The 72,089-nt window shown below is 47.3% G+C and overlaps 3 protein-coding genes across 3 annotated transcripts; 2 read left to right on the top strand and 1 right to left on the bottom strand.

The window, feature by feature from the left end:
• The first annotated feature begins 31,491 nt into the window (after positions 1–31,491).
• LOC129846369 (oligodendrocyte transcription factor 2-like) lies at positions 31,492–33,735 on the top strand. Its single transcript, XM_055914299.1, has 2 exons — positions 31,492–31,601; positions 31,913–33,735. The coding sequence occupies exon 2, from the start codon at positions 31,948–31,950 to the stop codon at positions 32,743–32,745; it is 798 nt and encodes a 265-aa protein (XP_055770274.1). The 5' UTR covers positions 31,492–31,601; positions 31,913–31,947; the 3' UTR covers positions 32,746–33,735.
• A 16,232-nt stretch (positions 33,736–49,967) lies between these two features.
• LOC129846371 (uncharacterized) lies at positions 49,968–51,847 on the bottom strand. Its single transcript, XM_055914302.1, has 3 exons — positions 51,840–51,847; positions 50,987–51,716; positions 49,968–50,069 (listed from the first exon to the last, which is right to left on the bottom strand). Exons 1-3 carry the CDS (start codon positions 51,845–51,847, stop codon positions 49,968–49,970), a joined length of 840 nt encoding a protein of 279 aa, XP_055770277.1.
• A 7,707-nt stretch (positions 51,848–59,554) lies between these two features.
• On the top strand, positions 59,555–61,709 carry LOC129846370 (oligodendrocyte transcription factor 1-like). Its single transcript, XM_055914301.1, has one exon. The coding sequence runs from the start codon at positions 60,214–60,216 to the stop codon at positions 60,964–60,966; it is 753 nt and encodes a 250-aa protein (XP_055770276.1). The 5' UTR covers positions 59,555–60,213; the 3' UTR covers positions 60,967–61,709.
• Positions 61,710–72,089: the final 10,380 nt, after the last annotated feature.

Below are 72,089 nucleotides of genomic sequence, written 5' to 3'. Positions count from 1 at the left end.
CCCTCCCCCGCCGCCTCCCTGAGCCTGTCCCACGCTGCCTCTGTCGTCTCTTCTACCCCTACCTCCCTCCCTCCCTACCTCCCTCCCTACCTCCCTCCCTCCCTCCCTCCTTCCCTACCTCCCTCCAATCATTCCCTACCTCCCTACCTCCCTCCCTCCCTCCCTACCTCCCTACCTCCCTCCCTCCCTATCTCCCTCCCTCCCTCCAATCATTCCCTACCTCCCTCCCTCCCTACCTCCCTCCCTCCCTCCCTCCTTCCCTACCTACCTCCCTCCCTATCTCCCTCCCTCCCTTTCTCCCTCCCTCCCTCCCTCCTCCCCTACCTACCTCCCTCCCTCCTTCCCTACCTCCCTCCTTCCCTCCTTCTCTATTTCATTCCCTCCCTCCCTACCTGTTCTCTTTCATCAAATTCTTTCGTCAGTCTACCTGCCCACCATAACCCCCTCTCCTTCCCCCAGTTCCCTCACCTCTGCCTGGGTATAGTTCCTCCTTGTTTACCCCTCTCCTTCCCCCAGTTCCCTCACCTCTGCTTGGGTATAGTTTCTCCTTGTTGACCCCTCTCCTTCCCCCAGTTCCCTCAGCTCTGTCTGGGTATAGTTCCTCCTTGTTGACCCCTCTCCTTCCCCCAGTTCCCTCACCTCTGCCTGGGTATAGTTCCTCCCTGTTGACCCCTCTCCTTCCCCCAGTTCCCTCACCTCTGCCTGGGTATAGTTCCTCCATGTTGACCCCTCTCCTTCCCCCAGTTCCCTCACCTCTGCCTGGGTATAGTTCCTCCCTGCTGACCCCTCTCCTTCCCCCAGTTCTCTCACCTCTGCCTGGGTATAGTTCCTCCTTGTTTACCCCTCTCCTTCCCCCAGTTCCCTCACCTCTGCTTGGGTATAGTTTCTCCTTGTTGACCCCTCTCCTTCCCCCAGTTCCCTCAGCTCTGTCTGGGTATAGTTCCTCCTTGTTGACCCCTCTCCTTCCCCCAGTTCCCTCACCTCTGCCTGGGTATAGTTCCTCCCTGTTGACCCCTCTCCTTCCCCCAGTTCCCTCACCTCTGCCTGGGTATAGTTCCTCCATGTTGACCCCTCTCCTTCCCCCAGTTCCCTCACCTCTGCCTGGGTATAGTTCCTCCCTGCTGACCCCTCTCCTTCCCCCAGTTCTCTCACCTCTGCCTGGGTATAGTTCCTCCCTGTTAACCCCTCTCCTTCCCCCAGTTCCCTCACCTCTGCCTGGGTATAGTTCCTCCATGTTGACCCCTCTCCTTCCCCCAGTTCCCTCACCTCTGCCTGGGTATAGTTCCTCCCTGCTGACCCCTCTCCTTCCCCCAGTTCTCTCACCTCTGCCTGGGTATAGTTCCTCCCTGTTAACCCCTCTCCTTCCCCCAGTTCCCTCACCTCTGCCTGGGTATAGTTCCTCCCTGCTGACCCCTCTCCTTCCCCCAGTTCCCTCACCTCTGCCTGGGTATAGTTCCTCCCTGCTGACCCCTCTCCTTCCCCCAGTTCCCTCACCTCTGCCTGGGTATAGTTCCTCCCTGTTAACCCCTCTCCTTCCCCCAGGTCCCTCACCTCTGCCTGGGTATAGTTCCTCCCTGTTAACCCCTCTCCTTCCCCCAGGTCCCTCACCTCTGCCTGGGTATAGTTCCTCCCTGTTAACCCCTCTCCTTCCCCCAGTTCCCTCACCTCTGCCTGGGTATAGTTCCTCCCCGTTGATCCCTCTCCTTGCCCCAGGTCCCATGGGGGTCCTCATGAGAGCCAGTTTCATCATAACGCTTTGATGGTTTTTGCGACTCCACTTGAAGAATTTGAAGTTGTTGAAATGTTCCAGATTGACTGACCTTCATGTCTTAAAGTAATGATGGACTGTCATTTCTCTTTTCTTATTTGAGCTGTTATTTCCATAATATGGACTTGGTGTTTTACCAAATAGGGCTATCTTCTGTATTCAACCCCTACCTTTTTCACAACACAACTGATTGGCTCAAACTTATTAACAAGGAAAGAAATTCCACCAAATTAACTTTTAACAAGGCACACCTGTTAATTGAAATGCATTCCAGGTGACTACCTCATGAAGCTGGTTGAGAGAATGCCAAGAGTGTGCAAAACTGTCATCAAGGCAAAGGTTGGCTACTTTGAAGAATCTGAAATATAAAATATATTTTGATTTGTTTAACACTTTTTTGGTTACTATATGACTCCATATGTGTTATTTCATAGCGTTGATGTTTTCACTATTATTCTACAATGTAGAAAATAGTTAAAATATAGAAAAACTCTGGAATGAGTTAGGTTTGTCCAGACTTTTGGCTGGTACTATAATACAAAACATTATAAGTCAAGTACCGAAATACAGAAATGTAAAACGTCTCACATAGTCTACATATCAGTACATACACACACTATCTAGGTCTAATACATAGTACAGTGCACATTACAATACAAGATAGTGTCTCTTCAATGTGTAATAAGGTGTTTTTTAAAATCTTTTTTTAATTGCATGCTTGAATTACTTGGGGTGGCAGGGAGTTCTATGTAGCCATGACTCTATTTAATACTGTGTGTTTCCCAGCCTCTGTTCTGGACCTGGGGACTGTGAAGAGACCTCTGGTTGCATGTCTTGTGTTGTACCGATGAGTGTCTGTACCGTGTACCAACTGCTTGAGCAGCCAGTTCGGTACCTTCAACACATCAACACCTCACACCAAGAACGATAGTGATGCAGTCCATCTCTCCTCAACTATGAGCCAGGAGAGACGGACATGTCTGTTACTGACACTCTCCCCCAGTGTACATCTAAGTGTGGTATGGGCCGCTTTGTTCTGGACCAAATGCAATTGACCCATTTCCTTCTTTGCCGCACATGTTTTAATTTTTTTAATTTAACCTTTATTTTACCAGGTAGGCCAGATCACCTTTATTTAAACAGGTAGGCCAGTTGAGAACAAGTTCTCATTTACAACTGCGACCTGGCCAAGATAAAGCAAAGCAGTACGACACAAACAGCAACACAAACGTACAGTCAACAACACGACAGAAAAATCTATGTACAGTGTGTGCAAATGTAGAAGAGTAGAGAGGTAAAGGAGAGATGAATGGCATTGAAGCTCATTCGGAGGTTTGTTAACACAGGGCCCAAAGAAGGGCCAGATGTATACAGAATGGTGTCGTTTGCGTAGAGGTGGATCAGAGAATCACCGGCAGCAAGAATGACAGCATTGATGTATACTGAGAAAAGAGTCGGCCCGTGCATTGAACCCTGTGGCACACCCATAGAGACTGCCTGAGGTTCTGGACAACAGGCCCTACGATTTGACACACTGAACTCTGTCTGAGAAGTAGTTGGTGAACCAGGCGAGGCAGTCATTTGAGAAACCAAGGCTATTGAGTCTGCCGATAAGAATACGGTGATTGACAGAGTCGAAAGCCTTGGCCTGGTCGATGAATACGGCTGCACCGTAATGTCTTTTTATCGATGGCTGTTATGATATCGTTTAGGACCTTGAGTGTGGCTGAGGTGCACCCATGACCAGCTCTGAAACCAGATTGCATAGCGGAGAAGGTACGGTGCGATTCGAAATGGTCGGTGATCTGTTTGTTAACTTGGCTTTCGAAAACCTTAGAAAGGCAGAGCAGGATTGATGTAGGTTTATAACAGTTTGAGTCAATCACTCAATCAAGTTTATTTTATATAGCCCTTCGTACATCAGCTAATATCTCGAAGTGCTGTACAGAAACCCAGCCTAAAACCCCAAACAGCAAGCAATGCAGGTGTAGAAGCACGGTCTAGAGTGTCTCCCCCTTTGCACATGACCACACAGCTGGGCAGTAGACACAACTAGGGCCTGTAGGACCTTTATGGTCGACGGAGATGTCAAGAAGGCAGAGCAGCGCCCAATCATGGCTTCCAGTACCTGGTTGACTGGGAGGGTTACGGCCCAGAGGGGAGGTGCTGGGTTCCAGCTAGAGACATCCTGGGGCCAGCTCTCATCGCCGACTTCCACCGCCGACACCCCGGTCAACCAGGTATGCACCCAGGTAGGATGTCAGATGGCACCTCTAGAGGGGTCACACCCTCATCTGTTTCACCTGTCTTGTGATTGTCTCCACCCCCCTTCAGGTGTCACTTATTTTCCCTGGTGTATATACCCCTGTGTTTCCTGTCTCTCTGTGCCAGTTCGTCTTGTATGTTTTTCAAGTCAACCAGCGGTTTTCCCGTACCCCTGCTTCTATTCTCTTTTGCCAGTCCTTCCGTTTTTTTGACCCTTGCCTGTTTTATGGACTCCGTACCCGCCGGCCTGACCATTCTGCCTGCCACTCTGCATCTCCTGGACTCGGAACTGGTTTTGACCTTTTGAATGGTCCACGACCATTCTCTTGCATATCAAAGACTCAAACCATCTGCCTCCCGTGTCTGAATCTGGGTCTCACCTTGTGCCCTTATATATCATGGGACAGACCTCTTCCCATTTTACCAACCACTGAGCCTATATGTTTTGACCATGACAGCTTGCTATCTAGGGTTACACCCGGCAGTTTAGTTCCCCATGCTGACCCCTCCCTGGATCCCCATGCAGCTCCGGTCAGCCTGGTGGGTCACACTCTGCTGAGGGGGAGAGAGCGGGGGGGAGGGGGAGGCGAGGAAGAGAGAGAGAGGCGTGGAGGAGAGAGAGAGGGGAGGATGAGAGACAGAGGGGTGGAGGAGAGAGAGAGGAGGGATGAGGTGTGGAGGAGAGAGATAGAGGTGGAGGAGAGAGAGAGGGGAGGATGAGAGAGATAGAGGTGGAGGAGAGAGAGAGGGGTGGATGAGAGACAGAGGGGTGGAGGAGAGAGAGAGGAGGGATGAGGTGTGGAGGAGAGAGATAGAGGTGGAGGAGAGAGAGAGGGGAGGATGAGGCATGGAGGAGAGAGATAGAGGTGGAGGAGAGAGATAGAGGGGTGGATGAGAGAGAGAGGGGTGGATGAGAGATAGAGGGGTGGAGGAGAGAGAGGAGGGATGAGGCGTGGAAGAGAGAGATAGAGGTGGAGGAGAGAGATAGAGGGGTGGAGGAGAGAGAGAGGGGAGGATGAGAGAGAGAGGTAGAGGAGAGAGAGAGGGGGGGTGGGGCGTGGAGGAGAGAGATAGAGGTGGAGGAGAGAGAGAGCGAGAGAGAGAGGGGGGGATGGGAGAGGCGTGGAGGAGAGAGAGACGGAGAGAGAGAGAGAGGGGGAGGGATGGGGTAGTGTATGTGGACACTCTGGGTGGTATGGTGCATGTGAGGGGTGGACACAATGCCCCAGTGTTCAGGCAGGCACACAGGACCTTGTTTTACAACAGGGGAGGGGATGCCATCAATGCCCCGATGATGTGAACCACCCTGAGCCCATTCACAGTGACAAACAGCCCCTCTAACCAGCCTCCTCCTCCTCCTCATCCACCATCCCTCTCTCGCAACTCTCCCCCCTTCTTGACCCAACACTGTGGGGCAGAGCAGGAGAGGAACAAAAACAAAATCATAAAGGAATGGCTGGTGAGAAGACACATGCAGGAGATAAACTGTTGCACTTGTTCAACCCCCCTCAAATAACACACTTACACTCTCTACACACACACACGCGCACGCATGCACGCACGCACGCACGCACGCACACACACACACACACCCTCGTTGGCAGCCTTTCATTCTCCTCCTAATGAAGCCCCCCGTCTCCTCAACAGGAGCTCAATGTGTATGACTTTAATTACATCAGCCTGTCCCTTTCTTGTCTTCCTCTTCTGAGCCTTAAAACCCCAAATGGCTTGATGACAACGTAATTGACAAAGAATTGAATGAGGGCTTCCCCCGAGTTGCTAGGGGGGGGCAAAAATCCCCTCAGCACACCCAGCATGTCCCGTTAGAGATTCTGCTCTGTCTCTACTACCTCTTTTTCTACCTCTTCTACCTTACCTACCTCTTCTACCTCTCCTTCTACCTCTTCTACCTCTCCTCCAACCCTTCTACCCCTTCTTTCCCTCCTACCTCTCCTCCAACCCTTCTACCTCTCCTACCTCTTCTACCTTACCTACCTCTTCTACCGCTCCTCTCTCTTCTACCTCTTCTACCTCTCTGTCTACCTCTCCTCAACCCATCTACCTCTTCTACCTCTCCTTCTACCTCTCCTCCAACCCTTCTACCTCTCCTCTCTCTTCTATCTCTTCTACCTCCTCCAACCCTTCTACCTCTTCTCCCTCTTCTACCTCTCCTACCTCTTCTTCTTCCCCATCTAGATATTCTACCTCTTCTACCTCTCCTACCTCTTCTAACCCTTCCTCCTCTTCTACCTCTCCTACCTCTTCTAACCCTTCCTCCTCTTCTACCTCTCCTACCTCTTCTTCCACTTCTACCTCTCCTACCTCTTCTACCTCTTCTTCCTCTTCTACCTCTCCTACCTCTTCTACCTCTTCTTCCTCTTCTACCTCTTCTACCCCTTCTTCCTCTTCTACCTCTCCTACCTCTTCTACCTCTTCTTCCTCTTCTTCCTCTTCTACCTCTCCTACCTCTTCTACCTCTCCTACCTCTTCTTCTTCCCCTTCTAGATATTCTACCTCTTCTACCTCTCCTACCTCTTCTACCTCTCCTACCTCTTCTTCTTCCCCTTCTAGATATTCTACCTCTTCTTCCTCTTCTACCTCTTCTCCCGGTTCTACCTCCCTACCTCTCCTACCTCTTCTACTCTCAACATCAGTAATATGTCCCCAGGTGTCTGCTCACACCATGCCTAGCCACTTGTTGAGCAGTCCCTTTAGTGTCCTGTTCTTCCCTGCTGTTTCTCCTCTGTTAGTCAACTGGAGGGCTGCTATACCTTCCTCTGAGCTCAACCCGATGCCCAGCTGAACACCCTCCGCTATCCACAAGGCATGATGCAAATCTGATACAGCCAAAACCTCTGAAACATTACAGTACCCAGTGAAATCACTCTCTGCACGGGTTCTAGACAAAAAGACAATGGGACACATTTTAAATAGCACTTGGCACAACTCTTTTGTGCATTAGGAAATGGCACTAGGAAGATTAGCTGACGTTATGGCGTTAGTTATTAGGGATCCTAATAAAATATTCACAAATTCACTAGAATCCACAAACTATAGTGAAGTGAAATACACATTTTAATCTGCAAGTTACTGTTTTTTGAGTCATTAGAAAACAGGTGATTGAAGAGGTAAACAACACGAGGGAGAAATAGAGGTGACGAAAAGAGAGGCATGAGGGCTTAGAGTAGTTAGACACATTAAACCGCTGTGTATCTGTTGACCTTCAGTATTGGGTTAGACCTCTGAACTGTTTGACGATAACGAGGAATGTACTGCAACCCATCTGTCAGGTTAGGGAGGCTAAGAGGAGGAGTGTGTGTGTGTGTGTGTGTGTGTGTGTGTGTGTGTGTGTGTGTGTGTGTGTGTGTGTGTGTGTGTGTGTGTGTGTGTGTGCGTGCGTGTCTGTGTGTCTGTGTGTCTGTGTGCAAGTAGACAGAGGAAAAAACATTGAAAGCAGAGACAGAGAGGTGTCATTCTTTAAGAGCAGAGACAGAGAGGTGTTATTCTTTAAGAGCAGAGACAGAGATATGTTATTCTTTGAGAGCAGAGACAGAGAGGTGTTATTCTTTGAGAGCAGAGACAGAGAGGTGTCATTCTTTAAGAGCAGAGACAGAGATATGTTATTCTTTGAGAGCAGAGACAGAGAGGTGTTATTCTTTGAGAGCAGAGACAGAGAGGTGTTATTCTTTGAGAGCAGAGACAGAGAGGTGTTATTCTTTGAGAGCAGAGACAGAGATATGTCATTCTTTGAGAGCAGAGACAGAGAGGTGTCATTCTTTGAGAGCAGAGACAGAGAGGTGTCATTCTTTGAGAGCAGAGAGCTGGACAATAGCATGGTGCTCTATACCTACTGAAGGCCAAGAAGGTGACGGAGAGGGCACGCCAAGCTGACAATCAAACTCCAACCTGTCGCTGCGACTGGAGTGGGGCAGAGGGCTGTGTGTGTGTGTGTGTGTGTGTGTGGGAAGGGGAGCGGCGGGGGGAGGGGTGGAGGGGCCAGAGGGGAGTGGAGGAGGGGAATGAAAGTGAAGGAATTTCACACACCCTCGCTCCCCGTATGATGGTAGTAACCCCAGAACGGGGACAGGCTGGGCTCTCTCTCTCTCTCTCTCTCTCTCTCTCTCTCTCTCTCTCTCTCTCTCTCTCTCTCTCTCTCTCTCTCTCTCTCTCTCTCTCTCTCTCTCTCTCTCTCTCCATATGATGTTAATAACCCCAGAACGGGGACAGGCTGGGCTCTCTCTCTCTCTCTCTCTCTCTCTCTCTCTCTCTCTCTCTCTCTCTCTCTCCATATGATGTTAATAACCCCAGAACGGGGACAGGCTGGGTTCTCTCTCTCTCTCTCTCTCCATATGATGTTAATAACCCCAGAACGGGGACAGGCTGGGCTCTCTCTCTCTCCATATGATGGTAATAACCCCAGAACGGGGACAGGCTGGGCTCTCTCTCTCTCCATGTGATGTTAATAACCCCAGAACGGGGACTGGCTGGGCTCTCTCTCTCTCTCCATGTGATGTTAATAACCCCAGAACGGGGACAGGCTGGGCTCTCTCTCTCTCTCTCTCTCCATATGATGTTAATAACCCCAGAACGGGGACAGGCTGGGCTCTCTCTCTCTCTCTCTCTCCATGTGATGTTAATAACCCCAGAACGGGGACAGGCTGGGCTCCCTCTCTCTCTCCATGTGATGGTAATAACCCCAGAACGGGGACAGGCTGGGCTCTCTCTCTCTCTCTCCATATGATGTTAATAACCCCAGAACGGGGACAGGCTGGGCTCTCTCTCTCTCTCTCTCTCTCTCTCTCTCTCTCTCCATGTGATGTTAATAACCCCAGAACGGGGACAGGCTGGGCACTCTCTCTCTCTCTCTCCATATGATGTTAATAACCCCAGAACGGGGACAGGCTGGGCTCTCTCTCTCTCTCTCTCTCTCTCTCTCTCTCTCTCTCTCTCTCTCTCTCTCTCCATATGATGGTAATAACCCCAGAACGGGGACAGGCTGGGCTCTCTCTCTCTCTCTCTCCATGTGATGGTAATAACCCCAGAACGGGGACAGGCTGGGCTCTCTCTCTCTCTCTCTCCATGTGATGGTAATAACCCCAGAACGGGGACAGGCTGTGCTCTCTCTCTCTCTCTCTCCATGTGATGGTAATAACCCCAGAACGGGGACAGGCTGGGCTCTCTCTCTCTCTCTCCATGTGATGGTAATAACCCCAGAACGGGGACAGGCTGGGCTCTCTCTCTCTCTCTCTCTCTCTCCATGTGATGTTAATAACCCCAGAACGGGGACAGGCTGGGCTCTCTCTCTCTCTCTCTCTCTCCATGTGATGTTAATAACCCCAGAACGGGGACAGGCTGGGCTCTCTCTCTCTCTCCATATGATGGTAATAACCCCAGAACGGGGACAGGCTGGGCTCTCTCTCTCTCTCTCTCCATGTGATGTTAATAACCCCAGAACGGGGACAGGCTGGGCTCTCTCTCTCTCTCCATGTGATGTTAATAACCCCAGAACGGGGACAGGCAGGGCTCTCTCTCTCTCTCTCTCTCTCTCCATGTGATGGTAATAATCCCAGAACGGGGATAGGCTGGGCTCTCTCTCTCTCCATATGATGTTAATAACCCCAGAACGGGGACAGGCTGGGCTCTCTCTCGCTCCATATGATGTTAATAACCCCAGAACGGGGACAGGCTGGGCTCTCTCTCTCCCTCTCTCTCCATATGATGTTAATAACCGCAGAACGGGGACAGGCTGGGCTCTCTCTCTCTCTCTCTCTCCATGTGATGTTAATAACCCCAGAACGGGGACAGGCTGGGCTCTCTCTCTCTCTCATATGATGTTAATAACCCCAGAACGGGGACAGGCTGGGCTCTCTCTCTCTCTCCATATGATGTTAATAACCCCAGAACGGGGACAGGCTGGGCTCTCTCTCTCTCATATGATGTTAAAAACCTCAGAACGGGGACAGGCTGGGCTCTCTCTCTCTCATATGATGTTAATAACCCCAGAACGGGGACAGGCTGGGCTCTCTCTCTCTCTCTCTCTCTCTCTCTCTCTCCATATGATGTTAATAACCCCAGAACGGGGACAGGCTGGGCTCTCTCTCTCTCTCTCTCTCTCTCTCTCTCTCCATATGATGTTAATAACCCCAGAACGGGGACAGGCTGGGCTCTCTCTCTCTCTCCATGTGATGGTAATAACCCCAGAACGGGGACAGGCTGGGCTCTCTCTCTCTCCATATGATGTTAATAACCCCAGAACGGGGACAGGCTGGGCTCTCTCTCTCTCTCCATGTGATGTTAATAACCCCAGAACGGGGACAGGCTGGGCTCTCTCTCTCTCCATATGATGTTAATAACCCCAGAACGGGGACAGGCTGGGCTCTCTCTCTCTCTCCATATGATGTTAATAACCCCAGAACGGGGACAGGCTGGGCTCTCTCTCTCTCTCCATATGATGTTAATAACCCCAGAACGGGGACAGGCTGGGCTCTCTCTCTCTCCATATGATGTCAATAACCCCAGAACGGGGACAGGCTGGGCTCTCTCTCTCTCTCTCCATGTGATGTTAATAACCCCAGAACGGGGACAGGCTGGGCTCTCTCTCTCTCTCTCTCTCTCTCTCTCTCCCCATATGATGTTAATAACCCCAGAACGGGGAAAGGCTGGGCTCTCTCTCTCTCTCCATGTGATGTTAATAACCCCAGAACGGGGAAAGGCTGGGCTCTCTCTCTCTCTCTCCATATGATGTTAATAACCCCAGAACGGGGACAGGCAGGGCACTCTCTCTCTCTCCATATGATGTTAATAACCCCAGAACGGGGACAGGCAGGGCTCTCTCTCTCTCTCCATATGATGTTAATAACCCCAGAACGGGGACAGGCTGGGCTCTCTCTCTCTCCATATGATGTTAATAACCTCAGAACGGGGACAGGCTGGGCTCTCTCTCTCTCTCTCTCTCTCTCTCTCTCTCTCTCTCTCTCTCTCTCTCTCTCTCTCTCTCTCTCTCTCTCTCTCCATATGATGTTAATAACCTCAGAACGGGGACAGGCTGGGCTCTCTCTCTCTCTCCATATGATGTTAATAACCCCAGAACGGGGACAGGCAGGGCTCTCTCTCTCTCTCCATATGATGTTAATAACCCCAGAACGGGGACAGGCTGGGCTCTCTCTCTCTCCATATGATGTTAATAACCTCAGAACGGGGACAGGCTGGGCTCTCTCTCTCTCTCTCTCTCTCTCTCTCTCTCTCTCTCTCTCTCTCTCTCTCTCCATATGATGTTAATAACCTCAGAACGGGGACAGGCTGGGCTCTCTCTCTCTCTCTCCATGTGATGTTAATAACCCCAGAACGGGGACAGGCTGGGCTCTCTCTCTCTCTCTCTCTCTCTCTCTCTCTCTCTCTCTCTCTCTCTCTCTCTCTCTCTCTCTCTCCCCATATGATGTTAATAACCCCAGAACGGGGAAAGGCTGGGCTCTCTCTCTCTCTCTCTCCCCATATGATGTTAATAACCTCAGAACGGGGACAGGCTGGGCTCTCTCTCTCTCTCTCTCTCCATATGATGTTAATAACCCCAGAACGGGGACAGGCTGGGCTCTCTCTCTCTCTCTCTCTCTCTCTCCATGTGATGTTAATAACACCAGAACGAGGCTGGGCTCTTCCCATGGTGGAGCTGCTGTTCGTGAACTCCATTGTTGTTCTGCCTGCTATTGTTTCTCCTTGTTCTGCCTGTTGTTGAGTCAATGGCGCCCCATTAAGGATGGGAGATCCTTGGTCATTAGGCTCCTTTAACCTATTGTATCGCAGGACCACGAACAACAGTAAGGAGAGGGCTATATCCATAGAATTAGGAATGTGATAGGATCTCTATGGTTACATCGCTGTCATTCAACAGAGCCAGGGAGGATTTTCTTGTTACTCTCGGAATAGCAAGTGTTTTACTGTGATCGATCCACACGTTAGCAATAAAACTTTGAAAATAAGAACATTGGATATTAGTTCACGTTTTCTTTTACATTCAATCTGGAACTAAAACTTTAGTAACATTGTTGGCTATAGTGTACCTCTGTGGGTAAACACATTGTTACATACAGTAGTACATACAGTAATACTTTTTCGATTTCAAAGATTTTGAAAATTAACCCACGGTGGGTAAAGCTGTGCAATCTTCAGCCAGATGGGATGGTTTAACAATTCATTTATTTGTCCATTTAAAATGTGCATTTTTATGTAACAATGAATAGCTAGTCTGACATGACACTGAACCTTAAGGATAGATAGCAGCAGGTCTCAGAACAGTATGGATAGATAGCAGCAGGTCTCAGTACAGTATGGATAGGATAACAGCTGGTCTCAGAACAGTATGGATAGATAGCAGCAGGTCTCAGAACAGTGTGGATAGATAGTAGCAGGTCTTAGTACAGTATGGATAGATAGTAGCAGGTCTCAGAACAGTATGGATAGATAGTAGCAGGTCTCAGTACAGTATGGATAGATAGCAGCAGGTCTCAGAACAGTATGGATAGATAGTAGCAGGTCTCAGAACAGTATGGATAGGATACTTTCTTTCTTTAGCTAAGCATCTGGAGCTCCTATATGCGGCATAAATATATTCATCCCTGTGCTGTTGTTTAAATCTGTGGGTGTAATGCCCTTGTACCCCCCCCACGCCCCCCCTGCCTGACCCCTTCCCCCCCACACACGCCCCCCCTGCCTGACCCCCGAGTATCAGAGAACAGGTTGGCAAAAGCAAACCTCAAGCTGCCTGTTGAAGAGGAGCTCACACACACACACACACACACACACACACACACACACACACACACACACACACACACACACACACACACACCTCGCAGCGAACCAACCACAACCCCTCATAACCTCCAGCAATCCCCCTTTCTCTTTCCCCAGCCAGATGGGTCTGCTGGAATAATGGCTAAAGCCCAATGAGTTCCATTCAATTTGTCCTGCCGTCTAAAGGAGCTTGTAAGCTTTCCATTTGCAGTTGTGTTATAGTAGCCATGGGAGGCTCTGTGGTGTTAGGACTTAATTACCTCCTAATAGCTGTAGGGATAAAGCCCCCCCCCAGCCCAGTCCGTACACCCCAACAGCCCACTCTCAGTCCCCGGTCATTACACCCCAACACCCCACTCTCAGTCCCCAGTCCGTACACCCCCCTCTCAGTCCCCAGTCCGTACACCCCACTATCAGTCCCCAGTCATTACACCCCACTATCAGTCCCCAGTCATTACACCCCACTCTCAGTCCCCAGTCATTACACCCCAACACCCCCCTCTCAGTCCCCAGTCATTACACCCCAACACCCCCCTCTCAGTCCCCAGTCATTACACCCCAACACCCCCCTCTCAGTCCCCAGTCCGTACACCCCAACACCCCCCTCTCAGTCCCCAGTCATTACACCCCAACACCCCCCTCTCAGTCCCCAGTCATTACACCCCAACACCCCCCTCTCAGTCCCCAGTCATTACACCCCAACACCCCCCTCTCAGTCCCCAGTCCGTACACCCCACTATCAGTCCCCAGTCATTACACCCCACTCTCAGTCCCCAGTCATTACACCCCAACACCCCCCTCTCAGTCCCCAGTCTGTACACCCCACTCTCAGTCCCCAGTCATTACACCCCAACACCCCACTCTCAGTCCCCAGTCATTACACCCCAACACCCCACTCTCAGTCCCCAGTCAACCACCAAGCCCCTTCCTAGAGCTGGCCGCCCGGCCAAACTGACCAATCGGGGGAGAAGGGCCTCGGTCAGGGAGGTGACCAAGAACCCGAGGGTCACTCTGGCAGAGCTCCAGAGTTCCTCTGTGGAGATGGGAAAACCTTCCAGAAGGACAACCATCTCGGTAGCACTCCAACAATCAGCCCTTTATTGTAGAGTGGCCAGACGGAAGCTACTCCTCAGTAAAAGGCACATAACAGCCCGCTTGGAGTTTGCCAACAGGCACCTAAAGGACTCTCAGACCATGAGAAACAAGATTCTCTGGTCTGATGAAACCAAGATTGAACACTTCTGCCTAAATGCCAAGTGTCACGTCTGGAGGAAACCTGGCAACATCCCTACGGTGAAGCATGGTGGTGGCAGTGTCATGCTGTGTGGCTGTTTTTTAGAGGCAAGGACTGGGAGACTAGTCAGGATCGAGGGAAAGATGAACGTACAGAGAGATCCTTGATGAAAACCTGCTCCAGTTTTCAGGACCTCAGACTGGGGCGAAGGTTCACCTTCCAACAGGACAATGACCCTAAGCACACAGCCAAGACAATGCAGGAGTGGTTTCAGGACGTCTCTGAATATCTTTGAGTGGCCCAGCCAGACCCCAGACTTGAACCCGATCGAACACCTTTGGAGAGACCTGAAAATAGCTGTGCCGCATCGTTCCCCATCGAAGCTGACAGAGCTTGAGAGGATCCGCAGAGAAGAATGGGAGAAACTCCCCAAATACAGGTGTGCCAAGCTTGTAGCGTCATACCAAAGAAGACTTGAGGCTTTAATCGCTGCCAAAGGTGCTTCAACAAAGTACTGAGTAAAGGTTCTGAATACTGATGGATATGTATATTTCAGTTTTTTATTTTAAAACCACTATGGGATTGGTCCCACCAGGACTGTTGATGTAACGTGCGCTAATGTGATTAGCATGATGTTGTAAGTAACAAGTATTGGCCTTAATTCAACAATCAAGTGAAAAGGGTTGAGCGGAAAAACAGGGTATGGTAGTGGGTACCAGGCGCACCGGTTTGAGACTTTGAGTGTGTCAAGAACTGCTGGGTTATTCACGCTCAAAACAGTTTCTTGTTTTTTTTATCAAGAATGGTCAACCACCCAAAGGACATGTCAATGACATACAACAACTTCCTGATGTACACAAACAACGGCTCCAGACCCGGGTTCTCACACCACCATCCCTAGTGCCTGCATTATTCTTTTCCACATGGCCTTAAATTGTAGCAATATACCCGTATATATTATCTTAATAGCAGGACACTGTAAAGTCCGTTAACCCACTGAAGAGAATGAATTAGGCTATTTGAGAAGGACCAAAATAGCTACCGGGGTCAAAGTTGTGTGCTGCAAAACCTTGGTAGAGCATGGGTGGAGTAGGCATTGAGGTGCTGTAAAACCTTGGTAGAGCATGGGTGGAGTAGGCATTGAGGTGCTGTAAAACCTTGGTAGAGCATGGGTGGAGTAGGCATTGTGGTGCTGTAAAACCTTGGTAGAGCATGGGTGGAGTAGGCATTGTGGTGCTGTAAAACCTTGGTAGAGCATGGGTGGAGTAGGCATTGAGGTGCTGTAAAGCCTTGGTAGAGCATGGGTGGAGTAGGCATTGAGGTGCGCATTCGTTTTATTTTCCTTTTTCCGGCTTCAGACCAAATCCTTCTTCCCAATTATAAACACGTCGTTGGTTTTTAATGGACAGAAATTAGCATGTGAGAGCGATAAATTATAAATGTCATCAAAAAATGTTGCCCCTACAAAACGTAAATAGTCCGAAACGTGGCAAGTCTAATAGTCACTTAATGGAGGCTGTAGTCTCATTTGTATCTGACGCCTAGATGGTCGGGGCAAGAAATGTACTTTGTCCTAATACTAACGACCCTGTTCAAATATCTGGCATGTGGTTCTTGGTGACGGCCATATTGCTCATGACAAGAGGCGGGGAGTGTGTTGTGTACATCCAATCAAGTTGATTAGCAAATTGTCATTGACATTGGTGTCATATTGGCTTAGATATAATGGTAGGGATATTAGAATTTAACATTGAGCTTCAACCAATGCCATTCTATTGTGGGGGCTATTGCCCACCCAGCCCACCCAGCCCACCCAGCCCCACAGCCCCACAGCCCCCACAGCCCCCACAGCCCCCACAGCCCCACAGCCCCCACAGCCCCCACAGCCCCACAGCCCACCCAGCCCCACAGCCCCCACAGCCCACCCAGCCCCACCCAGCCCACCCAGCCCCCACAGCCCCACAGCCCCCACAGCCCCACAGCCCCCACAGTCCCACCCACCCCACCCAGCCCCCACAGTCCCCACAGCCCCCACAGTCCCACAGCCCCCCCAGCCCCCACAGTCCCACAGTCCCCACAGCCCCCCCAGCCCCCACAGTCCCACAGGCCCCACAGCCCCACAGCCCACCCAGCCCCACAGCCCCCACAGCCCCACAGCCCCCCCAGCCCCCCCAGCCCCCACAGTCCCACAGGCCCCACAGCCCCACAGCCCCCACAGCCTCACAGCCCCACAGCCCACCCAGCCCCACAGCCCCCACAGCCCCCACAGTCCCCACAGCCCCCACAGTCCCCACAGCCCCCACAGCCCCCACAGTCACAACAGCCCCCACAGCCCCCACACCCCCCACAGCCCACAGTAATCTTGAACTTGAAGAGTAATCCAATAACACTGAAATTAAACTAATGCAGTAACACAAATACATACATAAAAATAATCAACAAATTAGAAATATGCCATACAGGAAGAAATAAAGCCCCCACAGCCCCTCATACCCTCGGCCTCCAGAGCCCAAACAGGCCCCGGCTCCTCGGGCCCCCACAGGCCCCCACAGGCCCCACAGCCCACCCAGCCCCTCATACCCTCGGCCCCCACAGCCCCCCAGCCCCCCAGCCCCCACAGCCCCCACAGCCCCCACAGCCCCACAGCCCACACAGCCCCCCAGCCCCACAGCCCACACAGCCCCCACAGGCCCCACAGCCCCCACAGCCCACCCAGCCCCCACAGCCCCCCAGCCCCACAGCCCACACAGCCCCACAGCCCACACAGCCCACCCAGCCCCTCATACCCTCGGCCCACACAGCCCCTCATACCCTCGGCTCCCACAGCCCCCAGCCCCACAGCCCACACAGCCCCTTGGCCGGCGTGGGATATACTTGTTTACCTTGGAACACCAGGCAGGATTAGCAGATGAATAAATAAGAGATGATGAAGCATCTTGTAAGGTCTTCTCCGTAGCCTCCAGGCGCTGTCATTAGCATTGTAAAGTTTGGCCACACATTCGCAGATGGCTCTCCGGCATGGCCTAAACCCTGAGACAGACAGACAGACAAGCAGAGACACCACAGGGACAGACACATACACGCACAGCAGGCACGTCTCAAACCGGGACCCAAAGGGGGCCTCATTCTAAAAAATGCAAGGAAGAAAATGCTAAAATATATACGAAGTAACAGAGCAGTCAGGGGTCAGGGGTCAGGGGTCAGGGGTCAGCCTGATGAACAAACTAAGGGAAACATACTCCATAATCTGTGTTGTCTGCAGTTATGGCAAATGTCTCCATTTGCTTTGGAGGTTACATTGCAAAGAAGGTACAGAGTTGACAGAATTTCCAGAATATTCCACAACAACTCTCCAACTCCAACAGCTGTATTCCCCTCTCCTATCCTCTCTGTCTCTCTCTCTGTCTCTCTCTCTGTCTCTCTCTCTGTCTCTCTCTCTCTCTCTGTCTCTCTCTCTCTCTCTGTCTCTCTCTCTCTCTATGGTCCTCCGAAGTGAAGAGAAACATCATTATCTCATAACTGTAATGTAATGTAATGGGAACAGAGGGCCAACAGAGCAAGTACATGGAAATTAGAGTTTTACTCTGCATGCAATGGAAGACACTCAGCGCAGCTAGGTCAGACAGTTTACCTCAACGTGTCGAAAGCTTTCCAATCAGTCCCTTGGCACAGAGAGCTGCAGTAGACTAGAGCAACGTCGTCACTCTGATAATGAGAGGTGTGGTTGTACGCCTAGCCACCTGTTGACGGTGCTAATTCCTCCTACATTAGAGTTGTTCTATTTTTATGCTCTTAGACTTTGAAATGTAAAAAAAGGTGAACATATTCTCTGGCTGTGAACAGCAGAGGGCTGTAAAACTGCATGGTGTTTTGACACCACTCTTCAGGTGTGTGTGTGTGTTTACTCCTCAACCCACAGAACAGCCTCCCACTGACAGTGGCACCGACACAGGCCAGCCACACCCCAGCTCCAACACCCACCAGCCCCCACTCTGCCCCCCCCAGTCCAGAAGAAACACTGGCTGGCATCGTCCTGTTAATGGACTCAAATGGGAAGTATGTCCAGGAGAAGAAACTTTTCCCTAGACACAAAACAAGAAAGGTGCGGTGCCCAACAACGCAAAGTGCCATGGAGCTGCTTGATAAGGCCCATCTCGGGTCGCCAAGCCACATAATTATACATACCGGAAGCAACGACCTGCATGCTCAGCAGGAGAGGGTGGCGACTTCACTACGGGGAGTGATTGAGAAGGCCTCCGCAATCTTCCCCAACTCAAGAATCATAGTGTCAACCCTTCTACAGAGGAGGGACTTCCACCCTGCCACAATCCAAAGAATAAACGCCAGCCTATCCCGGGACTGTGCCCTGCGACCCAATGTACACCTGGCCCACCATCCCACCCTCGATCTGGACTGTCTCTATGACCATGTTCACCTGTACAGGGAGACAGTCCCCATCTTTGCCAAGACTCTCAAGGACGTCGCTTTAAACCGCAGCCCGACCTGTCCACCCAGGAACAGCGGAGCAATTTCCACCCCTCCGAGATCACCGACACAACACCCCGGACCAGCACCCTGGACCCCCCAGCCACGACCACAGCACCACCAACCTCAATGCCCACCACAGCCAGCGCAGCACAGACCACCCCAGCCCAGCTTCAGAGCCACCCAGATGAGGCCTACCACCCCCCTCCTCCCCACCGCAGACCCACACCTGGAGGAGCCACAGCCCAGCAGGCAGAGCTACGCACAGGCTGTGAGAGGAGCAACTGGCCCAGCCCCCACCAACCAAATGAGTGACATTAAACAAATGCTGAGTCTACTATGCTCACATGTGATAGGCCGAGGGTCATGGTAAGATGAGCACAAGAACACCACCATCCTCACACTACACCCACCCAAGTAGCATGACACAAATTCTTGTGTCATCATCTTAAATGATAAACAAATCACATTTGCAAAATAATAGTTTACTTTAATTGAAAAATCCTGTTAATGGTTCTTCTTGGATTGTGAATGTTTGTCTCATTTTGAAAGGTAAAGAAAAGAGAGAGAAAAAAAAAAGGTTATGAAGTCTTTTTACGTTGCATGTTGGAATTTACAAGGATTGAAGTCCTCTGCTTTTGGGCTAAAGAGCAGAAACCCAGACTTCCTGAAAGAAATTGATGATGTTGATATTGTAGTACTACAGGAAACATGGTGCAGAGGTGATGTTTCCACTGGCTGTCCACTAGGTTATAGGGAGATAATCATACCATCCACTAAATTAAAAGGAATCAAACAGGGCAGAGACTCAGGGGGAATGTTAATATGGTATAAATCTGAACTAATTAATTCAATCGAATTGATCAAAACAGGAGAATTCTTTATCTGGTTAAAAATCAACAAGGAGGCTATCTTGACAGATAAAAACGTCTTCCTCTGTGCCACATACATTCCCCCCTCAGAGTCACCCTACTTCAATGAAGAGAGCTTCTCTATTCTAGAGGGAGAGATTAGTCACTTTCAGGCCCAAGGCAACGTACTGGTCTGTGGAGACCTGAATGCTAGAACAGCAGAAGAACAAGACACTATTAACAGTCATGGGGATAAACACCTACCAGGAAGCAATAACCTTTCCCTCCCCACATACCCCCACAGAAACAACTATGACAAAGTGAAAAACAAAAACGGAGTACAGCTCCTGAGGCTCTGTCGAACACTGGGTCTGTACATAGTCAATGGCAGGCTGAGAGGAGACTCTTTTGGTAGGTACACCTACAGCTCATCCCTTGGCAGCAGCACTGTAGACTACTTCCTCACCGACCTAAACCCAGAGTCTCTCAGAGCCTTCACAGTCAGCCCACTAACACCTCTCTCAGACCACAGTAAAATCACAGTGTATCTGAGAAGAGCAGAACCCAACCATGAAGCATCACGGCCCAATAAATTACATGGTACTAAACAGGCCTATAGATGGAGTGCAAACAGTACAGACATCTACCAAAAAGCAATTAGTAGCCAAAAAATACAATCTCTCCTGGACAACTTTTTAGCCTTAACATTCTCCTTCAGCAATGAAGGTGTAAATTTGGCCGTTAGAAACATAAACTTTATATTTGACAAATTAGCCTCCTTGGCTAATCTAAAGAAGCATAAGAGCAAACCAAAAATAACAGATAATGAAAAATGGTTTGATAATGATTGCAAAAATCTAAGAAAGTCATTGAGAAATATATCTAATCAAAAACACAGAGAACCAGACAACAAAAATATACGCCTTCAATATGGGGAAACACTGAAGCAATACAAACGCACCCTAAGAACAAAAAAGGAACAGCACATTAGAAATCAGCTGGATGGAATTGAGGAATCCATAGAATCAAACCACTTCTGGGAGAATTGGAATAAATTAAACAAACCTCATCATGAGGAATTGGCTATCCAAAATGGGGATATGTGGAGAAATCACTTTGCAAACCTCTACAGCAATATAACAAAGAGCCCAGAACAAAAAGATATACAAGAAAAATTACAAATCCTTGAATTAGCAGTCAAAGACTATCAGAATCCTGTAGATACCCCAATTACAGAAGAAGAATTATTGGAAAAACTATGCAATCTCCAACCCAAAAAGGCCTGTGGTGCTGATGGTATTTTAAATGAAATGATCAAATATACAGACCACAAATTCAAATTGGCTATACTCAAACTCTTCAACATTATCCTCACTGCAGGTATTTTCCCCGATATTTGGAACCAGGGATTGATCACACCAATCTATAAAAATGGAGACAAATTTGACCCAAATAATTACAGAGGAATTTGCGTTAACAGCAACTTGGGGAAAATTCTCTGCAGTATTATAAATAGCAGACTACATCATTTCCTTGACGAACACAACGTCCTGAGCAGAAGCCAGATTGGATTTCTGAAAAATTATCGTACAACAGACCACATTTACACCCTCCACACTCTAATTGATAAACAAGTTAACCAAAACAAAGGCAAAATCTACTCGTGTTTTGTAGATTTCAAGAAAGCATTTGATTCAATTTGGCACGAAGGTCTTTTTTATAAACTAATAGAAAGTGGTATTGGAGGGAAAACATATGATTTTATTAAATCAATGTACACTAAAAACAAATGTGCGGTTAAAATTGGCAACAAGCAAACAGACTTCTTCTCTCAGGGGCGGGGAGTGAAACAGGGCTGCCCAATAAGTCCAACATTATTTAACATCTACATTAATGAATTGGCAAAAACATTAGAAGAATCGGCAGCACCTGGTATCACCCTACACAACACTGAAATCAAGTGTCTGCTGTACGCAGATGACCTGGTGCTGCTGTCTCCCACTAAAGAGGGGTTACAGCAGCACCTAGATCGTCTTCACAGGTTCTGTCAGACCTGGGCTCTGACCGTTAACCTAAAAAAAACAAATATAATGATATTCCAAAAAAGGTGGGGAAATAAGGATGACAAATATAAATTCTATTTGGACACAGTTCTATTAGAACACACCAAAAACTACACATATCTAGGACTAAATATGAGCAACACAGGTAGCTTTCACATGGCTGTGAATGAGCTGAGAGACAAAGCAAGAAGAGCATTCTATGCCATTAAAAGGAACATCAAAATTGAAATTCCAATTAGAATCTGGCTCAAAATTTTTCAATCAGTTATAGAACCAATTGCTCTATATGGCAGTGAAGTATGGGGTCCACTCTCTAATAATGAATTCACTAAATGGGACAAACATCCAACTGAAATATTGCATGCAGAGTTTTGCAAGACTGTATTGCAAGTACAAAGAAAAACTCCAAATAACGCATGTAGGGCAGAATTGGGCCAATACCCCCTCCTCATTCGAATAGAAAAAAGAGCCATCAAATTTTACAACCATCTAAAAACAAGTGACCCTAAAACATTCCATCACACAGCTCTACAATGTCAAGAGATGAAACCAGAGAAGAGTCCCCTCAGCCAGCTGGTTCTGAGGCTCAGTTCACCAACCCAAACCAACCCCATAGAGCCTCGGGACAGCCCTCAGAAAATCTGGCCCAACCAAATCATCACAAAACAAAAAGAAAAATATATAACCTATTGGAAAGACACCACAAAAAATCAAAGTAAACTTCAATGCTATTTGGCTCTAAACAGACAGTACATGGTGGCAGACTATCTGACCACTGTGACTGATAGAAAACTGAGGAAAACATTGACTAGGTACAGACTCAGTGAGCACCGTCTGGCTATAGAGACCGGTCGTCACAGACAAACCTGGCTGCCCAGAGAGGACAGGCTGTGCTCACTCTGCTCCAGAGGAGAGGTAGAGACAGAGGTGCATTTCCTACTACACTGTGACAAATACTCAGACCTAAGAGCATATTTCTTTCCCAAAATTATAACTCAATACAAAGAATTTGAAACTATAAAAGATGAAGAAAAAATCAAATATTTATTGGGTGAAAAGCCAAAATGTGCAGTTTTGGCAGCCAAATATGTGTCCTCCTGCCACAACCTGAGGGACAGCCAGTGAAAAATGCAAAGTAATATTGATAATATTTCCCATTTAGCTTAGTTTTGTTTTGTCTTTCATACCAGGTCATATGTCTTCTCAAGTCATATTGACACTGGTCTACTACTGTTGCTTTAATTTATTGTTGTTCTGATTAATATTGTTGTTGTTGTTAATGGTAATCCCATGTCCACTACTACTGTTATTATTGCTGTTGGTCCCACCATTTATTTATATATAAATATATATATATTTTGTATATATATACATATATATTTGATTTTTATTTTTCGATATGTATACTTTGACAATGTAAGTAATAACGAACCTACCATGTCATTAAAGTCAATTGAATTGAATTGAATTGAATTGTTGCAATGAGGGCATCCTCTATCACATGACATTCCCCCTGCTATGACTACCATTAGGATTTCCCCTTATAATGTTCGATATCGATGACTTGTCATCGATCATATAAGAGGGAGAGTGAAGCCTGACGTTAAAGCCTAAAAGCCCTTGAGGTTGTTCTGGAACCTTCTGTTCAAAGAGTTGAGACCATGGTCATATCTGAAATGGCACCCTTATAGGGCTCTGGTCAAAGGTAGTGCACTACTATAGACCAAGTCTCATAGGACTCTGGTTAAAAGTAGTGCACTACTATAGACCAAGTCTCATAGGGCTCTGGTTAAAAGTAGTGCACTACTATAGACCAAGTCTCATAGGACTCTGGTTAAAAGTAGTGCACTACTATAGACCAAGTCTCATAGTGTAACGGCTTGTGCTCTCCTCAGTCTCGGACGAGGTGAGGAGAGAAGGATCTTCAGACCAAAACGCAGCATTTGGGAAATAAGCCATCTTTATTAAGAATACGATGGCAACACGAAACGAAACAAAACACTTTCAAAACTACAAAACAAGAAAACGACGTTGACGAAACCTGAACATAAACTTACATAACTAAACATAAACTTACGTACAGGAAACAGACGACATCGAAACGAAACGAAACAAACAAACGCTACAGTCCCATGTGGTACGAACATACATACGGACACAGGAGACAATCACCCACAAACAAACAGTGAGAATGCCCTACCTAAATATGACTCTTGATTAGAGGAAAACGCAAACCACCTGCCTCTAATCAAGAGCCATACCAGGCAAACCAAAACCAACATAGAAACAGAAAACATAGAATGCCCACCCAACCTCACGTCCTGACCAACTAACACACATAACAACTAACATAAATAGGTCAGGAACGTGACAGTACCCCCCCCACAAGGTGCGAACTCCGGACGCACCAGCACAAGGACTAGGGGAGGGTCTGGGTGGGCATCTAACCACGGTGGTGGCTCAGGCTCCGGGCGCGGTTCCCACCCCACCATAATCCATCCTAGCTTCCTCCCTCCAAAAATGTCCACCCTCTTTTCTCCCCCACAAAATCCTCTTAATAACATACCCAATAAGGACAACACCGGGACAGAGAGATAAATCAATACAGAGGGATAGATAAGAATATAGAGGTAGATAAAGATAGAGAGGGAGATCAGGATAGAGGGGCAACTCCGGACTGAAAGGCAGCTCCGGACAGAGAGACAGCTCTGGACTGATGGGCAGTTCTGGGTATCTAGCCTTTTTAGGCTGAAAGGCAGCTCATGGCTGACTGACGACTCTCGACGCTCATGGCTGGCTGACGGCTCTCGACGCTCATGGCAGGCTGACGGCTCTCGACGCTCATGGCAGGCTGACGGCTCTCGACGCTCATGGCAGGCTGACGGCTCTCGACGCTCATGGCAGGCTGACGGCTCTCGACGCTCATGGCAGGCTGACGGCTCTCGACGCTCATGGCGCTCTGACGGCTCTGGCTGCTCATGGCTCTCTGACGGCTCTGGCTGCTCATGGCTCTCTGACGGCTCTGGCTGCTCATGGCTCTCTGACGGCTCTGGCTGCTCATGGCTCGCTGGCGGCTCTGGCAGATCCTGTCTGGTTGGCGGCTCTGGCAGATCCTGTCTGGTTGGCGGCTCTGGCAGATCCTGTCTGGTTGGCGGCTCTGGCAGATCCTGTCTGGCTGACGGCTCTAGCGGCTCCTGTCTGGCTGACGGCTCTAGCGGCTCCTGTCTGGCTGACGGCTCTGTAGGCTCATGGCAGACGGGCGGCTTTGTAGGCTCATGGCAGACGGGCGGCTTTGCAGGCTCATGGCAGACGGATGGCTCAGACGGCGCTGGGGAGACGGATGGCTCAGATGGCGCTGGGGAGACGGATGGCTCAGATGGCGCTGGGGAGACGGATGGCTCTGGCCGGATATGGTGCACTGTAGACCTGGTGCGTGGTGCCGGAACTGGAGGCACCGTGCTAAGGATAAGCACCTTCCTACTAGTGCGGGGAGCAGGGACAGGGCACACTGTACTCTCAAAGCCTACTCTATCCCTGATGCGAGGTACCGGCACTGGTGACGCCGGGCTGAGGACAAGCACATCAGGATTAGTAGGGGGAGAAGATACAGTTTGTACAGGGCTCTGGAGACGCACTGGTAGCTTAGTGCGTGGGGCCGGAACTGGAGGCACCGGGCTAGATACACGCACTACAGGGAGAGTGCGTGGAGGAGGAACAGGGCTCAGGATACGCACTGGTAGCCTAGTGCGTAGTGTAGACACTGTAGGTACTAGGCTGGGGCGGGGAGGTGGTGCCGGAAATACCGGACCGTGGAGACATACTGGCACTCTTGAGCATTGAGCCTGCCCAACCTTACCTGGTTGAATGCTCCCGGTCGCCCGACCAGTGCGGGGAGGTGGAATAACCCGCACCGGCCTATGTAGGCGAACCGGGGAAACCATGCGTAAGGCCGGTGCCATGTATGCCGGCCCGAGGAGACGCACTGGAGACCAGACGCGTTGAGCCGGCCTCATGACACCTGGCTCAATACTCAATCTAGCCCTACCAGTGCGGGGAGGTGGAATAACCCGCACTGGGCTATGCACTCGTACAGGAGACACCGTGTGCTCTACTGCGTAACACGGCGCCTGCCCGTACTCCCGCTCTCCACGGTAAGCCTGGGAAGTGGGCGCAGGTCTCCTACCTGCCCTTGGCCCACTACCTCCTAGCCCCCCCCCAAGAAATTTTTGGGAATTACTTACGGGCTTTTTCGGCTTCCGTGCCAGACGCGTTCCCTCATAGCTCCGGTTCCTCTCCCCGGTAGCCTCTGCTCTCCTCAGTGCCTCCACCTGTTCCCATGGGAGGCGATCCCTCCCAGCCAGGATCTCCTCCCAAGTGTAGCAACCCTTTCCGTCCAAAACATCATCCCATGTCCATTGCTCCTTTCTCTCCTGTCCCTTACTCCGTTTAATTTTCCCTTGCCGCTTGGTCTTAGCGTGGTGGGTGATTCTGTAACGGCTTGTGCTCTCCTCAGTCTCGGACGAGGTGAGGAGAGAAGGATCTTCAGACCAAAACGCAGCATTTGGGAAATAAGCCATCTTTATTAAGAATACGATGGCAACACGAAACGAAACAAAACACTTTCAAAACTACAAAACAAGAAAACGACGTTGACGAAACCTGAACATAAACTTACATAACTAAACATAAACTTACGTACAGGAAACAGACGACATCGAAACGAAACGAAACAAACAAACGCTACAGTCCCATGTGGTACGAACATACATACGGACACAGGAGACAATCACCCACAAACAAACAGTGAGAATGCCCTACCTAAATATGACTCTTGATTAGAGGAAAACGCAAACCACCTGCCTCTAATCAAGAGCCATACCAGGCAAACCAAAACCAACATAGAAACAGAAAACATAGAATGCCCACCCAACCTCACGTCCTGACCAACTAACACACATAACAACTAACATAAATAGGTCAGGAACGTGACACATAGGGCTCTGCTCAAAAGTAGTGCACTACTATAGACCAAGTCTCATAGGACTCTGGTCAAAAGTAGTGCACTACTATAGACCAAGTCTTATAGGGCTCTGGTTAAAAGTAGTGCACTACTATAGACCAAGTCTCATAGGGCTCTGGTCAAACGTAGTGCACTACTATAGACCAAGTCTTATAGGGCTCTGGTCAAAAGTAGTGCACTACTATAGACCAAGTCTCATAGGACTCTGGTTAAAAGTAGTGCACTACTATAGACCAAGTCTCATAGGGCTCTGGTTAAAAGTAGTGCACTAAATAGAGGATGGAGTGATATTTCAGACTCACCCTTCTCTTCCGTTCTCTTTACCCAACAGTTTTACTCCCTAGACAGTCGTCAATCAGTATCTCTGATGGTGGCTTGTGATACACTTTGCACTCATCCCTAGCTGACATTTTAAATAATGATACGGGGTGGGAGAAATGCCCAAATATTTATTTGTTGTCCCTCTGATTTCTAACAAGTGATATTATTGGATTGTCTAATGAAGATATCAGCAGCATTGTCACGTTCCTGACCTATTTCTGTTAGTTTGTTGTATGTGTTAGTTGGTCAGGACGTGAGTTTGGGTGGGCATTCTATGTTTTCTGTTTCTATGTTGGTTTAAGGGTTGCCTGGTATGGCTCTTAATTAGAGGCAGGTGTTTGGCGTTCCTCTAATTGAGAGTCATATTTAGGTAGGTTGTTTCACAGTGTTCGTTGTGGGTGGTTGTCTCCTGTGTCAGTGTTTGTCGCACCATACGGGACTGTTCGGTTTGTTTTTGTACATCGTCATTTTGTGTAGTCTATTTTCCCTGTTCGTGCGTTCTTCGTGTTTTATGTAAGTTCCATGTCCAGGTCTGTCTATTCCGTTTTGTTATTTTGTTAATCATTCAAGTGTATTTCGTTTCGTGTTTTTTCCTTCTTGTTAATTAAAATTATGTATTCACAACCCGCTGCGCCTTGGTCGAATCACTACTCCTCCTTTTCGGTTGAAGAGGAGGAGGACTACTGTTACAAGCATAGCTGAACCTACCTGGTTTAAAAAAAAATGCCACTTCTCACAAACACGCCCCTTTGTCCGCTCTCATTAGCATCGTCTTATTTAGAGCCAGTAAAACAGGCAAACAGACGCATCCTATTCACCACGGTGTCTTCTGATTGGGTTCACTCGCAATGCCTCCTGGGTTGTTAACCCTTCGGGCTGTGCACATGATCCACTAGTTATTGCTGCTATAATACCGCTCACAGGACACATGTAGTCCTACTCATGATATGACCTTCTAGCCTAAATACGGTGAATTTATATTTGTTTGCCAATATTGGTAGCTCTACTACAAACACATTAAACAAACTAGGCTAGGCTAAATCTCAGCTAACGATTTATTTTGTATTTAATTTAACCTTTATTTTAGTAGGCAAGTCAGCTAAGAACAGAATCTTATTTACAATGACGGCCTCCCCCGACCAAGTTCTAACTCAACATATGGTAAGACCAAGTTCTAACTCAACATATGGTAAGACCAAGTTCTAACTCAACATATGGTAAGACCAAGTTCTAACTCAACATATGGTAAGACCAAGTTCTAACTCAACATATGGTAAGACCAAGTTCTAACTCAACATATGGTAAGACCAAGTTCAAACTCAACATATGGTAAGACCAAGTTCAAACTCAACATATGGTAAGATCAAGTTCTAACTCAACATATGGTAAGAGAGATTCTATACATCAGAGTTATGTATGCAACAATCTGCTTATAGTGAACTCTGTCTGTAAATGCTTTATAATGGTTTTGCAAAGAGAAACAAAATCCGTGTTACTTATGGATTCTTTTTTTTTTTGCGTCAGTAGCTAGGTTTCCATTCAATTTGGGACAGATTTTCATGCCAATATTCTAAAATCTGCATGAAACAATATGCGCATTTTGACCTAGTGCACATTAAAATTACTTTTTGCCGTTAAATTCCCATGTACCGAATGAAAAATACAAGTTAAATGGGTTTCCATCGCATTTTCAATTCTACTGATGGTTGGTTTTCTCACAAAAACAGGCAGTATTCTTTAGCAAATTGTCCCGCTCTGGCACATGCGCTCTAGCCAACAGCTCGCAGATCCAGTGCTGGTAGGCTACCAACATTATGAGATTATTATGGATAAGAGCGATATTATTTGTATTTGTCAAACTGCAGCCAAACATCGATCATCATGTCACCGGAATAAGACTTTCGATATTTATTGGAAAGGAGCATCAAGCTAATTTATTTCCTCTGTAGTCTAATAAACTGCACGCTTAACCAAATCGTAGTGGGTAGTTCACTTCCATATGATGGTTATTATATAAATTATTATACTAATACATTTTACAGACACAAAAAGATCCCACCATGTAGAACGAACATACTGTCGGTCGGCATTTATACAATTGTACCGGCATTTCATGTTTCTATTAGTCACGTCATGACTTGTAATCACGCGTCAGGTAATTCATCCGAAATGATTGGACGTAAACGCGATTAGTTATAGCCTACTCCGAATAGAAAAATACAGTGTACAGAACGCAGAAGTAATCTCGTGTTACAGATGGTTCATTGAATTATAATAGGCCTAAACATGCACATTAAATGCATTTAAAATGGGTCACACAGTACACAGGCAATTGCACAAAATACCACAGTTACAAAGGCCTACTTTCTTCATGCAATTACCTACCGTGCATTTCCGAAAGTATTCACCCCCCCCCCCCCCCTTGAGATGTTGTGCCACTGATCTACACATAATATCAGTCTAACTTACAAATTCCTGATTTTAAAAACAATTCAGACTAAATGTCTTGAGTCAATAAGTATTCAAGCCCTTTGTTATGGCAAGGCTAAATACGTTCAGGAGTAAAACGGTGCTTAAAGGAGTTATATAATAAGTTGCATGGACTCACAGAGAGCAATAATAGTAGGCTAACATATATTTTTTACGAATATCCCATCTCTGTACCCCACACATAGAATTATCTGTAAGGTCCCTCAGTCGAGTCTTGAATTTCAAACACAGATTCAACCACAAAGACGAGCGAGGTTTTTCCAATGCATCTCAAAGAAGGGCACCTATTAGTAGACGGGTAAAAATAACAGCAGACATTGAATATCCCTTTGAGCACGAGGAAGTTATTCATTAAATCATTCTAATATGTATTGACTCAAAGGAGTTAAATACTAATCTAATCAAGATATATTAGTGCTTTATTTTTCATTCATCTTTTAATTTTTTTTATTTTTCTTCCACTTTGATATTACAGAGTATTTTGTGTAGATCATTGAAAGAAGGAGACAATTACATTAATTTTGAATTCCAATTTGTAACACAACAAAATGTGAAAAAAAAGTCAAGGGGTGTGAAAACTTTCTGAAGGCTCTGTATAATATAATATGGCCAGTTTATTATCATAACCATATTTTACGCTATAGAATAGCTGGGTAAAAATATTGTCATCAAGGTACATTTGCATACAATGCACAATGGTCTTATTGCTAAAAAATTGGTGGTTGAGGAGTTATGAAAAATAAAAAAGTTGACCTAAATAAATACATTCAACTATTATTATTATTATACTGTGTAAGTTATACATCATGTTTACTTTCTTTGCCTGTAGTTTGTGACTGGTGCCACTTGTTTCTCGGACAATGACCTTGTCAACTTCCGTTATATCAGAGCGCCAGAGAGTCACTTGTTTTGTCCCTTCTATCATCCCCTGGCTGCCGAAAGAGGCCCGCGCTGCTGTTAGTCCATATTGGACTAATTGAAATGTTACTGATCATAACCGTTAAAAACAATTTCGCAAGCTTCGTTTATTAACGTTAAAAAAATAAATGCCCTTTAACGGTTTGAGTCGTGGCTCACGCCGTCAGCTGTTGGGCGCTCTTGGGGTCGTCGGGTTGAAATAATAAGCGCTATGTTCTCCAACCGTAATCAGCGCCTTCAAATGGGCATGGGCGGAGACTGTGTGTGTGTGTGTGTGTGTGTGTGTGTGTGTGTGTGTGTGTGTGTGTGTGTGTGTGTGTGTGTGTGTGTGTGTGTGTGTGTGTGTTGTGCGCGCCACGACAGAAAACTCACAGTTAACATATTGCGGCACAAAGCTTAATCATTATTCGTTGGATTTTTACAAGGGCCTGATCGAATTAGTAATATTGCTTTCAATTTTACAGCAGGAAACAAAATATTACCGAAGTATACTGTCAAATTATGATCGTGTTTATTATGATATTTTCTGAAGAATGACTTCGTTTAGAAAAACAAACTAAAATAATAAATAACCTCAAATGTAGGCTTATCAAACGGGAAGATTTTCATCATAAATACGATATTCATAAAGACAAGTTCATTGATTTACAGTTTAAATGTAATTTACAGTTTTCGAATACTGTCTTTGAATATCCAAAACATGCATTGTCCCCCCCCCCCCCCCATCATATTGATTATGCAGGGTTATTGATGTGGCAGTAGTAATACAATCATATCGGTATATAAACACTCAGCAGAACACTTCTGCTGTAGAATTCTAAAACGGAGAAAACAGCTCGTTCTTTTCCCACCGAAAAGTCTAGAATCTATCAACAACAACAAAAAAAGTGTCATCAATTTCAGAATTTTCTGCAAGGATTGTTATATAATGTTGATGTTTACTAAAATAAGATCATGTATTGATATTATGTAGTGGTGGTCAATACGATTTCTTTAGCCTATTTCTTCCTTTTAGTTGCTGAAAAATCTACATGCCTTAACAACTTCTCTCCCTCACAAAAAACATGTCATATGCCCGAGTGTGTCTAATTCATTCATCTAAAACGAAGCTCGAATTTCTTTGTAATGACATCAGATTTGAAGACCCCTAACTCCTCCAAGCCTCCTCCCCTCTCTCCGTTCGCAAGATGCCAATTGGCGAATGGATGACAGACAGTCGGAAAAGCCATGGCATTGTCCCGGTGATTTGCCCCCAGATCGTTAAGTCCGCTATAAAACCCTGTCGTTATGCCCGTGCGTGCCAAATGGGCTGTTAGTTGTGATCGGGAGTAACAAGTGGATTGAACAGCGACACTTCCTCTGCACCGAGCTGCGCTCTGCATCTCTCTCTCTCTCGGTAGGTTTCTTGTCTGCTTTTCGGGATAATATTGATATGTCATTTAGGCAGTTGTGATTTTTTTTTGTCACAAAAATAGCCTCATCTGAGAATCTTTGTTTTTTTAACTTCATGTGTAGAATAACTTTCAAGAACCTTCTCGTGTCCTTTCGTGGATGTTTTTGTTTACCTTCTCATGTTAATCCATTGCACATTGAATTGGTTGACCATGTAGCATATTTTTATAATCTAGTGACATGGTTTTACATTTTAATCCTAGTGGTAGTGAAAAAATCTGATGCTAAATGGTTCGTTTACTTTTCTTTCCGTAGACTATTGCGCTGTCTGAATAAACCTGAGGATCATCATGGACTCCGGTACCAGCCGAATGTCCAGCCGACCTTCCTCTCCCGAGGTGCACGATATGTTCCTGCATGCGATGAAGAAGCATATGGTGGGCTTCTCCGGTACTGTCTCGTCCACACAGAACGACTCACCGCCAGAGATACCCGCGGACATGCGGAGCCTTTCGGATGACGATGATGACATTACTCTGAGAATGCTGTCAAAGAAGGACCGTAAACTGCTCTCAGAGAACGAGCTGCAGGGGATGCGGCTGAAAATCAACAGCCGTGAGCGGAAGAGGATGCACGACCTTAACATCGCCATGGACGGTCTCCGGGAGGTCATGCCTTACGCGCACGGGCCCTCGGTGCGCAAACTCTCCAAAATCGCTACTCTCCTCTTGGCGAGAAACTACATCTTGATGCTGAGCAACTCGCTGGAGGAGATGAAGAGGCTTGTCAGTGAGTTCTACGGCAGCGGCCACCACAGCAGCTTCCACCCTTCCGCATGTGGTACTATGGCGCACACTGGGCCCCTGCCTGGTCATCCGGCCGTTTCCCACGCCTCCCACCCAGTGCACCATCCACTTCTTCCCCCGGCAGTCTCCACGGTTGCCTCTCTCTCTACAACGGGTCTCACCTCGATCAGACCCCACCATGGACTCCTGAAGGCGCCCTCGGCCGTCCCGGGCCCCCTGGGCAGCAGTTTCCATCACTGGGGCGCGGGAATGCCCTGTCCATGCAGCATGTGCCAGGTGCCACCACATGTTTCCGGCATGAGCGCTGTCACCATGTCCAGGCTGACGAGTGAATCCAAATGACTTGAACTCTTATCATAAAACGAGAGAGGGAAAAAAGGGAAATTAACTTTGGCTTGAAGACGTCACAGTGTATATCAGTCCATCACGTTTTTTTGATTTTTATTTATCTGTTGCTGAAATAAACTTTGGATTGAGCCAGCAGAAATGCATTGCTTTAGAACATTGGAGGAGCGCTACTTACATACCATGTTGTAACATTATTTAGATAAATGTATAAAAGGTGCTTTTCATATTCAGTAAAAGCCCATCAGTTCACTGTATGCAAACCTATGACAGAAATACACATTATAGGAAGGGCGTTACTGATGGCTTTTAATGACCTGTTCTCGATCATTATTTAACTTTAGACTAGCGCATTCCCGAGACAGAATAAACGAAAGTACACTATGTGGGTACAGCATACGGCATGAGAACACAACGGTAATGTAGATTGTAAATATGTAGATTCAGATTTCTGTTTGTACGAGAGTTTTTATATCAGGCCCTTGGTTAATGTTTGGATTGACCCGTTTAGCTTGTGTCTGCTTTCAGCCATGTAGCGCTGGTACCAAGTTGCTCCTGCTTCTTCCTCTGGTACCAAGTTGCTCCTGCTTCTTCCTCTGGTACCAAGTTGCTCCTGCTTCTTCCTCTGGTACCAAGTTGCTCCTGCTTCTTCCTCTGGTACCAAGTTGCTCCTGCTTCTTCCTCTGGTACCATGTTGCTCCATCTTCTTCCTCTGCCTCTTGTACAATATGTCCTTTCAGTGTTTTCTCTCCAACGTCACTGCCGATCCTATAGATGGCTGTTTTCTTATGTACGTTTCCTCTTTCCATGTTTTGTTGTTGTTGCCAAGTCACAGCCCGACGCAAAGAATGATCACTTCTTTGTTTTGTTTTTATAAAAAAGTGCTAAATTATATTTATTTACTTATTTTGGATGGGATTTCAAATGAATCAATGACGATGATTATGTTGGGATTTTTACATGTTAAATAAAAACACGTTTAATTGACATCGTTCTTTTCTTACTGATGTTCCACAGAAAGTGTATGAAAAACATACAGAGGCCAAATTAACCCCAATATTTAATAATACATTAGCCCAAATGTAGATATTATCTAATCGTCGAATCGGTGACGTAAGCAATAGCTCAACAGTTGGTTCTCTCTAAGAAATGTCTATGGAATTTAGAGATATAGGCCAGACATACTTTTATGTCAAAGCTGTGCGTAAAATAACAACATTTTATTAAAACCTTCAACATTTTATAAAAACCAAAAGGCTATGTTTAAACAATAGGCAGATGCCTTTTTAGAAAATTATTTTGCATTCAAAAAACAAATTAGACCCACAATACACTTTAATAAACATAGGCAATACTTTTGTAACCTGTTTTTAGGGGAGTGGGGGGGGGGGGGGGGGAATCAGAATTATGATTGACTAACAAGGACTAACTGTCCCCCTCTGTTCAATTCAACTGAGGACAAAGGAATCCACACCATTCAGATTCTATTCACAGTGAGTCCAGACTGCTTCATTTTGAGCTCTCACTTTTGTTAGCAAAATCATGTTTTACATTATAGGCCTACTATAATCTCAGTATCATTGTAATCCATGTGTGTAATATTGTAATCCATGTGGATTTGCTATGTTTTATATGTGGATTATACAGTATATGTACTATGTGCTCCTCTGCTGGAAAACCAATTACTCTCTCTCGGGACAAATACATTTAAACTTGTCATTCAGAAATCAAATTTCCCGAAATTATTATTCAACTGCTTGACCTCGCAAATGATTAAAAAATATATATTATTATTAGGTTTTAGATATTTCGTTTAGTAGAATTATAGAAGGATAAACCACATAAGATGTGATTCACTGCAAACTCGACATTTGGAGAAGCCAAATTCCTTTAAATGGGGTGGAAAGTAGCCTAGTGGTTAGAGCGTTGGGCCGGTAACCGGAAAGTTGCAAGATGGAATCCCCGAGTTGACAAGGTCAAAATCTGTCCTTCTGCCCCTGAACAAGGCAGTTAACCCACCGTCATTGAAAATAAGAATTGGTTCTTAACTGATTTGCCTAGTTAAATAAAAGAATCAGAAGTGATGATGAAAAGATACAAATGTCAAGATCTTTTAGAATAATCCATAATTAACATGTATAGCTCCGATTAGTTTTATCGTTTAGTAATTAGTATTAGTAATTATCCTAACTAATTAGACAAAACAAATAAATATAATTTATATTCAAAGTATACATATAGAATATATTATCATCATTCTTGTTTTCGCCTTAATTATATTCAGAGCACAACACACTTGTTCGTGACTTTGCTTCTCCTTCAGACTCACTCATACAAAGGTGACTTTCTTTGTTTTTTTTTGGCACCAGTTTGATTTTGTCCACGCCCCGCTGCTGTCACAACTAGCGTTGTTTGAATTGTTTAGGCAAGGATCCAATTGGACTTCCATATTTCTAGTTTTGTTGTTGTTGTTGTTGTACTTTGATGAGCTGAAAAACTAATACTGTCTTGATGAAATCAGGCCTTTTGGATATTTATTCAGAGACTCTACATGAGAGGGGGCCACTTACCGAGACCTAAGCTAAATGTACTTGGATTCTTGAGCTATATATAACATATGAGGGCAAACAATCCCCAATACAAGTTCTGTTGTGAGGAATATCCGGGAATAAATGAATATAGCAGGGTGTTGATTAGTAAACGGCGGCAGCTGCATAGCAGGATGTCCATGCGGCTGCAATGTTTTCAAAAGGCTTTTGAAGCTGGAACGATATAGAACGAACCTGCTGTTTGAATATTCATGCTTGCGTTTGTTTATTAATTTGTCTTCTTTTTTTAATTATTTTTTATTTTTTTACAATTGAATTATTCAAATGATGTGAGTAGGAAAATAAAAAGTTCTTCAAGATGTGTTGGGCGTTTCGGCCCAAAGAAAAACATTTGTTTGACTCACTGCTATTTCATCCTAATTTTACTTGAACCACTTGAAAAATATCCGCTTGTTTCAATAGTTTTTTTGTTGTTCACAGACACGCACACGCACGCGCGCGCGCGCGCACACACACACACACACACACACACACACACACACACACACACACACACACACACACACACACACACACACACACACACACACACACACACACACACAGCCACACCTGAACAACCTAGGTAAAAGGATGCCACTTGAGCTATCCCAGCCAATATAATGTTTATATATCTACTAGCCTATTAAAAGGGGGTAACGTGACATGTTTGACAGAACAAATTGAGTCCAAACCGAGTTTAATAATCAAATGTGTAAATAACACAATGTTTAACATGTATTTTTTTTTTACCAACATCTGCTTGTCCAGGTCATCTCTTAGCCCACCACCCTATTGAGAAGCCATTTGCTGCCTGCGAAATGCAATTACTCACAGAGTTAATGGGGATTAGAGGTATCACATTTCAAAATTAATTAGAACCCCCCACTCACTACCCACAATTCCATCTATTTCGTTCCCACCTTAACGAGCAGCCTTTCTCACTTCATTATGAGTCAGTCAGTTATCTACACACCATTACACACACACGCGCACACACGTGCACACGTACATACAGTTTAAGTCGGAAGTTTACATACACTTAGGTTGTAGTCATTAAAACTCGTTTTTCAACCACTCCACACATTTCTTGTTAACAAACTATAGTTTTGGCAAGCAAGTAGGTTAGGACATCTACTTTGTAAATGACACAACTAATTTTTCCAACAATTGTTTACAGACATATTATTTCACTTATAATTCACTGTATCACAATTCCAGTGGGTCAAGAGTTTACATACACTAAATTGACTGTGCCTTTAAACAGCTTGGAAGATTACAGAAAATGATGTCATGGCTTTAGAAGATTCTGATAGGCTAATTGACATCATTTGAGTCAATTGGAGGTGTACCTGTGAATGTATTTCAAGGCCTACCTACTCAGTGCCTCTTTGTTTGACATCATGGGAAAATCAAAAGAAATCAGCCAAGACCTCAGAAAAAAAGGAATTTGGGAGAACATTCTCTTGACTGGTGCATTACTTCCAGGTAAACACATGACAACAGACGCTAATCTAGCCAAGTTAGTGTGTGGGATGTCGTTCTCTATGAAGTGGGTAACCACCGTGCTCCATCGCTGACTAAGCGGTGTCTCAGATGTTTTCCATTCTTCAAGCGATCCCCTTTAGGAACTCTTGCAGGCCAGTAACCTCGTCACACAATGCATCCTCATTGATGATCACATTGGTGCATTTTTCCTGCAGGGTGCCTGCTGCCTTCTGGATCTCTTCAATCTGAGGTTGCCTTTTTAAAAGGAGACAATGTAACCCTTTTAGATTATCTGTGTGCTTTCCCCATGCTTGCAAGTAGTTCACAGCCATAGTGAAGAATGATTGTTATGTTTTGAGAAAGCTCTCTTTAGACAAGGGTCCATTTTCCTCTAGCTCTCTCAGAAGTCCTCTGACCAAAACTGGAATGAAGTTGTCATCACGTCTTGCAGTCAATTTTGCCTCAACGTTTCTCAGAATTGCAGCGGACTCCACAGCACAGTGGTCCTGGCCTCCAAGCATCTTGATCTTGTCAATGAATACGGTCAAGTTTCCATGGACAAAGGCCAGCCAAAGTTCAGTCAGTGGATCTTCGAACATTGTTCACAGGACAACAGGGCATTTGTCTTCAGAAATAAAAAAGGATTTCAATGGCACATAGATTTCAATGGCCGAGTTTTCCACAGCAGTTTTCTCCAAAACTATCGCGAGCAAGTAGTTAGTAGAAGAAGAAGAGTGAATGAAGCTGCTGTAGCGAGCAGCCCCCTCTGCTGGCCTAAACAAGCACAACGCGATTGAGACGTCAACCGGGCATCGGAGCAGAGGAAGGCTCCTGCCATGGAGCGGGACTGGTCCCCGTGCCTGGACTGGCCACCGGCGCAGAGGAAGGCTCGAGCGGGACTGGTCACCGTGTCTGGACTGGGCATTGGCGCAGGTTGCACCGGACTGATGACACGCTCCTCAGGTCGAGTGCGTGGAGCCGGCACAGGACGCTCCAGGCTGGGGAGGCGCACTGGAGGCCTAGTGCGTGGAGCCGGTACAGGTGGCACCGGACTTTTGACACACTCTTCAGGGCGAGTGCGAGGAGCTGGCACAGGACGTACCGGACTGGGGAGGCGCAGTGGAGGCCTGGTGCGTGGAGCCGGCTCAGGTGGCACCGGACTGGTGACAGGCTCTTCAGGTCGAATGTTGAGCAAAACACACTTGACCAACATCTCTCTCCTCTCCCTCTCTCCCTTCTTCTCCATCGACTCCCTGACGGTCTCTGGCTCTTCCCTCTGCTCAGCCACCAGCTCCATGTGACTGAAGACACGCTCCTCATGGCGAATGCGAGGAACCGGCACAGGACATACCGAGCTGGGGAGGCGCACTGGTGGCCTGGTGCGTGGAGCCGGCACAGATGGCACCGTACTGATGACACGCTCTTCAGCACGCCTGCGCTGCAGCCTACTCCTCGCCTCCACCTCTCTCCGGTATTCCTCCACCGTCTGCCATTTGGGCTCTTGCACTCTCCGCTGCTCAGCCGACAGCTCCATGTTTCTGTGGCCGCGGCCCCCGGCGTCATTGCTCTCCTTCCTGAGTCCTCTGCGACTCCCGCCAAGGAAGGGTCTCGCATCCACTCATGATCTCCCATGTCCAAAACTCCTTTACCTCATGGACACACTGCTTGGTCCTTGCTTGGTGGGATATTCTGTCACGATTGTTATGATAGATGGACCAAGGTGCAGTGCGATTCGAATTCCACATCTTTTATTAGTTAAACTTAAACTTAACAATAAACAAACAACGACCGTGAAGTAACAGAGTGCACATCAGCACTCAACAAAACAATATCCCAAAAATGCAGGTGGGAACAGGGACACCTTAAAGATGATCCCCAATTAGAGACAACGAATATCAGCTGCCTCTAATTGGGAACCATACTAAGAACACCAACATAGAAATGCGTCGACTAGAACACCCCCTAGTCACGCCCTGACCTACAACACCATAGAGAACCAAGGGCTCTCTATGGTCAGGGCGTGACAGTATCGACATAAACTGAAAGGCTGCTCAGCAAGGAAGAAGCTTCTGCTCCAAAACCACTATTAAAAAGCCAGACTACGGTTTGCAACTGCACATAGGGACAAAGATAATACTTTTTTTTTTTAAATATGTCCTGACCTATGTTTGGAGGAAAAAGGGGGATGCTTGCAAGGCGAAGAACACCATACCAACCATGAAGCACGGGGGTGGCAGCATCATGTTGTGGGGGTGCCTTGCTGCAGAAGGGACTGGTGCACTTCACAAAATAGATGGCATTATGAGGTAGGAAAATTGTGTGGTAATATTGAAGCAACATCTCAAGACATCAGTCAGGAAGTTAAAGCTTGGTCGCAAATGGGTCTTTCAAATGGACAATGACCCCAAGCATACTTCCAAAGTTGTGGCAAAATGGCTTAAGGACAACAAAGTCAAGGTATTGGAGTGGCCATCACAAAGCCCTGACCTCAATCCCATAGAAAATGTGTGGGCAGAACTGAAAAAGCATGTGTGAGCAAGGAGGCTTACAAACCTGACTCAGTTACACCAGCTCTGTCAGAAGGACTGTGCCAAAATTCACCCAACGTATTGTGGGAAACTTGTGGAAGGCTAACTGAAACATTTGACCCAAGTTTAACAATTTAAAGGCAATGCTACCAAATACTAATTGAGTGTATGAAAACTTCTGACCCACTGGGAATGTGATGAAAGAAATAAAAGCTGAAATGAAACATTCTCTCTACTATTATTCTGAAATTTCACATTCTTAAAATAAAGTGGTGTATTTAAGACAGACAATTTTTACTAGGATTAAATGTCAGGAATTGTGAATAACTGAGTTTAAATGTATTTGGTTAAAACCTTTCTGGGACAGGCGTTCCGCTAGCGGAACCCCTCGACAACATTCCGCTGCAAAGGCAGCACGGGTAATTCAACAATATTTTTTAGAAATATGTAACTTTCACACATTAACAAGTCCAATACAGCAAATGAAAGATCCACATCTTGTTAATCTACCCATCGTGTCCGATTAAAAAAAATGCTTTACAGCAAAAACACAACATATGATTATGTTAGATCACCGCCAAGTCAAAAAAACACGAGAGTGTTTTCTATCCAATAGTAATACTAATATGCATATATTAGCATCTGGGACAGAGTAGGAGGCAGTTCACTATGGGCACGTTATTCATCCAAAAGTGAAAATGCTGCCCCTTATCACAAAAAAGCTAAGGTTTTCAACCTATGTATGTAAACTTTCGACTTCAACTGAACATACATACGGGCACACATACATACATACGTACATACATATATACGTACATACATACATAAATATATATATATACATATACAGTGCGGAAAGTGTTTAGACCAATTAATTTTCCCCACATTTTGTTACGTTCCTTTATTCTGAAATGGATGAAATATATGTTTTCCTCATCAATCTACACACAATCCATAATGACAAAGCTAAAACAAGTTTTGAGAATTTTTTGCCAATGTATTTTGCTAAAAATACTAAAACAGAAATACCTAATTTACGTAAGTATTCAGACCCTTTTCTATGAGACTCGAAATTGAGCTCAGGTGGATCCTGTTTCCATTGATCATCCGTCAGATGTTTCTACCGCTTAATTGGAGTTCACCTGTGGAAATGCAATTGATTGGACATGGTTTGGAAAGGCACACACCTGTCTATATAAGGTCACACAGTTGACAGTGCATGTCAGAGCAAAAACCAAGCCATGATGTCATAGGAATTGTCCGTAGATCTCCGAAACATGATTGGGTTGAGTTACAGATCTGAGGAAGGGTAAAACATTTCTGCAGCATTGAAGGTCCCCAAGAACAAAGTGGCCTCCATCATTTTTAAATGGAATAAGTTTGGAACCACCAAGACTTTTCCTAGAGCTGGCAGCCCGGTCAAACTGAGCAATCGGGGGAGAAGGGCCTTGGTCAGCGAGTGTGCAAAGCTGTCATCAAGGCAAAGGGTTGCTGCTTGTAGAATCTCAAACATAAAATATATTTTGATTTGTTCATGTGTAATTTCATAGTTTTGATGTCTTTACTAGTATTCTACAATGTATAATTTTTTTTTAAATAAAGAAAAACCCTTGAATGAGTAGGTGTTGTGAAACCTCTAACTTGTACTGTACACACACACACACACACACACACACACACACACACACACACACACACACACACACACACACACACACACACACACACACACATTACAGTCAGTCAGTTAGCTGCACACCACTACACATACACTGTAGAAAATGAAGTGTTGAATCTACTTTAAATAAATGAAGGCAACAAATGTACACACCATATTATTGAGAATTGACATTCTTTAACAAAAAAAAAATATATAAGTTGTTTGAATCTACACAATTAATTAAGTCTGGGGAATTAATAATAGCAATACAAATGTGTTGTATTTACTTGATAAAATGATTAAATATGAGTTAATGTAATACAACTTTTCAGTCAACCCAAAATATTAGTGTTTCACAAACATTTAATGTAAAAAATTTTTTTATGTGTTTGATCATTTGTCATTTTAACCCACCTTGACAGGCATTGTTGGTATTTGGTGTTTAATTAGGATCCACATTAGCGTTTGCGAAAGCAGCAGCTACTCTTTCTGGGGTCCACACAAAACATGAAACATGACATGATAGAGAACATTAACAGACAGGAACAGCTCAAGGACAGATCTCCATTTTGGGGCGGCAGGTAGCCGAGTGGTTAGAGGAGGCAGGTAGCCGAGTGGTTAGAGCTGTTAGGCGACTAACCGAAAGGATCGAATCCCCGTGTTGACAAGGTATAAATCTGTTTTTCTGCCCCTGAACAAGGCAGTTAACCCACTGTTCCTAGGCCGTCATTATGAATAAAAATTTGTTCTTAACTGACTTGCCTCGTAAAATAAAACCAAAACATCAACCAGCAGTAATAGGAGGTAGAGCTGAAAGCTCTCATTATTGAATGTACATTTTCCTGATGGTGATCCATTACACCTTATGGCACAACAAACAGCTTAACACTAAACATAGAAATGGGCTTTTCTTTCTTCAAACATGCGTACACCAATATGTAAAATAATAATACAGGCAAAAACAAATTGAATTACCCACAATCCTCTAAAAACAGAGCCATGTGGCAAGTTGTTGCATGAATTCAAAATTATTAAGTAGAGAGAAATATTATTCAAATGGAGTAAGTTAAATCACTCAAATCACTTAAATGTTTTTGGTAAAATGAAATTAGCAAATCATTGAAAGGACTTGCAGGGAAGGAATCAGCCATACATTGATTTATTCTTTATTTAACTAGGCAAGTCAAGAAAAAATTCTTCTTTTCAATGACAGCCTAGGAACAGTGTGCCGTGTTCAGGGGCAGAACGACAGATTTGTACCTTGGCAGCTCGGGGCTTCGAACTTGCAACCTTTCGGTTACTAGTCCAACGCTCTAACCACTAACCTACCCTGCCTCCCCATACCTACCTGCTAACGTGTAGGCTGTTGAAATCATCAAATGATGTGCTTTGCATGTATTTCTACAATCTTATTTTTTAGGGAAATATTATATTTATTTTTATACAAATTCAAATTGCTAAGTACCAATAAAGAGTTGCGCCATCATTAAATAACTATGGACCATTTAAAGTTATAAAGATGCTTGTTTAAGCCACAGTGATTTACCCCTGAAAGCTTCTTAACGCATTTGATTGAATAGCTCCTTATACATAGCTGGCACCACGACGACAGGTCCCCTGATTCTAAATTCCCAGATTGACAGTTTGAATATTCATAAGTTGTTGCAGCGAGGGTTAGGAGGGTGTGACGGTCTTACATCCACTTTACACTGGACTTAAACCTCCCAGAACACTGCACAGATGTACAGCCTTTCAACCGAGCACATCGTGTTTTGTTAGCCCAAAGGATTATACTGAATGGGTTGAAGAGACGCATCAAAGCTGCTGCTGGGGGAACAGAAAGAGAAACAGAAGCAGAGGGCCAGAGTAGAGAGAATAGAGAGAGAGAGAGAGAGAGAGAGAGAGAGAGAGAGAGAGAGAGAGAGAGAGAGGAGAGAGAGAGAGAGAGAGGAGAGAGAGAGAGAGAGAGAGAGAGAGAGAGAGAGAGGAGAGAGAGAGGAGAGAGAGAGAGAGAGGAGAGGAGAGGAGAGGAGAGAGAGAGAGTAGAGCAGAGAGAGAGAGAGAGCAGAGAGAGAGAGCAGAGAGAGAGAGTAGAGAGAGAGGAGAGAGAGAGAGAGGAGAGAAAGAGAGGAGAGAGAGAGAGAGGAGAGAGAGAGAGTAGAGCAGAGAGAGAGAGAATGCAGAGAGAGAGAGCAGAGAGAGAGAGTAGAGAGAGAGGAGAGAGAGAGAGAGGAGAGAAAGAGAGGAGAGAGAGAGAGTAGAGCAGAGAGAGAGAGAATGCAGAGAGAGAGAGCAGAGAGAGAGAGTAAACAACTAGATTTAGGAGAGAAGTGTATCAGTAGTCACACAATGAGTGAGGCCTGAGCTGTGTAAGGAGGTCGTTAGGGGAACCATCTGAGACCACTCCTTCCCTGGGGACCAATGTTTATTTCAGTTCATCTGTTCATCCTTACGGAGCACAGAACACCTCTCTGGACTGATACATAGAGACTAGGCTACAGGGAAGACACAGAGAGGGAATGCAGAACAGCACATAAGGATTGCAGTTACACTATTATTGACTACACACACACACACACACACACACACGCACACGCACACGCACACGCACACACACACACACTGAGTAGAGTATGTGAGCTATTCTCCTCAATAATGTTGGTTAGAGTTATCCTGAATCCTTCCAAGTTGCTTTACTTTATGGGAGAATAACTTGTCCAGTGGAAGAATACCGGTCCAGTGGGAGAATACCGGTCCAGAGGGACAATATCGGTCCAGAGGGAGAATACCAGTCCAGTGGGAGAATACCGATCTAGTGGGAGAATACCGGTCCAGTGGAAGAATACCGGTCTAGTGGGAGAATACCGGTCCAGAGGGAGAATACCGGTCTAGAGGGACAATATCGGTCCAGAGGGAGAATACCAGTCCAGTGGAAGAATACCAGTCCAGTGGGAGAATACCGATCTAGAGGGAAAATACCAGTCCAGTGGGAGAATACCGATCTAGTGGGAGAATACCGGTCCAGTGGAAGAATACCGGTCTAGAGGGAGAATACCGGTCCAGTGGGAGAATACCGGTCCAGAGGGAGAATACCGGTCCAGAGGGAGAATACCGGTCTAGAGGGAGAATACCGGTCCAGAGGGAGAATACCGGTCTAGAGGGAGAATACCGGTCCAGAGGGAGAATACCGGTCCAGTGGGAGAATACCGGTCCAGAGGGAGAATACCGGTCCAGTGGAAGAATACCGGTCTAGAGGGAGAATACCAGTCCAGTGGGAGAATACCGATCTAGTGGGAGAATACCGGTCCAGTGGAAGAATACCGGTCCAGTGGGAGAATACCGGTCCAGAGGGAGAATATCGGTCTAGAGGGAGAATACCAGTCTAGAGGGAGAATACCGGTCCAGAGGGAGAATACCGGTCCAGTGGGAGAATACCAGTCTAGAGGGAGAATACCAGTCTAGAGGGAGAATACCGGTCCAGAGGGAGAATACCGGTCCAGAGGGAGAATACCGGTCCAGTGGGAGAATACCGGTCCAGTGGGAGAATACCGGTCTAGAGGGAGAATACCGGTCCAGAGGGAGAATACCGGTCCAGTGGGAGAATACCGGTCTAGAGGGAGAATACCAGTCCAGTGGGAGAATACCGGTCCAGAGGGAGAATACCGGTCCAGAGGGAGAATACCAGTCCAGAGGGAGAATACCGGTCCAGAGGGAGAATACCGGTCCAGAGGGAGAATACCGGTCCAATGGGAGAATACCAGTCCAGTGGGAGAATACCGGTCCAGTGGGAGAATACCAGTCTAGAGGGAGAATACCGGTCCAGAGGGAGAATACCGGTCCAGAGGGAGAATACCGGTCTAGAGGGAGAATACCGGTCTAGAGGGAGAATACCAGTCTAGAGGGAGAATACCGGTCTAGAGGGAGAATACCGGTCTAGTGGGAGAATACCGGCCCAGAGGGAGAATACCGGCCCAGAGGGAGAATATCGTTCCAGTGTGAGAATACCGGTCCAGAGGGAGAATACCGGTCCAGAGGGAGAATACCGGTCCAGAGGGAGAATACCGGTCTAGAGGGAGAATACCGGTCTAGAGGGAGAATACCGGTCCAGAGGGAGAATACCGGTCTAGAGGGAGAATACCGGTCTAGAGGGAGAATACCGGTCCAGAGGGAGAATATCGGTCCAGAGGGAGAATACCGGTCTAGAGGGAGAATACCGGTCCAGAGGGAGAATACCGGTCCAGAGGGAGAATACCGGTCTAGAGGGAGAATACCAGTCCTGAGGAAGAATACCGGTCTAGAGGGAGAATACCGGTCCAGTGGGAGAATACCAGTCTAGAGGGAGAATACCGGTCTAGAGGGAGAATACCGGTCTAGAGGGAGAATACCGGTCTAGAGGGAGAATACCGGTCCAGAGGGAGAATACCGGTCCAGAGGGAGAATACCCGTCTAGAGGGAGAATTCCGGTCCAGAGGGAGAATACCGGTCCAGAGGGAGAATACCGGTCTAGAGGGAGAATACCGGTCCAGTGGGAGAATACCGGTCCAGAGGGAGAATACCGGTCTAGAGGGAGAATACCGGTCTAGAGGGAGAATACCGGTCTAGAGGGAGAATACCGGTCTAGAGGGAGAATACCGGTCTAGAGGGAGAATACCGGTCTAGAGGGAGAATACCGGTCCAGAGGGAGAATACCAGTCTAGAGGGAGAATACCAGTCTAGAGGGAGAATACCGGTCCAGAGGGAGAATACCAGTCCAGAGGGAGAATACCAGTCTAGAGGGAGAATACTGGTCCAGTGGGAGAATACCGGTCTAGAGGGAGAATACCAGTCCAGTGGGAGAATACCGGTCCAGAGGGAGAATACCGGTCCAGAGGGAGAATACCAGTCCAGAGGGAGAATACCGGTCCAGAGGGAGAATACCGGTCCATAGGGAGAATACCGGTCCAATGGGAGAATACCATTCCAGTGGGAGAATACCGGTCCAGTGGGAGAATACCAGTCTAGAGGGAGAATACCGGTCCAGAGGGAGAATACCGGTCCAGAGGGAGAATACCGGTCTAGAGGGAGAATACCGGTCTAGAGGGAGAATACCAGTCTAGAGGGAGAATACCGGTCTAGAGGGAGAATACCGGTCTAGTGGGAGAATACCGGCCCAGAGGGAGAATACCGGTCCAGAGGGAGAATACCGGTCTAGAGGGAGAATACCAGTCCTGAGGAAGAATACCGGTCTAGAGGGAGAATACCGGTCCAGTGGGAGAATACCAGTCTAGAGGGAGAATACCAGTCTAGAGGGAGAATACCGGTCTAGAGGGAGAATACCGGTCTAGAGGGAGAATACCGGTCCAGAGGGAGAATACCGGTCTAGAGGGAGAATACCAGTCTAGAGGGAGAATTCCGGTCCAGAGGGAGAATACCGGTCCAGAGGGAGAATACCGGTCTAGAGGGAGAATACCGGTCCAGTGGGAGAATACCGGTCCAGAGGGAGAATACCGGTCTAGAGGGAGAATACCGGTCTAGAGGGAGAATACCGGTCTAGAGGGAGAATACCGGTCTAGAGGGAGAATACCGGTCTAGAGGGAGAATACCGGTCTAGAGGGAGAGTACCGGTCTAGAGGGAGAATACCGGTCCAGAGGGAGAATACCAGTCTAGAGGGAGAATACCAGTCTAGAGGGAGAATACCGGTCCAGAGGGAGAATACCAGTCCAGAGGGAGAATACCAGTCTAGAGGGAGAATACCGGTCCAGTGGGAGAATACCGGTCTAGAGGGAGAATACCAGTCCAGAGGGAGAATACCGGTCCAGAGGGAGAATACCGGCCCAGAGGGAGAATACCTGCCCGACTGGAGAATACCGGTCCAGAGTATTCGGTTAAGGATTCCATATCCTCAGTTGGAACGTGTCATGCATGCCAGCAGCATACCACCCTGCATACCACTACTGGCTTGCTTCTGAAGCTAATAAAAATAAACAAATAAAATGCATGTGCCACAGAACTTGTGAAGGAGAAAACATTGGTGGACCCAAACCTAACACTGTCCCAGAGTTCATCTGTTTTTATAGTGTCAAATAAACAACATTTTCAATGTTAAAACAGAGTGAATGGCTCTGCATAAGAGGTGTGTTTGTGTGTGTGTGTGATGTGATGTGAAAGTGTGTGTGTGATGTGAAAGTGTATGTGTGTGTGATGTGAAAGTGTGTGTGTGTGTGATGTGAAAGTGTGTGTGTGTGTGTGAGGTGAAAGTGTATGTGTACCCAGAAGTCTATGAACAGAAGCAGATGAACTCACAGATCGTGTGGATCAATGTGTTTACTAAAAGGAACAGAGGGGCAAAGACAGAGGACAGAGAGAGAGGGAACAGAAAGAGTGTGGAGGATCTCCTTTGAGTGTTTTCTCGTGGCTAAAGAATTGTCCCCATGTCTTTGAAAGGAGGATAATCCTGTCAAGTAAGGGGACCTTTGGATATTCATGACTGGCTGAGTAGAACAGAGTGGAGCGGGGCTGGCTTAACGAAAGACGACACAGCCAGGATGGGATTTAACATCAAAGTGACTCCTGGGAGGGAGACACAGAGCCTGGACATGAATTGGCCAAACTGCAACAGACCTCTCAGAGGGGCGCACTGGGGCCAAAGGGGTTGGGTGTGCCCATGGTGACAGGCAGGGGGACAGGGGGCTGTTGGGTGTGCCCATGGTGACAGGGGGTGTTGGGGTGTCCATGGTGACAGGCAGGGGGACAGGGGGTGTTGGGGTGTCCATGGTGACAGGCAGGGGGACAGGGGGTGTTGTGCTTCTACATCTGCATTGCTTGCTGTTTGGGGTTTTACGCTGGGTTTCTGTACAACACTTTGAGATATCAGCTGATGTACGAAGGGCTATATAAATACATTTGATTTGATTTGGTGTCCTTGGTGGCGGACTGTGGGGTGTTGGGGTGTCTATGGTGACATGCAGGCGGACAGCGACGGGGGGGACGGGGGGGTGTCCATGGTGACAGGCAGGGGGACCAGGGAGGGAACATACACTGTGGACTGGGCTGGACTGTAGACTCCTTAAACACCCCTGTGATTTGGGCTGTGGTCTCTGCCCCTGTGTGTGAGTCTGTGTGTGGCTGTGCGTGTGTGTGTGTGTGTGTGTGTGTGTGTGTGTGTGTGTGTGTGTGTGTGTGTGTGTGTGTGTGTGTGTGTGTGTGTGTGTGTGTGTGTGTGTGTGTGTGTGTGTGTGTGTGTGTGTGTGTGTGTGGCCGGGGACTTGCAGTAGGCAGCTATCAGACACCATGTGGGATGATGTCCCATATGGTTGGGTGACTATGTCATATGCACGTATGTCACCTCTCGCTGGCGTTGCCAATTCTGAGGTGTCAATGTTCTCTGGCAGCTGGGAGATTTGGACAAAAGGGCCACAGGACAACGAGACGGTGGAGAACCAAATGTCCACCAGAGAAAGATTGGTTATGAAATGACACTTCATTATACAGCATGCACCAATTTTATATTGTTTGTGGAGGCTGCTACGGGGCCATTTTCCTTTCCACCTATCTTGTTGATAGACTCTAGACGAAAAGCAGTTGCCCTGCGATCTATTAACCTTCCAACATATGTTCCATCTCTAAACTGCTTGTTAAATCAAATTAGCACTCACACCATATGGCTGTGATAAAATTAGCTGTCACTCCATATGGCTATGATCAAATTAGCAGTCACTCCATATGGCTATGATCAAAATAGCAGTCACTCCATGTGGCTATGATCAAAATAGCAGTCACTCCATATGGCTAGGATCAAATTAGCAGTCACTCCATATGGCTAGGATCAAAATAGCAGTCACTCCATATGGCTAGGATCAAATTAGCAGTCACTCCATATGGCTAGGATCAAAATAGCAGTCACTCCATATGGCTAGGATCAAATTAGCAGTCACTCCATATGGCTATGATCAAAATAGCAGTCACTCCATATGGCTGGGATCAAAATAGCAGTCACTCCATATGGCTAGGATCAAAATAGCAGTCACTCCATATGGCTAGGATCAAATTAGCAGTCACTCCATATGGCTAGGATCAAATTAGCTGTCACTCCATATGGCTATGATCAAATTAGCAGTCGCTCCATATGGCTATGATCAAATTAGCAGTCACTCCATATGCCTATGGTCAAATTAGCAGTCACTCCATATGGCTATGATCAAATTAGCAGTCACTCCATATGGCTATGATCAAAATAGCAGTCACTCCATATGGCTATGATCAAATTAGCTGTCGCTCCATATGGCTAGGATCAAAATAGCAGTCACTTCATATGGTTATGATCAAATTAGCAGTCACTCCATATGGCTATGATCAAATTAGCAGTCACTCCATATGGCTATGATCAAATTAGCAGTCACTCCATATGGCTATGATCAAATTAGCAGTCACTCCATATGGCTAGGATCAAATTAGCAGTCACTCCATATGGCTAGGATCAAATTAGCAGTCACTCCATATGGCTATGATCAAATTAGCAGTCACTCCATATGGCTATGATCAAATTAGCAGTCACTCCATATGGCTATGATCAAATTAGCAGTCACTCCATATGGCTATGATCAAATTAGCAGTCACTCCGTTTGGCTATGATCACTTATTAGAATAATGTTCACTGACTAGAAAGTATCTTATTACAGGTTAGTAACCGTTCTTCTTTTTCCCGTTAGGTTTGTACGGCTGTCAACACAACAGTTTGTGCTGACTTTTCTTTAAAATAACACGTGATCTGAAGTCGCCTTTCTAGGGAGTTTTTCCTAGCCGTTGTGCTTCTGCCTCTGTTGTTTGGGGTTTTAGACTGGGTATAAGCACTTTGTGACAAATGCTGATGAATAAAAGGGCTTTATAAAATAAATGTGATTGATTGATAACCCTTCCAGGATTGGATGGCTGAAATGCTCCCCGTGGGGGCTGGTTGGGAGGGTTGGGGACAGCATCTATGAGAAACCCGCTGCAGGATGGGAGGAGGAATTAAAGAAAGGGGCTCTTGCAGCTTCAGCCTCCCAGGTCTTAGTAGGGATTATCCCCAGAAAGGGCCGCTGGGTGAAGGGGAGAGCGCAGTGGGAGGTCAACGAGCGGAGTTGGGCTGGGCTTGGTAAAGCTGGGCTGGGCTGGGCTGGGTAGAGCTGGGCTGGGCTGGGCTTGGTAGAGCTGGGCTGGGCTGGGCTGGGTAAAGCTGGGCTGGGCTAAGCTGGGTAGAGCTGGGCTGGGCTGGGCTGGGTAGAGCTGGGCTGGGCTGGGCTGGGTAGAGCTGGGCTGGGCTGGGTAGAGCTGGGCTGGGCTGGGCTGGGCTGGGTAGAGCTGGGTAGAGCTGGGCTGGGCTGGGTAGAGCTGGGCTGGGCTGGGTAGAGCTGGGTAGAGCTGGGCTGGGCTGGGTAGAGCTGGGTAGAGCTGGGCTGGGCTGGGCTGGGTAGAGCTGGGCTGGGCTGGGCTGGGTAGAGCTGGGCTGGGCTGGGCTGGGTAGAGCTGGGCTGGGCTGGGCTGGGTAAAGCTGGGCTGGGCTAAGCTGGGTAGAGCTGGGCTGGGCTGGGCTGGGTAGAGCTGGGCTGGGCTGGGCTGGGTAGAGCTGGGCTGGGCTGGGTAGAGCTGGGCTGGGTAGAACTGGGCTGGGCTGGGCTGGGCTGGGCTGGGTTAGGCTGGGCTGGGTAGGGCTGGGCTGGGCTGGGCTGGGTAGAGCTGGGCTGGGCTGGGCTGGGTAGAGCTGGGCTGGGTAGAGCTGGGCTGGGTTGGGCTGGGCTGGGCTGGGCTAGGCTTGGTAGAGCTGGGTTGGGCTGGGCTGGGTAGAGCTGGGCTGGGTAGAGCTGGGCTGGGTAGAGCTGGGCTGGGTTGGGTTGGGCTGGGCTGGGCTGGGTTGGGTAGAGCTGGGCTGGGTTGGGCTGGGCTGGGCTGGGCTGGGCTGGGTAGAGCTGGGCTGGGCTGGGCTTGGTAGAGCTGGGCTTGGTAGAGCTGGGTAGACTGGTGAGTAGGCCTGGGGAGTTTTCCTGGGGAGTTGTCCTGGTAGACTGGGGAGTAGTCCTGGGGAGTAGTCCTGGTAGACTGAGGAGTAGTCCTGGGGAGTAGTCCTGGGGAGTAGTCCTGGTAGAAGGAGGTGTAGTCCTGGGGAGTAGTCCTGGGGAGTAGTCCTGGGGAGTAGTCCTGGTAGACTGAGGAGTAGTCCTGGGGAGTAGTCCTGGGGAGTAGTCCTGGTAGACGGAGGAGTAGTCCTGGGGAGTAGTCCTGGTAGACTGGGGAGTAGTCCTGGGGAGTAGTCCTGGTAGACTGGGGAGTAGTCCTGGGGAGTAGTCCTGGGGAGTAGTCCTGGGGAGTAGTCCTGGTAGACGGAGGAGTAGTCCTGGGGAGTAGTCCTGGGGAGTAGTCCTGGGGAGTAGTCCTGGGGAGTAGTCCTGGTAGCCTGAGGAGTAGTCCTGGTAGACGGAGGAGTAGTCCTGGGGAGTAGTCCTGGTAGACGGAGGAGTAGTCCTGGGGAGTAGTCCTGGGGAGTAGTCCTGGGGAGTAGTCCTGGGGAGTAGTCCTGGTAGACGGAGGAGTAGTCCTGGTAGACGGAGGAGTAGTCCTGGGGAGTAGTCCTGGGGAGTAGTCCTGGTAGACTGAGGAGTAGTCCTGGGGAGTAGTCCTGGGGAGTAGTCCTGGGGAGTAGTCCTGGGGAGTAGTCCTGGTAGACTGAGGAGTAGTCCTGGGGAGTAGTCCTGGGGAGTAGTCCTGGGGACTAGTCCTGGGGAGTAACGGACTCCGTTCAGACCTGACTCCGTTCCTTCCATTTTAGGGCTGTGTGTTTGTCATCCATCATATCCCATAGAAGTCCTGCGTACCCCGTCATCACCCTCCACATAGAAAGAGTAAATCTCAAAAAAGACACCCCTGGACTTGTGATTGTCAATGCGAGTAAAAAAAAAGGACAATTAAATCCACTCCCACGGCCTTTTTCTATTGGTCTGTAAGACTTTAATAGGTCTTATTAGGGTCCTTGGTCTGTGCTGTGTTGTGAGAAGTTGTCTTTTTTTTTATTTTTTACGTTGGATACGTTTTTTGGGGGGAAGATGATTTAGTACCAGTAAATCATTCACTGTCACCTCTTGAGAAAGGGGGAAGCTTTGAGGGACTTGATAGTAGAACCCCTCCCCCCATAGACAGACTTTCACTCACCCCACACATGCCATTTCAGAATAAAACACCTGCTGCAACGATAAACCAGTCCGGGGGTAGAGTTGAATTGATTCAATCGGCTCAGATGACATATATTAAATAACGTGGTCTGCGTTAGACTGATTTTCTCACAATACAAGGTGAAATGTGAACTTTTAAAAATCCCTCTACACGTTTTCTTGTCTGACAAAAGGACTTTGGTCTGAAAAATAACCTTTGGTTGTACATTGTTTTTACAGCATTTCCATTCTTAAGGATTTGTTCAAAGCTCTTTTGCCAAAATGTCCACATTTTCATTCTCTGTCATCTGCAGTATTTTAAAGTTAGTGGTTGAGTCCGTGGTCCGTCACACTGCCAGGGCAAATGAGAGACATGCCAGAGAGCAGTTAGTAACAGAAAATATGAGTGTGGCCAACGTCCCCTATCTCTAAACAGCCGTGACCAACTGAGCGTGTGCAGCTATTGAGGGCATTTTGGGATTTCTTTCACAAAAGATCCTCTCGCCCTACCGCCTCTACCACCCTCGGATATGGATCAAATGCTTACTATCCCAGCCGATCTTCCTCAAAGCATGCTGGGAAAGACAATGGCAGGCCTTCAGCCGATTGGTTCCACATTATTACCAGCTTGTAATCTTCACATATCGTTGGCTGGGCCCCTGGACCAGGAGTCAGAGGGACAAACAACAGAGTTCCCCAATCCCCCCGCTTTGACGCGTTTCAACCATTCCCTCTGAAAAGACTGGCTTGTTAGACTTGTAATTGTTGTCTCTGCACCTGTTTGCCTTCACGGAGACATGCAAAAGTAAAGTCATTGGCATCTGTTAATTTCTCATTCGATTTCCCATGCACATTTTAAACAGTCAAAATACAATTCAGGCCTTTAGGGGTTATTGTTTTGTGTTGGGCTGTAGGGCGTATTGCCTCAAGGTGTTTACTCAAGGTCCAGTGTCTCCAATGTTATGCCCACCATCATATGTGAGACATTATGTACTTAGCAGGATCTGTTGATGAATATGAAAATACTTCATTTTGGTTTTGACCTCATGTATCTGGTTACAGATGGACCCCGGGTTTACAGCACAGGTTTTGACCTCATGTATCTGGTTACAGATGGACCAGGGGTTTACAGCACAGGTTTTGACCTCATGTATCTGGTTACAGATGGACCAGGGGTTTACAGCACAGGTTTTGACCTCATGTATCTTGTTACAGATGGACCAGGGGTTTACAGCACAGGTTTTGACCTCATGTATCTTGTTACAGATGGACCAGGGTTTACAGCACAGGTTTTCGATCCTATAATCATACTTACTTCTGAGTTAATGTGCAGTGTTTCTGAACATACTTCGCTGGCAGAGAAACTGTGCGCAGACCGACAGCTAAAGGCCTATTACTCTGTGAAAAGAATCCCTGACTCAAAGCCACAAGAGGGTAGAACATATTTCAAACGTTGCTTGTTAGGGGGAAGTAGTTGCAGAAACGTTGGAAGGGTTTAGTCGACTTCCTCAATGGTAGTGAATCATCTGACAACACACTCCACAATCTCTGTTACCTGTAGATATGAGGTTGATTCAGTATTTATGACAAGGTGAGGTCCATATTCCTCTAGCTAACGATACTAATCTCAGATACTCTCAGACTCCAAGAGTATCTGAGATGATTGTAGCTAATCCTGTTGAGTGGGAGAGAACGGAGCACTCCACATCATGTTGAAGTTTGTTTTGCCTTTATTTAGTTAAGAACAAATTCTTATTTTCAATGACAGCCTAGGAACAGTGGGTTAACTGCCTTGTTCGGGGGCAGAACGACAGATTTTTACCTTGTCAGCTCAGGGATTACGAACTTGCAACCTTCCGGTTACTAGACCAACGCTCTAACCACTAGGCTACCCTGTAGCACTAATCTACATGGCGGCAGTACAATGATACCCATGTATACCTTATTAATACCCAAATGGGATTCATTTTGTCTGGTTTGCAGTATGTAAATGCCAAAGGAAAAGGAAATGGTAGCTCTTTCTTTCAATTTGGTATCTTGTGTCTCTCAAAGTAATGTTTGAACGTGCTGACCTGCTTCAAAGGAAGCAGAACATTACCCATGACCCCCCTCTTTAGAATTTACCCATGACAAACCCCCTTCCCCCTCCGTTTTTTATTTTATTTTTACAGTCATCTCTGGGTGACTTATTCTTCATCCTGAACGGCTGGCTTGACCCAGGATCATTTGGCCAAGGCATCTTCCTCTCGCTCTCGTTGAACCGGGAAATGGATTTGATACAGAAGGGCCATTTAGCTCCCAGGTGCAGGACCATGGAACCAGCCTCCGTTGGACGGCTTGGCCCAGACAGGAGGTACTCAAGCCCCCCATAAAGACGATAGTCTTCCCCCTTGCCTGGAGCCACCGGTGTTCCTGCCCTGGTCCAGGCTCATCAAAAGGCCCCTGGAGACTGGGGGAGACTGGGGGAGATTTGGGGAGGCTGGGGAAGACTGGGGGAGACTTGGGGAGACACGTTTTAACTGGGAGGGAAAGAGGGAGGAAAGAGAGGGGGACACCAGGTTCTTTCTTCCATTCCTTTCTTCACTGTTTCTCTTTTATGTGTGTGTGTGTGTGTGTGTGTGTGTGTGTGTGTGTGTGTGTGTGTGTGTGCACATGCGTGTGTGTGCACATGCGTGTGTGTGTGTGTGTGTGTGTGTGTGCAGGTGTCCCTTTATCTCTCTCTCTCTTCACAAACAGACTGGGTCTCAAACACAACTGTGGTTTAATAAGAACATCACGATTCCATTGATTTCATTACTGTTCTGCCTAATCCATCACCTCCTGGCTTTAACAGGGTGAGACAGGGGTTGGAAATCACACACACACACATGCACGCACGCACGCATGCACACACACACACGCACGCAGACACACACACAGACACACACACACACACACACACACACACACACACACACACACACACACACACACACACACACACACACACACACACACACATTCATCCTGGCTGCCTGCACTCTGTTCTCCTGCAGGTGCTAGGCCATCCGCCTGGCCCTTTCATGGCTTTTCCTGTCCGTCTGCGAAGCTCCATTCAGCCTGGACCACAGTGGCAGGAGCGCCACCGGAGTGCCACCGGAGCGCTGGCAGGGAGGAGAAGCGCCTCCACACACATCATTCACTCACAGAAAGACAGGAGAGAAATAAAAGAGAGAGAAAAGAAAAAGAGTCTTCCTTCCTCCTGCATCTCAATCCTCCTGCATCTTAATCCTCCTGCTTCTCCCTCGTCCTTGCTTCTCCCTCGTCCCGCTTCTCCCTCGTCTTTGCTTCTCCCTCGTCCCGCTTCTCCCTCGTCCTTGCTTCTCCCTCGTCCCGCTTCTCCCTCGTCCTTGCTTCTCCCTCGTCCTTGCTTCTCCCTCTGCTTTCATCGTAAACAACTTGCTTTCTGTTTGTATATCTGTCCTCACCCCCTTCTTCCTGTTTGTCCTCACCCCTGTCTTCCTGTCTGTCCTCACCCCCTTCTTCCTGTCTGTCCTCACCCCCTGTCTTCCTGTCTGTCCTCACCCCGTCTTCCTGTCTGTCCTCACCCCCTGTCTTCCTGTCTGTCCTCACCCCCGTCTTCCTGTCTGTCCTCACCCCCTGTCTTCCTGTCTGTCCTCACCCCCTGTCTTCCTGTCTGTCCTCACCCCCGTCTTCCTGTCTGTCCTCACCCCCGTCTTCCTGTCTGTCCTCACCCCCGTCTTCCTGTCTGTCCTCACCCCCGTCTTCCTGTCTGTCCTCACCCCCTGTCTTCCTGTCTGTCCTCACCCCCTGTCTTCCTGTCTTTCCTCACCCCCGTCTTCCTGTCTGTCCTCACCCCCTGTCTTCCTTTCTGTCCTCGCCCCCTGTCTTCCTGTCTGTCCTCACCCCTGTCTTCCTGTCTGTCCTCACCCCCGTCTTCCTGTCTGTCCTCACCCCCTGTCTTCCTGTCTGTCCTCACCCCCTGTCTTCCTGTCTGTCCTCACCCCCGTCTTCCTGTCTGTCCTCACCCCCCATCATCCTGTCTGTCCTCACCCCCAGTCTGCATGTATGTCCTCACCCCCGTCTTCCTGTCTGTCCTCACCCCCCATCTTCCTGTCTGTTCTCACCCCCAGTCTGCATGTCTGTCCTCACCCTCCATCATCCTGTCTGTCCTCACCCCCAGTCTGCATGTCTGTCCTCACCCCCGTCTTCCTGTCTGTCCTCACCCCCCATCCTCCTGTCTGTCCTCACCCCCGTCTTCCTGTCTGTCCTCACCCCCGTCTTCCTGTCTGTCCTCACCCCCGTCATCCTGTCTGTCCTCACCCCCCATCATCCTGTCTGTCCTCACCCCTAGTCTTCCTGTCTGTCCTCACCCCCAGTCTGCATGTCTGTCCTCACCTCCTGTCTTCCTGTCTGTCCTCACCCCCGTCTTCCTGTCTGTCCTCACCCCCCATCATCCTGTCTGTCCTCACCCCCAGTCTGCATGTATGTCCTCACCCCCGTCTTCCTGTCTGTCCTCACCCCCCATCTTCCTGTCTGTCCTCACCCCCAGTCTGCATGTCTGTCCTCACCCCCCATCATCCTGTCTGTCCTCACCCCCAGTCTGCATGTATGTCCTCACCCCCGTCTTCCTGTCTGTCCTCACCCCCCATCTTCCTGTCTGTCCTCACCCCCAGTCTGCATGTCTGTCCTCACCCCCCATCTTCCTGTCCGTCCTCACCCCCAGTCTGCATGTATGTCCTCACCCCCCATCTTCCTGTCTGTCCTCACCCCCAGTCTGCATGTATGTCCTCACCCCCCATCTTCCTGTCTGTCCTCACCCCCCATCTTCCTGTCTGTCCTCACCCCTGTCTTCCTGTCTGTCCTCACCCCCCATCTTCCTGTCTGTCCTCACCCCCGTCTTCCTGTCTGTCCTCACCCCTGTCTTCCTGTCTGTCCTCACCCCCAATCTTCCTGTCTGTCCTCACCCCCGTCTTCCTGTCTGTCCTCACCCCTGTCTTCTTGTCTGTCCTCACCCCTGTCTTCTTGTCTGTCCTCACCCCCCATCTTCCTGTCTGTCCTCACCCCCGTCTTCCTGTCTGTCCTCACCTCGTCTTCCTGTCTGTCCTCACCTCGTCTTCCTGTCTGTCCTCACCCCCTGTCTTCCTGTCTGTCCTCACCCCCGTCTTCCTGTCTGTCCTCACCCCCGTCTTCCTGTCTGTCCTCACCCCCTGTCTTCCTTTCTGTCCTCACACCCTGTCTTCCTGTCTGTCCTCACCCCGTCATCCTGTCTGTCCTCACCCCCTTCTTCCTGTCTGTCCTCACCCCGTCTTCCTTTCTGTCCTCACCCCAGTCTGCATGTCTGTCCTCACCCCCGTCTTCCTGTCTGTCCTCACCCTCTGTCTTCCTGTCTGTCCTTACCCCCATTTCCATTCTGTCCTCACCCCCTGTCGTCTTGTCTGTCCTTACCCCCATTTCCATTCTGTCCTCACCGCTGTCTTCCTATCTCACATCCAGAAGGGGAAAGGGTAGACGGGAGTGGGAGGCGAGGGAGGGATGGTGGAGGGGAGAGGGAGGGAGGCTGGAGGATGGAGAGGAGAGGGAGGAGGGGAGATGGACGGTGGTTGGAGGAGAGAGGGAGGGAGGCTGGAGGATGGAGAGGAGAGGGAGGAGGGGAGATGGACGGTGGGTGGAGGAGAGAGGGAGGGAGGCTGGAGGATGGAGAGGAGAGGGAGGAGGGGAGATGGACGGTGGGTGGAGGAGAGAGGGAGGGAGGCTGGAGGATGGAGAGGAGAGGGAGGAGGGGAGATGGACGGTTGGTGGAGGAGAGAGGGAGGAGGGGAGACGGACGGTGGGTGGAGGAGAGAGGGAGGAGGGGAGATGGACGGTGGGTGGAGGAGAGAGGGAGGAGGGGAGACGGACGGTGGGTGGAGGAGAGAGGGAGGGAGGCTGGAGGATGGAGAGGAGAGGGAGGAGGGGAGACGGACAGTGGGTGGAGGACAGAGGGAGGGTGGCTGGAGGATGGAGAGGAGAGGGAGGAGGGGAGATGGACGGTGGGTGGAGGAGAGAGGGAGGGTGAGAGAGGGAGGGAGAAGGGGAGAAAGAATTGAGATAAAAAACGGGATAGTGAGACTTCCTTCCTTCATCATTGCCCTTTCCCTGGCCTTTTGATCTGCTATGAATGGCACATCTGAGGCTTGCAGCCTGACTTAATGCAGACCGCCAGGCAGCCTTCACCTGTGCTACAAGTCAATTGGCCTGTTGTTTGTTTTCTGGACATCTTCCCAGCCCCCAGCCCTGTCCCCAGCCCTCTCCCCAGCCCCCAGCCCAGCCCCCTGCCAAGCACCCTGCCCAACCCCCAGCCCAGCCCTCTGCCCAGCCCCCTGCCCAGTCCCCAGCCCAGCCCCCAGCCCAGCCCTCTGCCAAGCCCTCTCTTAATGACAATTGGGTTATCGTATAGAATAGTCTCTCAGAGTAAAGTGGAAAGTCCCAACGATAATAATAACAACAACAGCAACAACAATGGCAATTAGCACAGTAGCTATCACCCGTTACACCTATTCATCTGCAGACAGCTTGATGTTTCCAATGACGCTCTGTTAAAGAGCCTAACAATGTACACGCCTATTGCCTACCCTCTGTTGTCTAATTGTGTCCATATGAGTTGAGACTAATTGAAGGGTGAAGGATTCCACGTCTAAAGGATTACAGTGGCAAATTCCTTCAATCGTGACACAGTCCGTTTTTCAGGTGATATTAAACTGCTTGAGGTGAACAGATAAAACAGTTCCCTGCATTGCAGAATGAGACCGTACGGTACTGAACAACTTTTGAGAATTGTGCAGAATGTATGTCAAGTACTAGTATCGGCTACAGCTATAGTGGTTTTACAGTACTGTGTTGTATTTTTTGTAATCTTTACTGTAAAAGGGTTAGCAGTGCATTCATCATTGTCATCTCTGCTGTGACAATGTCCTCCTCTGTCCCTAGTGAAGACAGAGAATGTGTCACGCAGGCACACACACACACACACACACACACACACACACACACACACACACACACACACACACACACACACACACACACACACACACACACACACACACACACACACACACACACACACACACACACACACACACCCTCAGTGTATTTATTACGTCATTCTACACACTAGTCCTATCTATTTCATTATTCATTCATTATTTCATTATTTCTCTCTAGCTCCATTCCTCTCTCCCAGAAACAGAAAAGCCAACAAGGAAACAATTGCCTAGCGTTGTTGACAACGAGAAATCAGGTTGGTACAGTATATGTTGATATGGGGTGTTTCCCACACCTTGGTGTTAAGTCCAGAGAGCAGAAGTCTGATTGGGTGTGGAGGGGAGGGGTCCGAGCAGCAGCAGAGTGAGATGTGATGTGAGGGGGAGCGTTTAGCTCAGTTCAGCTCTGTCTGCCTTGTCATTCTCTTCAGACAGCCGGGGGGAAGTGAGATGAAGGAACACTGACACTCCAGACACTCACGGAGGAGAGGAGAGACAGAGACAGAGACAGAGACAGCTTTCAACACGTAGAGAACTCTGGAAGACTTCTGACACCAACACTGAGACCGACGGTCACTTACTGACTCATCCTACTGTTGGCTGGGTCATTTTCTTTTTTATTCAGTGAGGCAAGACGATTCTTCCACAGCCAAGGAGTGATGTCAACACTGGACCAGGATGTCAGGATAGTGTGGGACTAAATGGTTAATGGAAGAGGAGTAAGCGGAATTGCTTGATTGCAGAACTGAGCACTCACAGAAGACTGACTCGTCTTCTCTTGTTTGACGTGTAGATTTCATCTCAGACAAGTCATCTCAGTGTAGTTTTTCTGTCATCTCAGACAAGTCATCTCAGTGTAGTTTTTCTCTGTCATCTCAGACAAGTCATCTCAGTGTAGTTTTTCTGTCATCTCAGACAAGTCATCTCAGTGTAGTTTTTTCTGTCATCTCAGACAAGCCATCTCAGTGTAGTTTTTCTGTCATCTCAGACAAGCCATCTCAGTGTGGATCAGGACCATGAATGTTCTACCTAACCCCATGACCAGGGCCCATCAGGAGCAGCCTCTCCCTCTCTGCTCCCAGGGGGCCCACCGCCAGGACTTCTCCTCCAGGTGTTCTCTAGGGCTTGGTGCTGGTCATGGGGGCAGGCTTAGGGCCATGGGGGGGCCTCTGGGGCCCCAGAGACCAGGCAAGTCACCGCGGGAGCTGAGCCCTGAGGAGCAGCAGGATCTAAGGAGGAAGATCAACAGCCGGGAGAGGAAGAGGATGCAGGACCTGAACGTCGCCATGGACGCTCTGAGGGAGGTGATGGTGCCTTACGCCTCCTCCTCTCCTTCCTCCTCATCCTCCTCCCAGGGGCCACACTCCCACCAGCAGCAGCCAGGGGCCCCACCTGGACGCAGGCTCTCCAAGATCTCCACCTTGGTCCTGGCCCGTGACTACATTCTCCTCCTGGGCTCGTCTCTACAGGAGATGCGCCGGCTCCTGGGGGAGGTGAGTGTCGGGGTAGGGGTGAACACGGGGCCTGTCCCCAGGCTGCTCCTGGCCGGGGGTTGGCCCCTCCTCACCGGTCCCAGTCAGCTTCTCCTCTCCCCAGAATCTCTCCTGACCTCAGTCTCCTCCTCCTCCAAGTGTCCTCTCTTGCCTCCTGGCCACTTGGAGGGCCCCATGGCCCCGGTGCAGTGGGGCTCAGCTGGGGCTCCTGGTGGTCCACTCTGCCCCTGTGTGGTGTGCAGCCACCCCAGCCCTGGACCCAGGTTCCCCAAGTGAAGCCTGGCTGGGACCAACTCTCATGTGTTCTTCTGATCTGCTACAATGACAGATTCTTCTGAGCGGATGGACTTCTGGTTATGGTTTATAATCTTTTTCTGAAGATATGACATGTCATTTTTTTGAATGAATATTTTCTTTCTTATGTCTGACTAATTCAATGATAACTTTGTTGTAATGGACCTTGTCCATTAGGTTTTTATTAATCTCTCGTGGACAGATGAATCTGTCAAGGCTCATGTATAATTATGTGATACGAGCAGCAGTAGTTCCTAGTTTGGGGTTTTTGCTGTTAATTATTTGGACAAATGAGGATTAGGCGAAGGTGGTGCTAAAACGGGTGTAGTGATTTTCAAGCCCGTGTGCGGATGAAAAACAGTTTCCACAGACACAAAATCAAAATTGTTTGTATCGTAAAAATGTATGAAAACTAAAATAGGCTTTTTGGGCATGATAAACACGGGTGAAATTCGCAGAAGGGAGGGGTTTAGCCGAGAGGGAGGAGACATCACTTCCTTCCCTTAAACAAATGTTAACGGCATTTCCCCGAAGTAAAACAGGAAATGATAAACTTTCACAACATACTTTTACTTCTGGGTTACCGAGATTCGTTTTTTTTATTGGTGACTGTGGTCAGTAAAAGTCAATGTATTTTCGATTTTATGAACAAATTCTATTTTATATGATAATATGTGAAGATACGTGTAAGTTCTAACACAGAAAATAAATAGAAATTTACTGTTTACCATTTGACAAAGTTATTTTATGTACTCTCTTTTTTTCTAGTTCACTTCTCAGCATCTGTTATTTGTGATTGTGTGATGGTGTGTGTGTGATGGTGTGTGATGGTGTGTGATGGTGTGTGATGGTGTGTGATGTTGTGTGATGGTGTGATGGTGTGTGATGGTGTGTGATGTTGTGTGATGGTGTGTGATGTTGTGTGATGGTGTGATGGTGTGTGATGGTGTGTGATGGTGTGTGATGGTGTGTGTGATGGTGTGATGGTGTGTGATGGTGTGTGATGGTTGTGACGGTGTGTGTGTGTGATGGTAGGTGATCGTGTGATGGTGTGTGATGGTGTGTGATGGTGTGTGATGGTGTGTGATGGTGTGTGTGTGATGGTGTGTGTGATGGTGTGATGGTGTGTGATGGTGTGTGATGGTGTGTGATGGTTGTGACGGTGTGTGTGTGTGTGATGGTAGGTGATCGTGTGATGGTGTGTGATGGATTGATGGTGTGTGATGGTGTATGATGGTGTGTGATGGTGTGTGTGTGATGGTGTGTGGTGGTGTGTGACGGTGTGTGATGATGTGTATGTGATGGTGAGTGATGGTGTGTGTGTGATGGTGTATGATGGTGTGATGGTATGTGATGGTGTGATGGTGTGTGATGGTGGGATTACAATAATGACTGGTATACCTCTAGTCCATAAGGGATTACAATAATGACAGATATACAGTACTTCTGGTCCATTTGGATGCCCCCCCCCCCCCCACATCAGCCACACCACATCAACCCCCCCCCACACACACATCACCCCCCCTCCCCACATCAGCCACCCCACATCACCCCCCCACACACATCACCCCCCCCCCCCCCCACCCACAACCCCATATAGGGAAACAGTTATCTTCTGTTTAGCAGTGTCGCCCCCATTTCATCTCTCTACACGCACCGTGTAATTACTGCCCTTTTGATTACTTCTCCCCTCTCTCCTATCTTTCTCTCTCCTTCTCTCTCCTTCTCTCTTTCTCTCCTCTCCTTCTCTCTCCTTCTCTCCTTCTCCCTTTCTCTCCTCTCTTTCTCTCTCCATCTCTCTCCTTCCTTCTCTCTCTCTCCTTCTCTCCTCCCTTTCTCTCCTCTCTCTCTACATCTCTCTCCTTCTCCCCTCTCCTCTCGCTCCTTCTCTCTTTCTCTCCCCTTCTCTCTTTCTCCCTCCTTCTCTCTGTCCCTTAATTGAATTCTTGATGTTTCCCTCCGTGTTAAGGGGCTTGGATGGGTGGTTTGGTGGCACTCATTTATACTCACTTCACAATACGTTCAAACGGACAGAAAATGTGTCTCAGTGAATGGGGATCACGATGCAAAACTCACCTCCTCTCTGTAAGAAAGCAGGCAGCTCCACTTAACTGGGGATAAGTGGGGCGATGGGGCAACGGGGCGATGGGGCGACGGGGTGATTGGGGCGACGGGGCGTGATCTCACTCCGATAGAGAGTAGAGACCACAGGCAACACATGAATAATAATAATGAAAATAATCACAATCCTAATGTTAATAAAATACTCAAAATAATTGCTAGCTGGGGACAATGGGCTTAGTGGGGAAGATGTGTGAATGGTGTTAGCTGGCTGAAAGGAGGGAATATGTTACCCATCGGGGGGAGGGGACAAAAGGAGAGCTAGATACCATTAAGTGAGATTAAGCCTAATAGGGATGGATTTTCTTACAAGGAAACCTTTTTTTTTGAGGAGGAGGAAGAGAGAAGGAGGAGGGTTAAGAGGGAGAGATCAAAGTGGGACGGCCCAACTTCAAACCCCTCTGCATTTACATATAGCTGCTTAATGTCTCCTTCTTACGTCTCCAAAGGATTAGTTACCTTGCTATTTCCATCTCTTCTGTTCTGACACATATGCCCTCTCTCTCTCTCTCTCTCTCTCTCTCTCTCTCTCTCTCTCTCTCTCTCTCTCACTTTCTCTCACTCTCTCTCTCAGAGAGGATCTCACTGTCTTGAGTGTATTTATTATGGATCACCATTAGTTCCTGCCGAAGCAGCAGTTACTCTTCCTGGGTTCCAGCAAAATGAAGGCAGTTTATACAATTTTAAAAACATCACAATACATTCATGACAGATTTCACAACACTGTGTGCCTTCAGGCTCCTACTCCACCACTACCATATATCTACAGTACTAAATCCATGTGTATGTATGGCTCTATGTAGTACTGTGCACCTCCCATAGTCTGTTCTGGACTTGGGGACTGTGAAGAGACCTCTGGTGGCATGTCTTGTGGGGTATACATGGGTGTCTGAGCTGTGTGCCGGTAGTTCAAACGTTCAACATGTCAATACCTCTCATGTGTGGTGGTTGTATTGTGGTGGTATTGTGGTTGTACTGCAGTAGTATTGCAGTAGTATTGTGGTGGTATTGTGGTTGTACTGCAGTAGTATTGTGGTTGTATTGCAGTGGTATTGCAGTAGAATTGTGGTGGTATTGTGGTTGTATTGCAGTAGTATTGTGGTGGTATTTTGGTTGTATTGCAGTAGTATTGCAGTAGTATTGTGGTTGTATTGCAGTAGTATTACAGTAGTATTGTGGTGGTATTGTGGTTGTATTGCAGTAGTATTGTGGTGGTATTGTGGTTGTATTGCAGTAGTATTGTGGTTGTATTGCAGTAGTATTGCAGTAGTATTGTGGTTGTATTGCAGTAGTATTGTGGTGGTATTGTGGTTGTATTGCAGTAGTATTGCAGTAGTATTGTGGTGGTATTGTGGTTGTATTGCAGTAGTATTGTGGTGGTATTGTGGTTGTATTGCAGTAGTATTGCAGTAGTATTGTGGTTGTATTGCAGTAGTATTGCAGTAGTATTGTGGTTGTATTGCAGTAGTATCGCAGTAGTATTGTGGTTGTATTGCAGTAGTATTGTGGTGGTATTGTGGTTGTATTGCAGTAGTATTGCAGTAGTATTGTGGTGGTATTGTGGTTGTATTGCAGTAGTATTGCAGTAGTATTGTGGTGGTATTGTGGTTGTATTGCAGTAGTATTGCAGTAGTATTGTGGTGGTATTGTGGTTGTATTGCAGTAGTATTGCAGTAGTATTGTGGTGGTATTGTGGTTATATTGCGGTAGTATTGCAGTAGTATTGTGGTTGTATTGCAGTAGTATTGCAGTAGTATTGTGGTGGTATTGTGGTTGTATTGCAGTAGTATTGTGCTGGTATTGTGCTGGTATTGCAGTAGAATTGTGGTGGTATTGTGGTTGTATTGCAGTAGTATTGTGGTGGTATTTTGGTTGTATTGCAGTAGTATTGCAGTAGTATTGTGGTTGTATTGCAGTAGTATTACAGTAGTATTGTGGTGGTATTGTGGTTGTATTGCAGTAGTATTGTGGTGGTAATGTGGTTGTATTGCAGTAGTATTGTGGTTGTATTGCAGTAGTATTTCAGTAGTATTGTGGTTGTATTGCAGTAGTATTGCAGCAGTATTGTGGTTGTATTGCAGTAGTATTGCAGTAGTATTGTGGTTGTATTGCAGTAGTATTGCAGCAGTATTGTGGTTGTATTGCAGTAGTATTGCAGTAGTATTGTAGTTGTATTGCAGTAGTATTGTGCTGGTATTGCAGTAGTATTGCAGTAGTATTGTGGTTGTATTGCAGTAGTATTGTGGTGGTATTGTGGTTGTATTGCAGTAGTATTGTGGTGGTATTGTGGTTGTATTGCAGTAGTATTGCAGTAGTATTGTGGTTGTATTGCAGTAGTATTGTGGTGGTATTGTGGTTGTATTGCAGTAGTATTGCAGTAGTATTGTGGTGGTATTGTGGTTGTATTGCAGTAGTATTGTGGTGGTATTGTGGTTGTATTGCAGTAGTATTGTGGTGGTATTGTGGTTGTATTGTGGTAGTATTGTAATATTGTTGGAGAGATGCAGGTCTGGTCACTGTTCTCTGTTCTTCCATCAGCACTGCAGCATCGGACCAGGCATAGAAACCAGGGGTTCTCAGGACAATGTAGACACAGTCAGAGTTAAACATTTAAGTAGTCATGTTTGTAGCAGACAAGTCTACCTAACCATTCTACTTAAACAGTGTAGTTAACCAGTCCCAAGAGGAGGAGGTGTTGAGGTATTTCACCTCCTCCATGAGAGAGAGGGCTGATCAGGACCTCCTGCACAGTCCCCCCAATAACAACATTACCCTCCTGTACTGTCCCCCCCCCCCAATAACAACATTACCCTCCTGTACTGTCCCCCCACCAATAACACCATTAACCCTCCTGTACTGTCCCCCCCCCCCCCAATAACAACATTACCCTCCTGTACTGTCCCCCCCCCAATAACAACATTACCCTCCTGTACTGTCCCCCCACCAATAACAACATTACCCTCCTGTACTGTCCCCCCCCCAATAACAACATTACCCTCCTGTACTGTCCCCCCCCCAATAACAACATTACCCTCCTGTACTGTCCCCCCACCAATAACAACATTACTCTCCTGTACTGTCCCCCCCAAAACAAGGTTAACCCTCCTGTACTCCCCCCCCCAATAACAATGATGTTAACCCTCCTGTACTGTCCCCCCCAAAACAATATTAACCCTTCTGTACTGTCCCCATCAATAACACCTTTACCCTCCTGTACTGTCCCCCCCAATAACACCATTAACCCTCCTGTACTGTCCCCCCCCCCCCAATAAAAACATTACCCTCCTGTACTGTCCCCCCCAAAACAATATTAACCCTCCTGTACTGTCCCCCCAATAACAACATTAACCCTCCTGTACTGTCCCCCCCCCCCAATAACAACATTAACCCTCCTGTACTGTCCCCCCCCCCCAATAACAACAATACCCTCCTGTACTGTCACCCCCAATAACAACATTAACCCTCCTGTACTGCCCCCCCCCCCCCCAATAACAACATTAACCCTCCTGTACTGTCCCCCCCAAAAAACAATGTTAACCCTCCTGTACTGCCCCCCCCCCCAATAACAACATTAACCCTCCTGTACTGTCCCCCCCCCCCAATAACAACATTAACCCTCCTGTACTGTCCCCCCCAAAAAACAACATTAACCCTCCTGTACTGCCCCCCCCCCCAATAACAACATTAACCCTCCTGTACTGTCCCCCCAATAACAACATTAACCCTCCTGTACTGTCCCCCCAATAACAACAAAGCCCTCCTGTACTGTCCCCCCCCCCCCCCCCAACAACAACATTAACCCTCCTGTACTGTCGTCCCCCCCCCCCCCCCCCCAATAACAACATTAACCCTCCTGTACTGTCCCCCCAATAACAACAATACCCTCCTGTACTGCCCCCCCCCCCCCCCCCCAATAACAACATTAAACCTCCTGTACTGTCCCCCCCCAATAACAACATTAACCCTCCTGTACTGTCCCCCCCCAATAACAACATTAACCCTCCTGTACTGTCCCCCCCCCAATAACAATATTAACCGTCCTGTACTGCCCCCCCCCCCAATAACAACATTAACCCTCCTGTACTGTTCCCCCCCAATAACAAAATTAACCCTCCTGTACTGCCCCCCCCCCCCCCCCCAATAACAACATTAACCCTCCTGTACTGCCCCCCCCCCCCCAATAACAACATTAACCCTCCTGTACTGCCACCCAATAACAACATTAACCCTCCTGTACTGTCCCCCCCCCCCCCCCCCCAATAACAACATTAACCCTCCTGTACTGTCCCCCCCCCCAATAACAACATTAACCCTCCTGTACTGTCCCCCCCCCAATAACAACATTAACCCTCCTGTACTGTCCCCCCCCCAATAACACCATTAACCCTCCTGTACTGTCCCCCCAATAACAACATTAACCCTCCTGTACTGCCCCCCAATAACAACATTAACCCTCCTGTACTGTCCCCCCCCCCCCCCCCCCAATAACAACATTAACCCTCCTGTACTGTCCCCCCCCCCCCCCCCAATGCCAACATTAACCCTCCTGTACTGTCCCCCCCCCCCCCCCAATAACAACATTAACCCTCCTGTACTGTCCCCCCCCCCCCAATAACAACATTAACCCTCCTGTACTGTCCCCCCCCCAATAACAACATTAACCCTCCTGTACTGTCCCCCCCCCAATAACAACATTAACCCTCCTGTACTGCCCCCCCCAATAACAACATTAACCCTCCTGTACTGCCCCCCCCCCCCAATAACAACATTAACCCTCCTGTACTGTCCCCCCCCCAATAACAACATTAACCCTCCTGTACTGTCCACCCCCCCCAATAACAACATTAACCCTCCTGTACTGTCCCCCCCCCAATAACACCATTAACCCTCCTGTACTGTCCCCCCCCCCAATAACAACATTAACCCTCCTGTTCTGTCCCCCCCCCCCCAATAACAACATTAACCCTCCTGTACTGTCCCCCCCCCCAATAACAACATTAACCCTCCTGTACTGCCCCCCCCCCCAATAACAACATTAACCCTCCTGTACTGCCCCCCCCCCCCCAATAACAACATTAACCCTCCTGTACTGTCCCCCCTCCCAATAACAACATTAACCCTCCTGTACTGTCCCCCCCCCAATAACACCATTAACCCTCCTGTACTGTCCCCCCAATAACACCATTAACCCTCCTGTACTGTCCCCCCCCAATAACAACATTAACCCTCCTGTACTGCCCCCCCCCCCCCAATAACACCATTAACCCTCCTGTACTGTCCCCCCCCCCATCACAGTGGAATGTTCTAATAGTAATCACAGTGGAATGTTCTAATTGTAATCACAGTGGAATGTTCTAATTGTAATCACAGTGGAATGTTCTAATAGTAATCACAGTGGAATGTTCTAATAGTAATCACAGTGGAATGTTCTAATAGTAATCACAGTGGAATGTTCTAATAGTAATCACGGTGGAATGTTCTAATAGTAATCACAGTGGAATGTTCTAATAGTAATCACAGTGGAATGTGCTAATAGTAATTACAGGTGATTGTTCTAATGGTCCTGCCCTTGTTTTAGCAGGTGATTTGACAGTCTATCCTGTATTTGGGCTGTAGTCCATAGCCAAGCCCTCTCTACCACTAACTAACATCATTCAGTGTAAAAGACCTACCAGGTACCACTTCACACACTGGAACCTTATCCCTGTTAACCTGAGTGTCTAAATGCTCTCTAAATATACAGTTGACGTTGGAAGTTTATATGCATTTAGGTTGGAGTCATTTAACCTCGTTTTTTAATCACTCAACAAATTTCTTGTTAACTAACTATAGTTTTGGCAAGTCGGTTAGGACATCTACTTTGTGCATGACACAAGGAATTTTTCCAACAATTGTTTACAGACAGATTATTTCACTTATAATTCACTGTATCACAATTCCAGTGGGTCAGAAGTTTACATACACTAAGTTGACTGTGCCTTTAAACGGCTCGGAAAATTCCAGAAAATGATGTCATGGCTTTAGAAGCTTCTGATAGGCCAATTGACATAATTTGAGTCAATTGGAGGTGTCCCTGTGGATAAATTTCAAACCTCCACAAGTCTGGTTCCTCCTTGGGAAAAGTATCTATATCCACAGTAAAACGAGTCCTATATCGACATAACCTGAAAGGCTGCTCAGCAAGGAAGAAGCCACTGCTCCAAAACCGTCATAAAAAGCCAGACTACGGTTTGCAGCTGCACATGGGGACAAAGATCGTACTTTTTGGAGAAATGTCCTCTAGTCTGATGAAACAAAAATAGAACTGTTTGGCCATAATGACCATCGTTATGTTTGGAGGAAAAAGGGGGATGCTTGCAAGCCGAAGAACACCATCCCAACCGTGAAGCACGGGGGTGGCAGCATCATGTTGTGGGGGTGCTTTGCTGTAGGAGAGACTGGCGCACTTCTCAAAATTGATGGCATCTCGAGGAAGGAAAATTATGTGGATATATTGAAGCAACGTCTCAAGACATCAGTCAGGAAGTTAAAGCTTGGTCGCAAATGGGTCTTCCAAGTGGACAATGACCCCAAGCATACTTCCAAAGTTGTGGCAAAATGGCTTAAGGACAACAAAGTCAAGGTATTGGAGTGGCCATCACAAAGCCCTGACCTCAATCCCATAGAAAATGTGTGGGCAGAACTGAAAAAGCGTGTGCGAGCAAGGAGGCTTACAAACCTGACTCAGTTACACCAGCTCTGTCAGGAGGAATGGGCCAAAATTCACTGAACTTATTGTGGGAAGCTTGTGGATGGCTACCTTAAACGTTTGACCCAAGTTAAACAAGTTAAAGGCAATGCTACCAAATACAAATTGAGTGTATGTACGCTTCTGACCCACTGGGAATGTGATGAAATAAATTAAAGCTTAAATAAATCATTCTCTCTACTATTATTCTGATATTTCACATTCTTAAAATAAAGTGGTGATCCTAACTGACCTTAGACAGGGAATTTGTACTAGGATTGAATGTCAGGAATTGTAAAAAACGGAGTTTAAATGTATTTGGCTAAGGTGTATGTAAACTTCCGACTTCAACTGCAGGTCCTCTGAATTAATATTTAAATATACAGTAGGTCCTCTCTACTGATCTCTAAATATAGGTCCTCTCTACTGATCTCTATATATAGGTCCTCTCTACTGATCTCTAAATATAGGTCCTCTCTTCTGATCTCTATATATAGGTCCTCTCTAATGATCTCTATATATAGGTCCCGTGAACCAGTACTCTCTACTGATCTCTAAATATAGGTCCTCTCTAATTATCTCTAAATATAGGTCCCCTCTACTGATCTATAAACATAGGTCCTTTCTTCTGATCTCTAAATATAGGTCCCGTGAACCAGTACTCTCTACTGATCTCTAAATATAGGTCCTCTCTAATTATCTCTAAATATAGGTCCCCTCTACTGATCTCTCAATATAGGTCCCCTCTACTGATCTATAAATATAGGTCCTCTCTACTGATCTCTAAATATAGGTCCTCTCTAATGATCTCTAAATATAGGTCCTCTCTACTTATCTCTAAATTTAGATCCTCTCTAATGATCTCTAAATATAGGTCCTCTCTACTTATCTCTAAATTCAGATCCTCTCTAATGATCTCTAAATATAGGTCCTCTTTAATGATCTCTAAATATAGATCCTCTCTACTGATCTCTAAATATAGGTCCTGTGAACCAGTCCTCTCTAATGATCTCTAAATATAGGTCCTCTCTAATGATCTCTAAATATAGGTCCTCTCTAATGATCTCTAAATATAGGTCCTCTCTAATGATCTCTAAATATAGGTCCTCTCTACTGATCTCTAAATATAGGTCCTCTCTAATGATCTCTAAATATAGGTCCTCTCTACTGATCTCTAACTATAGGTCCTGTGAACCAGTCCTCTCTAATGATCTCTAAATATAGGTCCTCACTAATGATCTCTAAATATAGGTCCTCTCTAATGATCTCTAAATATAGGTCCTCTCTAATGATCTATAAATATAGGTCCTCTCTAATGATCTCTAAATATAGGTCCTCTCTAATGATCTCTAAATATAGGTCCTCTCTAATGATCTCTAAATATAGGTCCTCTCTAATGATCTCTAAATATAGGTCCTCTCTAATGATCTCTAAATATAGGTCCTCTCTAATGATCTCTAAATATAGGTTCTATCTACTGATCTCTAACTATAGGTCCTGTGAACCAGTCCTCTCTACTGATCTCTAAATATAGGTCCTCTCTAATGATCTATAAATATAGGTCCTCTCTAATGATCTCTAAATATAGGTCCTCTCTAATGATCTCTAAATATAGGTCCTCTCTAATGATCTCTAAATATAGGTCCTCTCTAATGATCTCTAAATATAGGTCCTCTCTAATTATCTCTAAATATAGGTCCTCTCTAATGATCTATAAATATAGGTCCTCTCTAATGATCTATAAATATAGGTCCTCTCTAATGATCTATAAATATAGGTCCTGTGTTAAGAGGAAGTCAAACACAAACTCCTGGCTCCAGGGCCCCCTGAGTGTTTGTGTCATTGTGCATCAGTGTCTAAGTTCAAGTGTGTGTGTGCGTGTCAGTGTGTGTGTGTGTCTTTGTGTGTATATATGTATGTCTGCGCGTTTGCGTAAATATGTGTGTGTTTGTTGTGGGTTTGTGTAAGTGTAAATGACCCAGCCTCCAGGGTTTGTATCCTGGGCAGTGATCCCAAGCAGTGAGCCCAGACCCCCATGTCTTTTCCCATCTCTCTGGCCCTGCCTGGCCCTGTGTTTCCCCCTGTATCACAGTGGTTATGACCCCCTGAGCCCCTCTATGCCCTAGCTGAACTCTGGCGCCCCAGGGCCAGGAATTCCAGTTAACACATCACACAGGCCTTCTTTCTCTCTCTGGGATGTTGCTCCCTTCGCTAAACACTGCCTAGGCGTCAACAGCGACTGACAGGAAGCGGTTCC

Source organism: Salvelinus fontinalis, unplaced genomic scaffold, assembly GCF_029448725.1.
Source record: "Salvelinus fontinalis isolate EN_2023a unplaced genomic scaffold, ASM2944872v1 scaffold_0509, whole genome shotgun sequence".
Lineage (NCBI taxonomy): Eukaryota > Metazoa > Chordata > Actinopteri > Salmoniformes > Salmonidae > Salvelinus > Salvelinus fontinalis.
The sequence above is the reverse complement of the archived record's forward strand: the minus strand, read 5'-3'. Positions and strand labels throughout refer to the sequence as shown.

Bases quoted from the DNA above. Each gene is read 5' to 3' on its own strand.
- LOC129846370 (XM_055914301.1), top strand. From the start codon at position 60,214: ATGAATGTTCTACCTAACCCCATGACCAGGGCCCATCAGGAGCAGCCT.
- LOC129846371 (XM_055914302.1), bottom strand. The intron at 50,070-50,986 runs GTCTACCCAGCT...CCCTTCACCCAG, and splicing joins CTCCCCAGGCCTACTCACCA to CGGCCCTTTCTGGGGATAAT.
- LOC129846369 (XM_055914299.1), top strand. From the start codon at position 31,948: ATGGACTCCGGTACCAGCCGAATGTCCAGCCGACCTTCCTCTCCCGAG.